This window comes from Oncorhynchus gorbuscha, linkage group LG19 (assembly GCF_021184085.1).
Source record: "Oncorhynchus gorbuscha isolate QuinsamMale2020 ecotype Even-year linkage group LG19, OgorEven_v1.0, whole genome shotgun sequence".
In the NCBI taxonomy this organism is placed as follows: Eukaryota; Metazoa; Chordata; class Actinopteri; order Salmoniformes; family Salmonidae; genus Oncorhynchus; species Oncorhynchus gorbuscha.
The window spans coordinates 28,138,247-28,210,335 of record NC_060191.1 but is presented as its reverse complement, the minus strand read 5'-3'; the positions used below and the strand labels follow the sequence as shown (position 1 = coordinate 28,210,335).

At 42.5% G+C, this 72,089-nt stretch overlaps 1 protein-coding gene across 1 annotated transcript; it reads right to left on the bottom strand.

The window, feature by feature from the left end:
- Positions 1-12,930: 12,930 nt before the first annotated feature.
- On the bottom strand, positions 12,931-30,806 carry LOC124004641 (sal-like protein 3). The gene is made up of 4 exons (XM_046313301.1): positions 29,368-30,806; positions 15,295-18,459; positions 14,760-15,103; positions 12,931-14,600 (listed from the first exon to the last, which is right to left on the bottom strand). Exons 1-4 carry the CDS (start codon positions 29,447-29,449, stop codon positions 14,160-14,162), a joined length of 4,032 nt encoding a protein of 1,343 aa, XP_046169257.1. The 5' UTR covers positions 29,450-30,806; the 3' UTR covers positions 12,931-14,159.
- Positions 30,807-72,089: the final 41,283 nt, after the last annotated feature.

The window sequence follows — 72,089 nt, the reverse complement described above, 5'->3', positions numbered from 1 at the left end:
GTTCACAGTATCGAAGGCAGCCGATAGATCTAGAAGGATGAGAGCACAGGAGAGCGAGTTAGCTTTAGCAGTGCGGAGCGCCTCCGTGATACAGAGGAGAGCAGTCTCAGTTGAATGACTAGTCTTGAAACCTGACTGATTTGGATCAAGAAGGTCATTCAGAGAGAGATTAGCGGGAGAGCTGGCCAAGGACGGCACGTTCAAGAGTTTTGGAGAGAAAAGAAAGAAGGGATACTGGTCTGTAATTGTTGACATCGGAGGGATCGAGTGTAGGTTTTTTCAGAAGGGGTGCAACTCTCGCTCTCTTGAAGACGGAAGGGATGTAGCCAGCGGTCAGGGATGAGTTGATGAGCGAGGTGAGGTAAGGGAGAAGGTCTCCGGAAATGGTCTGGAGAAGAGAGGAGGGGATAGGGTCAAGCGGGCAGGTTGTTGGGCGGCCGGCCGTCACAAGACGCGAGATTTCATCTGGAGAGAGAGGGGAGAAAGAGGTCAGAGCACAGGGTAGGGCAGTGTGAGCAGAACCAGCGGTGTCATTTGACTTAGCAGACGAGGATCGGATGTCGTCGACCTTCTTTTCAAAATGGTTGACGAAGTCATCTGCAGAGAGGGAGGAGGGGGGGGGATTCAGGAGGGAGGAGAAGGTGGCAAAGAGCTTCCTAGGGTTAGAGGCAGATGCTTGGAATTTAGCGTGGTAGAAAGTGGCTTTAGCAGCAGAGACAGAGGAGGAAAATGTAGAGAGGAGGGAGTGAAAGGATGCCAGGTCCGCAGGGAGGCGAGTTTTCCTCCATTTCCGCTCGGCTGCCCGGAGCCCTGTTCTGTGAGCTCGCAATGAGTCATCGAGCCACGGAGCGGGAGGGGAGGACCGAGCCGGCCTGGAGGATAGGGGACATAGGGAGTCAAAGGATGCAGAGAGGGAGGAGAGGAGGGTTGAGGAGGCAGAATCAGGAGATAGGTTGGAGAAGGTTTGAGCAGAGGGAAGAGATGATAGGATGGAAGAGGAGAGAGTAGCGGGGGAGAGAGAGCGAAGGTTGGGACGGCGCGATACCATCCGAGTAGGGGCAGTGTGGGAGGTGTTGGATGAGAGCGAGAGGGAAAAGGATACAAGGTAGTGGTCGGAGACTTGGAGGGGAGTTGCAATGAGGTTAGTGGAAGAACAGCATCTAGTAAAGATGAGGTCGAGCGTATTGCCTGCCTTGTGAGTAGGGGGGGAAGGTGAGAGGGTGAGGTCAAAAGAGGAGAGGAGTGGAAAGAAGGAGGCAGAGAGGAATGAGTCAAAGGTAGACGTGGGGAGGTTAAAGTCGCCCAGAACTGTGAGAGGTGAGCCGTCCTCAGGAAAGGAGCTTATCAAGGCATCAAGCTCATTGATGAACTCTCCGAGGGAACTTGGAGGGTGATCAATGATAAGGATGTTAAGCTTGAAAGGGCTGGTAACTGTGACAGCATGGAATTCAAAGGAGACGATAGACAGATGGGTAAAGGGAGAAAGAGAGAATGACCACTTGGGAGAGATGAGGATCCCGGTGCCACCACCCCGCTGACCAGAAGCTCTCGGGGTGTGCGAGAACACGTGGGCGGACGAAGAGAGAGCAGTAGGAGTAGCAGTGTTGTCTGTGGTGATCCATGTTTCCGTCAGTGCCAAGAAGTCGAGGGACTGGAGGGAGGCATAGGCTGAGATGAACTCTGCCTTGTTGACCGCAGATCGGCAGTTCCAGAGGCTACCGGAGACCTGGAACTCCACGTGGGTCGTGCGCTTGGGACCACCAGATTAGGGTGGCCGCGGCCACGCGGTGTGGAGCGTTTGTATGGTCTGTGCAGAGATGAGAGAACAGGGATAGACAGACACATAGTTGACAGACTACAGAAGAGGCTACGCTAATGCAAAGGAGATTGGAATGACAAGTGGACAACACGTCTCGAATGTTCAGAAAGTTAAGCTTACGTAGCAAGAATCTTATTGACTAAAATGATTAAAATGATACAGTACTGCTGAAGTAGGCTAGCTGGCAGTGGGTGCGTTGTTGACACTACACTAATCAAGTCGTTACGTTGAGTGTAATAGTTTCTGCAGTGCTGCTATTCGGGGGCTAGCTGGCTAGCTAGTAGTGTTGTTTACGTTACGTTGCGTTAAAAGAACGACAATAGCTGGCTAGCTAACCTAGGAAATCGCTCTAGACTACACAATTATCTTTGATACAAAGACGGCTATGTAGCTAGCTATGTAGCTAGCTACGATCAAACAAATCAAACCGTTGTACTGTAATGAAATGAAATGAAAATGTGATACTACCTGTGAATGCGACCGGGTTGTGAGTCTATTCGGTAGACGTTGGCTAGCTGCTGGCTAGCTGTTGGCTAGCTGTTGGCTAGCTAGCAGAGTCTCCTACGTTAAGGACGACAAATAGCTGGCTAGCTAACCTCGGTAAATTAAGATAATCACTCTAAGACTACACACTATAAACCTAAACTACACAATTATCTTGGATACGAAGATACGAAGACAGCAAAGACAGCTATGTAGCTAGCTAACACTACACTAATCAAGTCGTTCAGTTGAGTGTAATAGTTTCTCCAGTGCAGCTAATCAGTGGACGTTAGCTAGCTGGCTAGTGAAGACTACGTTAGGACGGCGAAATACGATAATTACGCAATTATCTTTGATACAAAGACGGCTATGTAGCTAGCTGAGAAGAAATTGCTAAGATTAGACAAATCAAACCGTTGTGCTATAATGAAATATAATGAAATGTAATGAAATGTAATGAAAAAGTTATACTACCTGCGGGAGCGAAGTGCCGATGCGACCACTCGCTCCAACCCGTATTACCAACCAACTCTACAAGGAGTTGGTTGGTAATACCCACCAAACTCACCATTAATCTCGAGACCTTGGGTCTCGACCCCGCCCTGTCAAACTGGGTCCTGGACTTCCTGACGTGCCGCCCCCAGGTGGTGAGGGTAGGAAACATCTCCACCCCGCTGATCCTCAACACTGGGGCCCCACAAGGGTATGTTCTCAGCCCTCTCCTGTACACCGTGTTCACCCATGACTGTGTGGCGATACACGCATCCAACTCATTCATCAAGTTTGCAGACGACACTACAGTGGCAGGATTGATTACCGACAACGACGAGACGGCCTACAGGGAGGAAGGAGGTGATGGCCCTTGGAGTGTGGTGTCAGGAAAATAACCTCACACTCAAAGTCAACAAAACAAAGGAGATGATCGTGGACTTCAGGAAACAGCCCTATCCACATAGACGGGAAGAGATGGAACGTTTTTAAGTCCCTCGGCATACACATCACAGACAGATTGAAATGGTCCACCCACACAGACAGTGTGGTGAAGGCGCAACAGTGCCTCTTCAACCTCAGGAGGTTGAAGAAATTTGTTTTGTCACCAAAAACACTCACAAACTTTTACAGATGCGCAATCGAGTGCATCCTGTCGGGCTGTATCACCGCTCCACCCACAACCATAAGGCTCTCCAGTGGGTAGTGAGTTCTGCACAACGTATCACCAAGGGCAAACTACCTGCTCTCCAGGACACCTACACCACCCGATGTCACAGGAAGGGCAAAAAGATCATCAAGGACAACAACCATCCGAGCCACTGCCTGTTCACCCCGTTATCATCCAGAAGGCGGTGTCAGTACAGGTGCATCAAAGCTGGGACCGAGAGACTGAATAACAGCTTCTATCTCAAGGCCATCAACATTGAGTGGCTGCTGCCAACATACTGACTCAATCTCTAGCTACTTTAATAACTAAAAATTGGATGTAATAAATGAATCACTAGCCACTTTAAACTATGCCAATTTATATAATGTTTACATACCCTACACTACTCATCTCATATGTATATACTGTACTCTATACCATCTACTGCGTCCTGCCTATGCCGTTCGGCCAACGCTCATCCATGTATATTTTTACGTACATATTCTTATTTATTCTTTTACACTTGTGTGTATAAGATAGTTGTTGCTATGAAATTGTTAGATTACTTGTTAGATATTACTGCATGGTTGGAACTAGAAGCACAAGCATTTCGTTACACTCGCATTAAATATCTGCTAACCATGTGTATGTGACAAATAAAATTTGATTTGATTTGATAATTAAAAACCTTTGAAACCTGTATATCCTTTACTATGTGGTGGCCTTCAACTCAGAACCAGTTTTTGACACACACATACACACACACACACACACACATACACGGTCCTTGTGGAGTATCCGTTTCAGATGGGGAATACCTCAGCGCAGTGATCGGCAAAAACATGAACTGTTATATTCGCATAAAACTCTCTAATTTGTTCCATTTTAATTCCAAGTATATTTTCCTTTTGAAATGAGGTCATTTACAACCCTATATGTGAAAAGTTCAATTTCTCAAGCCTTTGAGGCCTCTTGTCCTCCAGCTAGAGTTGAATACTGTTGATTTGTCCACCACAATGAAGGTAAAGTAAAGGAGAAGACTTGGTGAAAAAACACCATCACATTATGCTGCAGTAAATATGGACATGGTGGACAGAATCTAACCCTTGTGTGATGAAGTAATCCTTACCTGAACACATCGCTGACCACTGTGTAAGTAGACTATGCTATGTGCTCAAAAACTTAAACATTCAAGTGGGAGCAGGTATTAAACAAAACAGTGAATTGTGTTGTGAAACTCCAGAGCAGTTGTCCATCAACTGTTTGGACAGATAACCCAATATGAGCAGCTAATGTATTGGACCTGTTCAAGAGGCTAAAGTGTAGCCATGCCTAAGAGGTTCTTAACAATCCACACAGGAAAGCATTTGAATTGGTAAACCACACAATCCTATACCAGGGGATCTGGAGTGCGTAACTTTGTCATCTCGAGGGCCGCTGTGAAAACTAACACTTACTGAAGCAGCCAAGCGACCAGTCAAGCGGCAGCCTTTGGCCTTCGGAGGGAAATTCCAGCCTCAGGGGGAGATTCAGAGTTTCCAGAATATTATTCAATGGCTTCGTCAGAGAAGGGTAACATTCCCTGGGCAACAATGCTAACCAGAGAGAGAGGGTGGTCTCTGTTTCTGTTGGAAGAGGTGATGCAGGCTGATTCAGGCAAATCTAACCATCATTCTATCCTCCTGATTTTCTGTTTACAAGCTAAAACTAAAACAGGAAGTACCAGTGGCTCGCTCAATACGGAAGTGGTCAGATGATGCGGATGCTGCGCTACAGAACTATTTCGCTGGCACAGACTGGAATATGTTCTGGGATTCATCCAATGGCATTGAGAAGTATACCACCTCAGTCACCGGCTTCATCAATAGGTGCCTCGACAACATTGTCCCCACAGTGACCGTGTGTACATATCCCAACCAGAAGCCATGGATTACAGGCAACATCTGCACCAAGCTAAAGGCTAGAGCTGCCGCTTTCAAGGAGCGGTGATGTCTTGTGAAGACCTGCCTTACAACAGGCCTACAAGCCCTCAGTCCAGCCTCTCTCAGCCTATTGCGGACAGTCTGAGCACTGATTGAGGGACTGTGCAGTTGTTGTTGCCATCCTGTACCTGTTCCGCAGGTGTGATGTTTGGCTGTATCGATCCTGTGCAGGTGTTGTTACACGTGGTCTGCCACTGCGAGGACAATCCTCTGTTTGTCCTGTCTCCCTGTAGGGCTGGCTTAGGCGTCTCACAATATGGATATTGCAATTCATTGCCCTGGCCACATCTGCAGTCCTCATGCCTCCTTGCATCATGCCTAAGGCACATTTACGCAGATGAGCAGGGACCCTGGGCATCTTCCTTTTGGTGTTTTTCAGAGTCAGTAGAAAGGCCTCTTTAGTGTCCTAGGTTTTCATAACTGTGACCTTAATTGCCTACCGTCTGTAAGATGTTAGTGTCTTAACGACCGTTCCACAGGTGCATGTTCATTAATTGTTTATGGTTCATTGAACAAGCATGGGAAACAGTGTTTAAACCCTTTACAATGAAGATCTGTGAAGTTATTTGGATTTTCACGAATGATCTTTGAAAGACAGCGTCCTGAAAAAGGGACATTTCTTTTTTTGCTGGGTTTAGTTGTTAAAGCTGTGTTATATGTCCAGTGTTATGAAACCGATTAACTAGCCTACTAATATTGTTGCACTCACAAAGTCTATGGGATCTTAGGCCTAGTTAACTGGTCTGTAACCTGATTTAAAACATGCATCTACGTGAGAAATCAATTACCTTGTTCCAGGGCCAGCTCTGTCTTGACCTCTTGGTCAGCAATCTAAGCTGATTTATTATTTGTTCAGATGGAGACGACATCTAAATATGTACAAAAAGGAAAATACAGAAGGCAGGCCCAAACTAAAGACTCAAAAACATAAGGAAATGCCTCTTGGCCACCAAACAAAACCAGCCGCCTCATGGCTCGCATACTGGGACACTGACTGACAATCACCTTACCCATGAGGGTCTATGCCCTGTCTAAGTCGTGGGGTTTCTACTAAGCTATATGGAATTGTTTTAAGAAGGTCATACCAATGATCATTTTTCTATTTGATTTTGAATTTAAAGACCCCCTGAAGGTTTATCTGCTATTAGCCCATCCGAACACATTGAATAACATTTTCACTACAAGGAACAATAGACCCCCCCCCTAAAAAAAAAAAAAACATTGAAAGGAAGTTTGTTTTGAAGTATCTGTCCTATATCTGAGAGACATCAGGAAATTTTTTTTTTACATGCATTTATTTAACCCCTTAGTTGTGTCACTGAACAGTCTCCATAGATTTTTTTTTGATTGGTACCGGGTGACCTTATGACCTTATGAGGTCTGTGGGCGTTCTTGAGGAAAAACTATATGTACGTGTTCACGAGAGTCTCACCTTTACACAGAGGCGTCATATTAGTGTGTAGCCGAAATTGTTCAGACATGACGAACAAAAGTTGGCAGATTGGCTGTACCGACCTCGGATGAGACGTTTGTCTCATCGTGTTCATGAGAGTCTCGTCTTTCCATAAAGGGGACATAATAGTTTGTAGGCCAAACCGTTCGGACGCTACAGATGATTTTGTGAGAAGATGTTCTGTCTCGTGTTCTGACCAACATCGACCTTAGGGGGTTAATTGGCAGCACCTGATGTGCTTATCAAATAGGCTCAAACCCTCGACCAGGTTGCTGCTGCCCCCTGGGGGAATGGAGTGTGGAAGTGTATCCTAGATAATGTGTTTGTCTATGCCCTGACACAAACTTTGCCCCCATATAATAACAGCAGTAAAATCAATTTTAAAAAACAGTCATACTACCAGGGCAAATGGGTTCCCGACTAGGGTTTGGCATCAACAAAAGGAAGGGAAATTGTGCAAAACAAAACACACTTTTTTTCTCTCAATTTAAAGCACCTATCTAAGATCCAAGGGCCCTGAGAATAGGATTGGATTACTGTCGGGCAGATTTACTCGCTTAGCTCTCAACCACTGCATCATCGTAGGGCCCCCTGCCTCTGGATCAATAGGGATATTTACTGCACCTGTTTCAGGGAGACTTTCACAGTGGGCAGGGCATTAAACAAACACAAGACAGGACTCGTCCCAATGACAGGACGCTCTGTCTGTCTAATTGTCTGTCTGTCTGTTCTTCTGTCTGTCTACACTGTGTCACGCCCAAAATGTCACGCGCATTCACTTAAACGGGTATTAGACCAGCAGGCCGGAGATGGGAGGGCTCTAGGCTATTATTTCAACACAAGACAGTCTGAAAGAAACAGAGAGCATTTCACTAATAAAGCAGGCGCATTTCACTCATACCCGCGGACTGATAGAGCTGTCTGTAGCGCGGGCGGCTATGGTTTCACTCCACAGTTTGTTCAGGATTTGGTCAAATTGCAGATCGTTTGAGGAGAACCTTATTCTGAAGTGTGATGAACATAGTGACAATAGTGCCATTCTGACACACATTTGCCTAAACAGTTATACAGTAACAATGATCGTTTGTTTGTTAACATTAAGTAGTAGCTGGAAAACATTAGGCACAACCAAATGAAAATGTCCTCTACACATAATGTTATTTATTATTATTATAATGTCACGTTTAGTAAACACTTCTCACTGCGATGACATAGACTTAGATGCATTACCTTAGTAAATCATGTTATGATATTGGGTTTACGGAAGTATCAAATGTATACCGAATTGCCAATTGTGTGTTATCAACCTCTGCCCTGAATCCCTATGTAACCTCCTGCTCTGCAGGCTGGTGCACCATAATTGAAATCACTTGAGGTAAAACGGCCTTCCTTCACAAAGTGCTTTTTATGAAGGTTAAAGCGGCAATCAGCAGTTCAACCCGTAACTGAGCCACAACCCCATCACTGTTTTGGTAAAAAGCTGAGGGATGGGGCTGGAGAAATATAACCACTCTCAAATTCCTTGACCTCTCTCTGGATGCGAGGACTGGCCATCCATGATATCAAAGATATCATTTTAACCATATTTTGAGGCTATACACTTGTTTGTTTACATGTACCTTGTCTACAGACTTTGTAGTCTAGTAGTCTAAATTATATTCTTGAAGAATCAATGGGTATATATCATTCATGTACAAGTCACAAAATGCATGTATCAATCGCAGACTGCGTCTTTAAGCTACAGGCTATTGAATTATATTATAAAATGCCACACAACTGCTACTCCCCAAGAGTTGAACAAAAGTCTTTATATTTTTATGTCCTGTCTGGAAAATTTAGAATTTTCACTTGGTAATTGCCAGCGCATGAGCTCAAGGATGTGTGGAATGCTGTACTCAAAAATAAGCACAGCAAAAATGAAATTGTATTAATTTGCCAAGGAATTACTTGAGAAAGCCTCGGTAAGGACACATCTGATTGCAGTGACACAAAATGCAGCCGAGAAATACTTTGTGGCATACATTTCCACACCAGCACCGAAGTGCACCTCAGGGAAAACTCAACTGACAAAGTCACAAACCGTTGTGTAATACCCCAGTACAACAAATAAGTAAAGTTGAAAATAAATCCTATTACGTGTAGTAATTATTGTCATGTTGAATGTGGTTAAACTCCTTGTTAACGTGAGGGCTCTGGGTAAGCAGGCTCTCGGCCCCTATACTGTCACTCATCACTAGAGACAAAATATTGCATCCAGTCGCCGAAGGCTGATGTGCTGATTTGTGAACTTGTTTTTACAATAGGTAAAAAAGAACGTGGGATACCTAGTCAGTTGTACAACTGATTGCATTCAACTGAAATGTGTCTTCCGCATTTAACCCAAACCCTTTGAATCAGAGAGTTGCGGGGGGCTACAATAATCGACATCCATGTCTTCGGCGCCAGGGAACAGTGGGTTAACTGCCTTGCTCAGTGGCAGAAAGACAGATTTGACCTTGTCAGCTCAGGGATTTGATCCAGCAACCTTTTAGTTACTGGCCCAACACTCTAGCCACTAGGCTACCTGCCACTGTAGGTGTTCTACTGTGCTCTGTCCTCACATATGACTTTTTATATGATTACATACATTTTTCTGCCCCGAGGCCCTCTGATTGGATCAAGTCATTATCATGTCTGCAGCTCCGTAGTCATAGCCATCAGCTGCTTGGAGAGAGGATGCTGGTAAGGGGGAAGAGACAATTATGGCCAAGACATTAACTTCATTTTCATGGACACTGCGGTGTATACATGAGGGACAATAACAAAAAGCTGAAATCAAATAATCATATTTTGTCTTTTGGAGCTCCTTCAGCGGTTTTATTTTGGTCTCATGCATCATTTCCTTTCATGTTCAATTGAAAGACGTTCTTTAATAAACCGCAATGGAAAATGTGTTTAAAATAGTGTTAACAATTCACCTAATATTGTATTAAGGAATCAAATATCAAAGGCTACATTATCGTCCATCATATCTGCATGTCCTGTTGGCAGAGACAAGGCTATGACAGAGAAACATTTTTTCCTCTTGACATAAGAGCAAATGGAATTTGCTGTTTACAGGTTTAATTCACAATTTTTTTTTTTTTAATCTAAATGCTCTGTCTGCAAGTGCATGATAATGTTGGGTTTAATTGTATCTCAAATGAGAAAAACATGATAATAAAGTGTTCATGATTGCGCATAAAGAAGATGACATCCAGCCTTACCTACAACACAGACATAACTGGATAGGAGGGGTATTTAAAATGAGTTAACAACAAAAGTATCTCAACACGGGAGATTCAATCTCACACCAGCACAGGAAATGTTCATTCTTACCAGATGGCCTTTCTATGTGAACATCAGCAGTGTGTTTGTGCGTGCATCTCTGTGCGTTCGTGTGTCTGTGCGTGCATGCAGACCATGTGGGAGGTTTTGTGTGACACTCCAGGGGGCGATGCTGGGCGGCCGATCACCAGTGCTCGCTTTCTCTGTCAGACACACACACACACACACACACATACACACACACCACGGCAATATGAAGGATTTCATCTTGAATGTGATCAAGTAGAGAACTTGTCACTACACTGCTGGTGATAGAGGAACATCATCTTCACATGCAGAATCTTTCCCTCTGGTACAAACAGAGTTTAAAAAATATTTTTTATCACATCTGCCATCGATCATGTGACCTGTCATTGCTGTCATTCCACACTAACGAAGGTATATTCTCTGTGACGCAGTGTAATATGTCTGTGAGACGAATGCTCTTTTGGGGCCATGTCATTACTAAAGGGGCATGAATCAGTGTCCCACTCCAGCTACATATTTCTAACGGAAATGATTCAGCAACAAAAAATACGTACATAATTTGAAACAAGTGTAATATGGAAAATGTTTATATTATTATTATTACCATATATGTGTACGAGAAATACTTTTTGTAGTATTCACTGCAGTGCTTTGAAACATAAGTACCTTTTTTTATTTGAAAGACTCGGAGTTGCAAAGTACACTACCATGTCTCGTTTCAGTAGTACAGCAAGAACAAAATTGTATTACCTCGTGTCATTGGTAAACCAAACAAGGCACCATCTTTACTTATGATAGGCTACCCCATAATCTAAAACTATACTAAGTGGGTCATGAGCCAATATCATTTCAAAAATGTTTTTGTACATACTACTGGCTGCACTAAAAGCTCTGAAGGATATTTGCCAACACTAGTGTTAGAAATAAAGTGGATCGGATTTGTAAATATTATAACTTTTCTGCTACATATCATCAGCATGGAACACTGTAGATGTAAACCTGCATTGTATACACATATCCTAACTTCATTTTCCCATTTCCATGCAGTGAGCAGTAGGACAAGCAGTACTTACTATTCCTCAGGTTTGAATAACGTCTATCTTCTAATAGTCACACACACGCACACAACACACACTCTGTGATTTGTGACTAAATCATCATAGATATGTTGCCCATGTTATCAAGTGATGTAAACAAACTTTTACATCACCAATCTATTATGTTAAGATCAGATCATATCTGTGCAGTGTAAGTGTCCTTTTTTTCCTCTCCAGATACAAGACATCCTAGTCAAGGGAAGCTGGGGGACAGATGCTTGCTAATTATGTTCTTTCATTAGATTATGTATTTTTTTTACTCTTCAAGGGAAAAAGAAATGTTCCCAAATTGAACATGTTCCCTCTCAGCCTCTGTCAGGATTCATGTATGTTTTATTCGCCATCAATGTCTGGGAATCCAGCTCTTAACTGCTATTCTTCCCCAGAAGGACACTACTATTTATTTTATGTTCCCAAAATAAAGGGGCCATTTCAAAGGGGCCATCAGGAAAATGCTTCTACATAAAGCAGAAGTCTTTTTTTAAAAACATAACCTCAAAGCAGAAGTTCTGTATTTTTACTGGGCCTATTGATTTCACAACCGATGCCTTGGGGATGACAACCTACATTAGGGGGAGAATACCTTTGATACTTGTAATGATGTTGGTAAAGCTACATGAACTATTCACTACCCTTACATACCATATTTTGCCTATGCTATTACAATTCAATAACGTGTCTTTTGTTTCTCAAAAGTTAATGTCGGCAGTATAAAGGAAAAAAAATCATAGCTGCTAATGACCATTATTTCAACTCAAAGAAAATATTACAGGAATTACATTTGGAAGCATTTCCTACGACGGCTACTGTGGTTGTTTTGATATGTTGATTGGCTGTGAACAAATAGAGATTAAAGATAGGGGTCTGTTGGGTACACTCCTAGGGAGAAAAGGTGCTATCTAGAACATAAAAGGGTTCTTCGGCTGTCTTGTATGTAGAACCCTTTCCACAGAGGGTTTTACATGGAAACCAAAATGGTTCTACCTGGAATAATAATAATATATATAATAATAATATATGCCATTTAGCAGACGCTTTTATCCAAAGCGACTTACAGTCATGTGTGCATACATTCTACGTATGGGTGGTCCCGGGGATTGAACCCACTACCCTGGCGTTACAAGCGCCATGCTCTACCAACTGAGCTACAGAAGGACCACGAACCAAAAAGGGTTCTCCTATGGGGACAGCAGCTTCCCCTATGGGGACAGTAATGCGACATGTTTATTACTTTTAAACTTTTGGAAACTTTTCCTGCATCTTTGGGTTTTATAGAAACATTCAGCACCAAACTGTAGATATCAATTGTTGAACTTGAGGTATTGGGCTTCTCTCGAACCCCATGTGACATAAAATGCCCAAACAAGAATTAGGACATTCCTAACTGCTTATTTTGAATGTTATTTCAAATATGTCTTTCTAAGTAAATATACAGTAGAACGAGAGAGAGGTATAAAAAAAAAATCACATTTAAAAAAAAGACCTAGACTATACACTTAATATTTGACTTCATATAATCTCATCACAACCTTCTAACCCCCTTTGATAGAAACCAGGAATCCAGCCTGAAATTAAATAAATAATAACAACAGCAAATGTAGAGAAGGAGACCAGTCAAACACAAGTGACCTGTTCTCTCTTTTTTTTATTGGAGAAGGATTTGATTGAGTGGATGAGGTTGTACTCTGATGAGTAGCATAAAGATACCGTACCAGAGGGCCAACTCTGCAAATAGTAGGAGTGGTACGCTGAAAACAATCAAAACTACACGTGATAGACAGCTCAGTCAAAGGTTAACGATAAGTCACGGACAAAACGTCTTGTTTAAAAAGTGCATTCACAAACATGACAAATACTCTCAAAGGATGTCTGTTTTCATGTGATACAAAATATGCATACCTGTTTCAGAGTTGTCTGTATTTCTATACATATGTATTTCTTTAAAATGACATTTTCCCCCCCATCTTAAAAAAAAAAGGTTAAAATCAGGTTTGTGATAATAGCAGCTTCAGATATCTCAACTTCTTCACTGTGCACCAGACATGTTACACATAGTCTTGGCTAGATATCCAAATAAAACCTTCACAATGTGTCTCTGTCGTACAACTGAAATGACATGTTGTCTTTATTGAAAGAGATATTTATAAGTGAAGTCTGCAGTTTAGAAAAAAAAGGATCAATAAAATGCCGGGGCTATTAAATATATTTTCGTATACCCGCTTTTTTTTTGTCAATATCATAAATACTAAAGACACAGGACAATATTATAAGACAATGCTGGGAGACTTAATGTAAAGATTAAAATAGTTTAAACGTTTTTTCAAGTGTTCTACTTCATGAGAAAAAAATTGTAGGCGAGCACAGTAACACCATAATTCCAATTTACTTCAGTCCGTTGCTCTTTATCTCAGAGCAAACATAAACATCAGCCAAACAGCAGCTAGTCAGTCTATGCACATATAAGAGTTCGCTCAGCTTCATTTGAGTCCTTTCACAATAAGAGGCTTGCCCGTCACAATTGAGTCAAGATATTACTTTTCAAAAATAATCCTTAAAAGCAGTCAAACATACTGATAGAAACCAATAAGTACCATGCAAATCTTGCAAGACGGCATATTCTCAAACAAGAGACAAAGTATTCTTCGTATGAGCGAAATATCAATGAGGAGGGGTGAAAGGGCGAAAGTCAAAGACCTCTAATGAATACTAAATATTATATTTCCAAAAACAAACAAAAAAAAATGTTTTCTGTACATAATATAGTACATAAGAGTTCAAACTGGATTAGCAGTTTCTTTCCTTTTCGTAAGACTCTTGTCTTTCCTCAGTCGTTTCCTTACTAATAATAAAGTCATTAATTGATCCCAATCTCTTTATTTTCCTCCATAAATCGAGCGAAGGGGCGTCTAGCCCCAACCTCCAGACCTGTCTTATCCATCCCGATCATGGGAGGACTGCTGCTGGCAATCACCCGGTTCATATGGTCCATACCTCCAGACATGGCCCTTAGCGAGGTCATACCTCCTCCACCCAGGCTGACAGGCAACTGGGGGATGCCTCCATTCTGGATGACGGAGATCTCATTGTTCTTCATGGCCAGGCCGTTGGTGATGGCGGCAGCATACTGGTTCCAGAAGCCAGGGTCTACGTTCATGGCCCTTGCCGCCAAGTCCTTCTGAAACATCTCACTAAACTTCATGGCGTCCCCGCCCAGCAAGGCCATGGGGTTCTCCACGGAGAGACGGCGTCCACGACGGGCTGGCGCATTGTTCCACATGTGGGTGCCCATGTGCACCTGCATTCAGTCAACAGGAAACACAAGGAACAGACATTATTATTCAAGAGCCTCTGGTCTTTTTTTCATGTTCTTTATATAACTTTATTTTTGAGGCAGACAAATGTACCCCTTTTCCTATACTTTAAATGCTTTTTATTATTATATTCTCTCTCATACCTTCAGGTTGCCTTTAGTGGTGAAGGCTCTTCCACAGATCGAGCAGCCAAATGGTTTCTCTCCTGTGTGTGTGCGCTCATGGATCTGCAGGGCACTAGCTGAGGAGAAGTTCTTCCCACAGTTGTGGCAGTTGTGCTGCTTGGGTGTGCGACGGGGAGTTGGCGGTGCCAGCATGGGGGTGACACTGGGGCTCATGTTGGTCTGGGGTGCAGAAGCGGGTACTTGGATGCCCACAGGCATGTAAGGACCGTCATTCAGGGACATGGGCTTTCTGTGCCTGTGCCCATTCATCTCCATTTTGATCATGTTGGATGCTGTGTTTAGCAAGCTAGAGTTGCTCAGACCTAGAGAGAAAAAATAGGATATGTTTAGTTGGGAGAACGGAGACGTGTGATATTCAAATGACACGTGGAACACAATGATTTTAGACATTTCAGATATCATTCACGTACATTGTGATTTGTATTTATTAATTTTGCTAGGAAACAAATGAACAAGAAATGAACCATATCAAAGTCAGGATCATTGAATATACCTCTATCTCTGCCCAGGAACATCATGTTGAAGTGGTTCTCCTCCTTGATGAAGTGCCTGCTAGGCTGGGTTAGGCTAGCAGTCAGGTCCAATGCCACATTACCTTCAGACACAGGTGCCGGGGATGGGGTGTCTGACTTCTCAGACTTCACTGTAGCCATCCCGTTGTTCTCCTGCCCCTCTGCTGCAGTGCTGCTGCTATGGTTGAGTGTGGCTGGGGACTTGGATCGATGACTCTCAGGGTGACTGTGAGCAGGGGAGAGGGGCTGCATGGACCCTGAGGACTCAGATAGTGCTGGGCTTCCAACACTCTGGCCTTCCAGGTCCCCCGAGGCATACAGCGAGTCATTGTTGAAGAAGTTATTCTCCCCTCCAAACCCGCCACCATTCTGCATGGGCTTCAGCCCGAACGAGCGGCTCATATTGACAGAGGAGTCGATCATCTTCATCTGGTTCTCCAGAGCAGCAATGCTGGAGATGACAGAGGTAGGTGGGGAGTGACCAGGGGACATTCCTGAATATGGATGGAGAGGTTTGGATGGGTCCATCATCATCTCTCCTTCTTTCAGCTCTGCTTCGTCCTCCATAGCTGCCTCCATCTCATCCAGTAGCTCGTCATCGTAGTTGCTCATGGCGTCTAAGCTTTTCTCGTCAAAGGAGAGGTCGGTGTCCATCTCCTGAAGACTCTCAGGCAGGGGGGTGTTGGGGATCTGGCCCCCCATGTGCATGCGGATGTGCTGTTGCAGGACTACAGCGTTCGTGAACTTCTTCTGGCAGATGGGGCAGGAGTGTTGGACCCGGAGAGGGGGCTTGGAACGATGGACCCCAAAGTGTGTTTTCAGATTGCCCTTGGTGGTGAACGCTCGGCCGCAGACCTTACATTTGAAAGGCCTTTCCCCTGTGTGAATGCGGTAGTGCATCTTGAGGGCGCTCTGGCAGCTGAGCACACGGTGACAGATGACACACTGGTTGGGGTCGGTCATCTTCTTGTCGATGTTCTCCACAAGCTGCTGCAGCTTTGAGGTCTCAGACGTTTGCATAGAGTCCAGGAGGCCGCCGAACGGAAACTTGGCCTTGAACTGATCAGAGATCATGGGAAGGATTGGATGGGAAACAGAGGAGGGGGCAATGATGGGTTCAGTATAGCTGCTAGTGGATGTGGTAGCAGTGACTGTGGTGGCGAGGACCACTTGAGTAACCGTGGTGGTGGTGGTCGTGTTCTCACCAGGCCTGGAAGTGGGTAGGTTTGGGGGCAGGTGGATGCCCTCGGGTTTAAGAATGGGAGGCATGTCACCCCCTAAGTTGGGCTGTGGAGACTGTGAGGTGGTGATCATGCCTGCTTCAGTGAAGAGGTTAGGTGACTGAGAGGCACACTCACTGGAGGGTGGGGTGGGCCTTTGGGGTGATCTGCTAAGGGGAGTGAGGCTCGGGGAATCACCGTAGCCTCCCATCATGCTGGGGAGAGTTGTGGGGAACTGGAGCCCGACTGAGGTGGGGACTGTGGGGAGAACAGGTTTGCTGTCCAGCCAGGTGGTCACCGGCTTCTCTGGGGGGAAGGACATACCATACGGTATGCCTGAGCTGGTCGGCACGTTATCCAGGTATTCTGGCACGGGATAAGGGTTCATCTGGACGTGCGGGTACTTCTCCTTGTGCCTCTGGAAGTGGACCTTCAGATTGCCCTTGGTGGAGAACCGGTTTCCGCAGATGTTGCACTTGAAGGGCCGTTCGCCGGTGTGAGAGCGCAGGTGGATCTGCAGTGCACTGTCACTGCCAAACACTTTGGCACAGAACCTACACTTATGCTTGAAGAAGGGGTCCTCAGAGCTGGGCTTGGTGTCGAAGACAGACACGTTGGGGGGCTTTCCCTTGCGGTGCCTCATCAGAGCGGAGAGTGGGTCAAGTGCATTGGCCGTGGCAGCTATACTGGCTAGCGGGTTTGGGAAGATGACACTGCTAGATGAACTGTGAGGTATCAGCGGTAGATTGGAGGGACTGGTGCTCAGGAGGCTGCTGTGGCCTAGTGAAAGGGGGCTGCTGGAATTCCTTGGCAGAGCTGTACTGCTGCTGCTCATGCCTCCTCCACCTGTGGATTCAGCTCCACTGCTGCTGCTGTGTGTGATTGAAGCCATGCAGGGAGGCAGTAGAGACGACAGCACATTACCACTGGATGGAGGGAAAGAGGAGTTTACTGAGGTGGTGTTGGGCATCGAAACATTTGACTGCTGATTGCTACTCTGCTGGGTATGGGAGAAGAGGGGCCCATCTATAGCAGAGGTGAGGGAGGAGGAGGAGGAGCCCAGGCTGTTTAGTGGTGAGGGCAACCTGATGGGTAGCTGGTGGACAGGGGGAGTGATGAAGTTGTGTAACTGCTGGAGTTGGCTGGGCACGGCAGGGAGGCTGGAGGATGACGGCCCCTGGGAGCCAGCAACTGTGCTGTGGTGGTGGCGGTGATGGTTCTGGGTAGGCTGGGTGGCGGAGGGCTGTCTTTGCATCAACGCCACCTGACTGCGGATCTGTTCGATCAGTTGGAGTTGGTGGATCTGTTGCTGCTGCAGCGCCATCAGCTGGTCCAGGATCATGGGGATGGCCAATGGGGAGACCCCGCTACTGGCCACCGCGGCATGGACACTCTGAGAGAACTGAGCCACTGCCACGCTGGTGCTGTGTAGCGTCTCCAGGGTGACGTTGGTGCTCGGCATGCTGTAGCTCTTCACAGAGGATGGGGCAGGATCGCAAAGCTGAGGTAGAGCACCATCTGGCTGTGGGGAGGTGTCACTCTCTTCTAGGTCCACCGGTTTCTCAAGAGACAGCTCCATGGGCTCGTCCTCCTTGTCCAGGGCACTCATACCCTCCAGGGCTATCTCTGCGCCCTCATCGTCCTCACCGGGGCTGTGGCTGCTGCCCTCTCCAGCGTCCTCGCTGTCTGCCTGGTCACTACGACAGCTTGGCGAGGGCGATGGCTCTGCAGGATAATCCCGGGAGGGTTCAGTCTCGTTTTCGTTTACTATGAGCACCAGGGGGTTCTTGATGCAGCTCGTCAGGTGTTCACAGAAATCAGACCACTTGAAGAACTCGGCACAACACTTCTCACACACATGGGTCTCCTCGCTCCCACTGCGGCTCTCATTCCCACTGTCTGCGTCATCCAGCACTTCTCCTGTGGCTGAGGATAGAAGGGGATGGAAGGGGGAGGGAGAAAGACAGAATGATGGGAGGGAGACAAAAAATGTGAATTAATGAATAAATAATCAATAGAATTTCAACACATATTCTGCAGAGCAGCTCTGCAAAGATTTAACCTTTAATTATTTTTTTTCTTTCTTTTAACGTGACCAAAATCAATATTCTTTTTTTTTTTTTGTCTGAACAAATTGCCCTAGTTCACCAATTCTCAAGACCCAGTTTTGCGCATTCGAGCCCTCTCAATAGAGCCAGGCTAATAATTTTCTTTGTGCAATCCATCAAATTATGAGGGCCTATCAATTGTGGATACTGCCGCTTAATGAAATTCCATAGAAGCTATTGATTTCCAATATTTCATGCAATTCACAGCTGCCTCATCTGTTGGGTACAAATCAGGTCTTTGATGGGCCCATTATGATTCTCCTATGCTATCAAGCCCCGCCATTTCCACCTGAATTTCAAATGCTTGAGCCTCTTCATTTAGCATTACTAAGGTAATACATAAGCCCTGCATCTAAAGTGAATAAGTGAATAAATCAATTCAACCTTCAGCAACTGCTTGTGACTAGCTGCAATGCAATATGGCGGCCCAGTGTATTCTACTTTGAGAGATATTTATAGAATATGTTTCAAATTAAAATGGTTGAGACTTGTTGTTGCTATTGTCGTTTATTTCTCCCAGGATGTCCTGGGAAATTTGACCCACAATGTAAATGAGGATGTGAGCCCAAAATATATGAATTACCGAAAATTGTGCCCTTATGACAGTACATTTTTTTAAATGAGAAACATTCTCTTTTTAAATGAGTAACATGCAGCTTTTGTGACTCAGTTAGGTTTGTTCATCTTTCCTCCTCTCTCTCCCTTTTTGAAATGAGACTCAACAAATGACATGCTAGTGCCATGGCACCAGTATCTGATTAGTTACACATGTTTAATCACAGTTGTAAGAAGCCACTTCCTCTTCCGCATACTGCCATCAAGTGCCAAGAAAGCAAGTAGGTTCATGCGAACATGGTCCTAATTCACACCTGATCAAATCATGAATATATGCCCCCTTATCCGTTTATTTTATCTCATGTTCAAGTGGATGCATGGCTGAGTCTTTGTGCGCGTACGTTTGTGTGTGTGTGTGTGTGTGTGCGCGTGTGTGGACCGTGTGTTAATTATTCCCATAGTGAGAGATTGCTACTCTCCTACATGAAAAACTGCATGACTGCTTTACTTCAGAGACCCCAGCCACTATGACTTGACACCCATAGATGTGTTTTCTAGCTCCTCAGAAACATAATTTGCTTGTTTTGAAGTGCTTAACCTGTGTGTAAATAAAAAAACACAAGGAGAGAAATAGTGGGGGTCAACGTGAAACCTTTGAAAATGGTTAAATGTAAAGACATGGATCACCTTTTAGGTTACTATGGTTCAGTGGTTTCTTTCAGCCTGAAAATGCATTTGAAGACTATTTATTACCAATTAGTATATTATCTCAATCAGTGAATTATGTAATAATTATATATAAAAAGTATTTGTAGTGGATCTGTTGGATTTATTTTCTTTAGCAAATGATCATACAATTCAATATGTTTTTATTTTGAGTGAGTTAAACTTCATGTTACTATTTAAAGTTGTATTAATCTCTACACACACACACACACACACACACACACACACACACACACACACACACACACACACACACACACACACACACACACACACACACACACACACACACACACACACACACACACACACACACACATATATATATATATATATATATATATATATATATATATATATATATATATATATATATATACACACACACACACACTACTGTATTTATATATATATACTGTATCTATATATATATATATATATAGTAATATTCCCACACTAACCCTAAACCTAGTGCAAGTGTTTTAAAACCTAATTCAAAATGCCATCCCAGGTAGTCATGTTTATGTGTGTGTGTGTGTGTGTGTGTGTGTGTGTGTGTGTGTGTGTGTGTGTGTGTGTGTGTGTGTGTGTGTGTGTGTGTGTGTGTGTGTGTGTGTGTGTGTGTGTGTGTGTGTGTGTGTGTGTGTGTGTGTGTGTGTGTGTGTGTGTGTGTGTGTGAGAGAGAGAGATAATAGGGTATTGTAGGTGTTTATGTATGAGCAAGTTTGCCTGTGGGGGCAAAGGAACAAACACAGGTGAAACAAAAATCAAAGGAAAACCAAACATGGCACTTCTCCAGGGAACCACTCAGCCACAAGTCAACAAATGGGAGGAACGTACCAGGACACATGCGGTGTTGATGCTTGCAGGGTTACATTTAGACTAGTGAGGAGTCTGGTTCGGGTGGCTTTTTGTTGTTGTTGTTCAAATGTACTTTCAAAATGTCAGAACACACATACAACTGTCTTCCACCCCCATTACACCCTCCTTTTTACTATTTAGACAAAAGTGGTGGCCATGGCCAAAATATGCTGTGGATGAGGGTGTACTATACAGGTGTACTGGAACACACACACACATCAACAACAGGAATACCTTCTCATTTCCATAAATTATCCCCCCCCCCCCCAAAAAAAAAAAAAATCAATCCAAACGTTTTACATTTTACAGACTACAGTGGTTCATTCAACACACAGAAAACAGTGAGGGAACGTACGTTGCTCTATGCTTCAGTTCATTTCGAAGGGCACGACATCGCCGACCTGTATCGTGGCCTTTGTGACTCCTACGTGTCAGTTTAATGAGTCATTAGTGAAATAATTCATCACTCTTTTTGTAATTTCTGGCCAAGGGGGCGACGACACTACACCATCAGGGTCTGGTGTCTTTAACTTAATTAATAATCAACCGAAAGGCCTTCGGAAATGCTATCCGTTCATACCCAGGAACACACTGGTGACAGAGTGAGGCCAGTTGCAGGCATTGTTTGATTTCTTACTGTGTGGTGTGACACAATGGCATACATTTAAAATATACAAAATTAAATGAACGATAAGACAACAAACATGACGCACAGTGGGAGCCAGGCATGAAAGAATTGCGTACCATTCAAACAGTATTTTTCATATATTGTGTCTTTAGTGGTGTACATAAAGTAATTTTAGTGGTATAGGCCACACAGCTTCCATTTGCACAAATGTACCTACGTATGCTTTGTGTGAAATTAGTTATTGACTTCACACGACACCAATACAAAACTATGAAAAGAGCAAGTTATTGGAAATAGAAATGCCACGTGATTGAAGGCAGAAATCCCCTTAGCCGATCAACAGACACAGGGGCTCATTTCCATAATTCAGGGTGAAAGGTCAATAATCTCAATGAGTAGGCATTGTTATAAACCGATTCGTTATTAGCATTTATGATAGCAGTTATTATTGTCAATCTCTAATTTCATTCATACAATTTGCTTTGTAAGTGAGTGCATTTGTTGGCCTATAAACGTTGATCAATTGTGATTTGAGTATTTTAATATCTGTTATCTAGATCTAAGCATTTTGGGGATTTTGCATGTTCAAGATGAATACAAATGAATCTATTGAGAATTCTCACTATAGTGAGATTACTGTAAGTGATTGACTTTGAAGGGCAATTATTTGAGGATGTGTATATCACATACTGTACATTTCATTGCATTCCAACAGAGTTAAGTTGAGGCCCCATTTCTGGCCATGTCCTAACTGTTCAGAACATTTATATGAACAAGAATTTGAAATTGAGGTATCACCGCTTTTCAACAATCCCTTTCTTTGCTAAAAATGTGTTGGTCCACATACATGTGTCATAGAAACGTATCACCACAATCGTTTATTGATTGAATTGACTTTGTGAACTGATTGAGATCATATGTGAATTCTCCATACCCCTATCGCTAAAATAAAAGCAGACGACAGTAGTATAATGCAACTATTCAATATATATATATATATATGCCTACAATCTGGAATGTACAGTTTGTTACATAGGAATATCATTTCAGGACTAACATCGGGAAGGTTATCGCTGTCTTATTGAGACAACTAGAGACTTCTTTCTGGGAAGATAAGCATTTGATTACGGGGTTGATTTTCTCATTCTGGTGCAAATCTCTGCAAATAAAAACAAATACGTGGTAAATGAAACACATTCTTTTTTTTAGATGAGGAAGAGGAAGTATAATACACCAGACAGGTTGTTCTTTAGGGTCTATGCGACTGAGGCTAGATCTTGTTTCGTGTGAATGTGACTTTGTGTGTGTGTGTGTGTGTGTGTGTGTGTGTGTGTGGGGGGGGGGTTATTGATTCTCTTATAGCATGAGAAAGGAAGATTGGAAAATCCAATGTGGTTTTCATTTCTTTTTCATTTCTTTTTCTCCCTTTACTCAAATGCAAATATGAAGCTCAACACAATCAATAGGGGGGTTGTAAGACGTTGTATCGTTGTATCCACTGTCTTGCTCAGCAATCTTCGGCATGCTAACGGGAACCGCTAATCTCACATGTTACCTCAAAAGAGGTATTCATGCTCTCTACTGATTCTGTGACAACCACTGAGCAATGTATTTAGCAAATGATTAAGCAATTACAAAGTCTCCATTCTTAAAGGTCCAATACAGCCATATTTATCTTAACATTGAAGCATTTCTGGGTAACACTTAAGTACCTCACTGTGATTGTTTTCAATAAGAATGGTCAAATATAAACTAAAATAGATTCTTAGCAAAGAGCGATTTTCCAAGCATGAATTGTTCTAGGACTGTCTGAGTGGTTTGAGTGGGAGGGGAAAACTGAAAACGAGCTGTTATTGGCAGAGAGGTTAGGAACTCTCTTTCTTATTGGACGTAACTAATGTACTGCCTGGTGATGTCACCAGACAGGCCAAATCTCCATCCCACCAAAACAGCCTGAAATTTCAGGTGGTCTTTTCAAAACAGCTCTTACACTAAAAGAGCATTATCACAGTATTAGTCCAACCTCATAGTGTGGGAATATATATAAAATCATGTTTTTGACTGCATTGGGCCTTTAACAATTTCCAGATTCACAAACAACAGGGCAAACGCACACACCACCCCTACACCCCAAACACACACACAGAGATGTGTGAGGTACAGTCATACATGCAAGCACACACACACACACACACACTTGCAAGTCATATAAACTCTATAATCATACAAAATAAATAAAAAGCACCCAAAATGTTTGAAAATAATTATTTTATTACACAAGTTACAAAAGCTTTTTACTCTGGAAAATTACATGATTTAATTAAAAGGCTTCTCTTTTGCCTAAACAAACATAGTTTCTTATGATATCTCATGCTTGATGACATGATAGCATGGCCTGAACACTCTACCAAACACTTCCACTTAGGTCCGAGTTCAGCCTCAATCACACATCCCCGGACTCGCCAACTCCTCTTCCCCTTTAAAAAGCTTTTTTTTCCCTCCAGCATTTAGGAGAGCTTAGGATCCTTAAAAGAGAGATGAATCGCTATAGGGCCAGCCCAAGCTGTGAGAGAGGGGTGTGAGGAGGGATAATAAGGATGCCTGCAGGGTTCAACAATGTTAGAATTCCTGTACAAATTACTTTTTTCCACTGCATTATTTTTCTCACTATCTCCCCCAATTTCCCTGTGTTGCTTTTACATTTCGACTACCCTTTTGTACGACAACCGTCCCGTCAAGATGGCTAAGGAGCAGAGGACATTCCCAAAATGCCACCTCTCCAACACACACACAAACACAGCGGTGACTATCCCTGCTGCCTCCCTCCAAGACAGAGCCGCTGGTGATGATGTATGTAGGCCACGTCTCAAACAGCTCCTCTCTCTCGGATCTCCCCACCAGGACCATCACGCACATCCCCATCCGCACCTGCAGAGCAGTCCCCCACCAGGCAGAGCTCTCTATTTCACAGGCCTGGCCCTCACACATAGTGGTACAGTAATATCCTATCCTCTCTGACAGAGGGGTCTTTGTCACTGCATGCAGATGTGGCCCCAGCCCAAACATTAGCGATTTGTTTGCCTAAGCGTATGCAATACAGTATTCAATGACAGCCTTCTCTCCGGATGATTGTTTGTCACGACGCTGGCGAGTTCCTCTTCATCAAGGGGAATGATAGTTATTGTGTGTTTTTAAGCTCTAGGGGTTGTAATTAAAAGACAGCCATATTGGGGTGCCTTCTTCTTGGAAACATATTTGGCATGGCTGTGTGGGTGGTCCAGAGTCTTCCACTGAAATGATGAGAGAGGATTAAAACAAATGCCAAACAAAGCCTCACTGAATGGCAAGTGGGGATACAGCCCATGTTGTCACTGCTATCAGGACGTTCCCTCACTATATATCATCTCTCCTTTATCTCTTTCTTAATTCCATCCATCCACTTCAATATGTTTTCCCTCTCTTGCTTCGCTCGTTCACTTGCAAATGTTTCCTAAGTGTTAGCAGACACCCGAACACTGCGTCACTTAAAGAGGTTTGCCATTATGAACGGCTGGAGAGGATTGACTTTAAATAGTTGCATTTTCAGGTGTGTGTGTGTGTGTGTGTGTGTGTGTGTGTGTGTGTGTGTGTGTGTGTGTGTGTGTGTGTGTGTGTGTGTGTGTGTGTGTGTGTGTGTGTGTGTGTGTGTGTGTGTGTGTGTGTGTGCGTGTGCGTGTGCGTGTGTGTGTTCTCCCTCACCCCTGGGGAAAGAGCTCTGAAGGGACCTGATGCAGAGGAAGCAGCAGTGAGATGAAAGCTTGTCGCTGTTAACACTGTCTAGGACACGGGTAAGCCGCGCTGCCAAGGTCAATGGCACAGCTGTTCTAATTGTATTATGAGCTTGACATCTAGCCGCAGCCCCTGGCAGGGCGAGGTGGGCAAAGGTTAAGTCAGCCAGCTCTATCATAGCTTTTCTAACCAGCCAACTTCAGGGCAAGTGGCTGGGAGGCCTGGGGGGTGGGGTTGGGGGGGCGAGAGACGCTTGTTGGCACTGCATGCGATTCCACTTTTCCAGGGCCACCACACAATAGGGCCCTAAAGTGCTACATTGGACAACAAGTTAACTCCCCACAAAAGACCTAAGCACACGAAAAAGGTCAAATCAAGGCGGGATTTAAATAACTGATAAATCCCACTTAAACGCAGGCAGGAGGTGTAACGCAGCCGAGAGCAACAGCATGATATCAGAATTGCAGAACCCGGAACCCCGAAAAGATATGATATAAAAATAGAAGTCTGGATTCATCCAATAACATTTAGAAATATGTCTACTATGGTATAGGTATAGCAAATAGTTTCTGTAGGCCTCTGTTCCCTTGCTGTGTTGTGACTGGGAGGTTACACACAATCAGCCAAGTCGGCGACTAACATAATGGATAATAAGTCCTAACAGTGTACTGAAAGAGAATTGGACCCTCTGAATTCCTTCGTACAACATACGCCATTTTGACTTCAGGCAGAGTAATCAATAGTGTTGTCAGTAGCTGTTCTACGGCAGTACGTAAACGGATCACAGTTACATCATACGTTTTGTCTGACATAAAGTCGTATAGTTAGTTCAGGTCGTATCGGTGGAAATACGGCATTGTAAGGTATCTTATCGAATGGTCTATCACTGTCTTTTGTCCAAGGCGTGTGAAGGCTTCTCTCAGTGAAGCACAGTTTGTTCTGACAACAAGCAAGTCAGTGCATTCTTCCAACATCAGAAAGGATCCTCCGTAGCAATCGACATCAACTTATTAAAATGCTAAGCAGTATGGCGTCGGTAGTTCTCACACAGCCATCGTGTGTGTGTGTGTGTGTGTGTGTGTGTGTGTGTGTGTGTGTGTGTGTGCGTGCGTGCGTGCGTGCGTGCGTGTGTGTGTGTGTGTGTGCGCGTCTCTGCATACACATGTCTATGAGTGAGTGTAGCCGTGTGTGCAGACAGGTCACCCGTGACACAAGTCAGTATTGAAATTAGACGTTTGAAAGAACGTCTAACTCTGATGTGAGACTCTGAGAGCTGGTAGCAGCGTGATCCTCCGACTACGTTCGTCTTCATCTCTTTCCATAAGTCAAGACGTAGAAGACAGAAGGAGAGAGGCATTCCACTCAGATCTATTTGCCATAAGAGGAAAATATCCAAACCAACAGAACTGAAGAGGGCTTTCTCATTGACACAGCTGTTTGATATTTTGATATGAGAGAAGGAGATGTGACTTTTTCTTGAACAGGCCCATGACAGTAGGCTCTTAAGAATGCGCCACATAGAGCACCTCTTTTCTCATCTTATTGAATTCATTGGGAAAATACGGATCTCCTTCCTCCTCCTACTCACGTAAAACGCCATTATAGTTAACGAGGATCATCTTTAAATGAATGCTTTCCTTTATAAGGTCATTATTACCCTCTAAAACACAATAGATGGCATATGACAATCATAACCACGCTGTTATCAGCATATATGCCTGTAACTAATAGATAGATGCCATTTCACTATCCATGGTTCTTGACATATACAAGAGAATGTATTTCTAGCCTGTTATACAGATGATACTTTAACCCTGGCTTTACTCTTGCAATTCATGGTTATAATCAACCTACAAGCCAGGCAAGTGTGATGTATTGTCCAATCAGCTTAGCTAGCTACATTACATTTTTGGAGGGGACCCTGACTGCCCTATTCATGTGTTACGTCTGGTATGATAAGACAATGCGTAAATAAATGAATCACAACCCATGCTCAGCATTTCACCCTAAAATGTTCACAAGGAAATAAGACTGTTATTTGTCCCTAGGGATGACATCACACTTTTATTTATTTTTTACAGGATCAGTACAAAGGATGTGCAGTATGTGCTGGTCAGCGATGGTTCAAGATAATGACAGTTGTTTTGTCGAGAATACCACGTAAGCTGTATGGATAGTCAATAAGAAATGCTGACTAACACATGACACTCTTTCTCGATCTAATAGGAAGAAGGAAAATAACGTGTTGGTAATTTTAGAATGCTGTTAATAAAATGACTTGAAAAATCCTTAGGATTGCAATATACATTTTGGAGAGGAAAAACAAAGAGGTATTGTGAAGGTTTTAAATGAGAAAATATCGCATTAAACTTAAATATATTTATATTATTTTTAAGGTATATAGGAACTTTTGCAAGCTGCAGATACTTAAATTGTTTTTACAAATAATTATGTAGCTTGATCACGATTCCTGAAATATAAAATAAATAACAAAACAAACAATGTAATTAAAATATTGAACGAATCTGTACTCAATAATGAATCGTGCATAATTACCCATGTATGAGTTTACATGTGCATTAAACTACATTATAGACAAATCACCGGGACCTGATGTAAAACGCCATCGAAAATTTGTATTCGATAAAAAAGGTTTAGGATTTCTTAAAATCTTTATTTAAAAAAATGTCCGGATAGGCTATAAAACCAAACTGGCCTGCATTTTCGTGTCGTGTGCTTTGGGTGAAGATTTCACTTTAGTTTTCGAATTAAAAGGTTTTACACTCTTCAGGCGCATGCAGCACATATTTTTGGAAAAGAGTGACCCCTTTCACACGGCTAACCCTGTCAACTGACCGTGTAGACATGGGGGACTACACGAAAACAAACCGAGTGTGATACATTTATGTGAGGGAGTAAACAAAAACATTTCCATGACAAAACATGCTCTGCACTTAATTTATCGCAGAATATGCAATCCGCTCCTTTGAATGCCAGGATAGGCATCGACACTGGAAAATAACCTACCGTATGCCGAGATAAATAAATCAAAACGACTATGTATTGTCCTCTTTTAGGAAGAAAATGTTATGCAATGTATTGATGTAAATACTTTCTCAAAGTCCGAAGGCATAAATATGATGTAGAGCGTGGTATGTTCAACATAATTACATTGCTTGGTATTTCAAATGTTTACATCTTGCGTGCTGTGCTGTGTGTGTGTGTGTGTGTGTGTGTGTGTGTGTGTGTGTGTGTGTGTGTGTGTGTGTGTGTGTGTGTGTGTGTGTGTGTGTGTGTGTGTGTGTGTGTGTGTGTGTGTGTGTGTGTGTGTGTGTGTGTGTGTGTGTGTGTGTGTGAGAGAGAGAGAGAGAGAGAGAGAGAGAGAGAGAGAGAGAGAGAGAGAGAGAGAGAGAGAGAGAGAGAGAGAGAGAGAGAGAGAGAGACCAACTGATGAGGTTGCGTTTAAAGAAAAAACATTTTTGTTTAATATAATATTTGAACTCATATTAAAATAGTTTCAAACTGTTTAGTTTCTTGATACGAAAACTATCGGAGTTTCTTATGAACCATACTCTGAAACAGATAGCTCACTTGCACTCGTATAACGCAGTAGGAGATCTATTTGCATCTAAAAACTAAGACAGGTATGAAATTGTTGTGGGAGTTATCGAATTAAAACTGTTAAATCCCGACTTGAGGCCATTGCATTTGCTTGTGTTGTGTTGCTTTGTTACCTAAAAGCACAACCACAAACGGTAGGCTATTAAAAGTGACTTCAAAAGTGTTTTTGATAGTACCTTAACGTGCTCTGAATAAAGCTTGAAATGTCACCAAATGACTTTCTTGTAATAAAACAGGTAGGCTAGTTATTGGAGTAAGTAAATAAAGAGTTCCCATCTAATTTGGAGGTTGCGTTGGGTTTCACAACATGATCAATCCGGTGGAAGCGACAAGGAGATCTATGCGTAAAACCATAAGCAAAGTTTCACAGGGACCGCGACATATAGATACACATTCTATTTTAAGTCATATGACCGATATTATAAAGTCACTTCTACATAAATACATAGCCTTTCCAACACAAATGATGTCCCGGAAAAGCTTGCATTCGGCGAAAACAATACGTTTTGTAGACTTGGACATGCGTTTAAAAAGATTGTCCCAACCGCAGATAGAAGCATAACTTACCATTTTCGGATACCACCCCGGCTATTGTGGAATCCTCGTCCGACTTGAGGTGCTGTGGCTTCGCTTGCTTGCGACGGGACATGCTGCTGATACGCTGCGAGATGTTTCTGCTTTTTGCAGATACATCAGCAGCGACCGAATGAAAAAAAAAAATCACAAATAGTCTGGTTGCAAAAATTACGGGAATTAGCTAGTGTTGCTGTTGCGTGGATTGCGCATGTCGGTATATAATTATGATAGTGAATAATGCATTACGATTAATGGTACTGTGTGAGAGGGATTGGCTGAAGTCCAGCGGACACACACTGGATATGGTAATGAGGGACAGACTAAGCAATTAGCTGCTTCACTCTCAGACTATCTGTCTCTCTTCTCTCGCTATCCACCTCCTCCAACAACACACAAAATCTCGCTTGTTACGCCCAGCATTCATGGGGGTCTACGTCGCGGAAGGTCAGCTTTTCTCCTTTTCTGTGGAGCTTTCTTTCACTGGTGCTGGAGATTCATTGATGCAATTCTTTTCTTGCGTGTATCCAATACTTCAGCCATGCTTTTAAGTAGTATTTTCCACTTGGGTTGTGAACTTCTGATAATTTAGATGACAGAATTCGAACAGTTTGTCTCAATGCTCATACTTTCCTTCCATCTTTTTTTCCATATTATTTAGGCTAGATAACTTTTGTCCCACGACCGAGTACTTCCTGTGAATGTGGCTGTGTGCATCTGAAAGTGTTTTTAATGTCCCTGAAGTGGTTCAGTCTTTTTTTTAAATCTTCATATAATTGACAGCATCCTCATTCACATAACCTCCTTGCTGTTGGACATCAGTCGCCGACACCCGCTAGAAGCGGATGGGACGGATAAAGTTTTTGAGGATGGTTGTGAGTTGTTCCCAGTGCGCCTTGATGATGCAATTCCGTTGTAAAGGGGAATTATAAAAGTTCGGTTTGATTGCCAGCGGACAAGCAAGGAACATACTCGTTCGAATTGCCACTCAAAGTTTGTTTTGCGTCTTCTCGGAATCGGCGCGCCTTGCCGGAATTATGAAGTATGAAATAGTTCCTTGTCTCTATACGCACCTAATCGTTTGTATAATGAGCGTTCATAAAAAAAATACAAAAAATACACCCCAACTGGCGCTGGGTGGCTAGATGTGCTCTTCCCCCTCGTGGTGCTTTGCTCCCGGCTGCGCGTTTGTCTCGAGCTGCTCTCCAAAGTCCCCTCTCAGCCCGTCAGTTGCTCGCCAAAGACCCCGGTCCTTTCCAATGAGCTTTAGATTTTTCCCGGATCAATCTACGTTCTCATATGTCGAACATGAAAGTCGTCTTCGACTTCACTTGAGGGTTCGTAACAGGAGCACTGCTTGGGAGGTTTGATGTAGCCGTTGTTGCCCTCGCCTTTAGCTCGGTGTGTGGGAACTGTTGTTGTGTGTGAGAGAGTTAAACCTTGGGCTAGGTTCAGCCCATTGCGTTGAGCGACCGCTAGGATGTACCACACCGTTACTGTTTAAGTCATAAGCTTCACACTAGGCTCTGGATTCCACGACGAAGCGTATTAGATACCATATAGACATATATTTCCAAATATCAACCATCGGAATAATCAGTTTGTCTAAAGTGTAGTAAATAAATGTATCTAAAAATGGGTCTGTGACTTCATGTATATCTAATTAGATTACGTTTCCCTATAGCTTCTAACATTAATTTATTGCGAACGATGTGCTCTATATTTTATCATATAGCCCTAATTTTTTTTTGTACATAATGTGGAAGAAACTATTGGAAACAAAAGTGTTGACACAAAGAGTTCATTTGTATTTAATTGTACATTTGACTTTGGTGATGCTGTGCTGGAGGCCTACTTCACCCCCTTTCGATGCAATATTAATTTTAAAAAGAGCGTTATTATCCACAAAGAGCGTTTATTTGCAGCAGCCTACAATTACATGTTTAGTGTGCAACGTGTTTTAGTTCGGTTTCAGTTCAAGATAGGCTATAACAAACAACCAAAAATGTATTTTCATCTGTGAAATAATATGAATGTGTGTTTTTTTCTCTTCCTCGGTGTTCTCCTGTGTTAAATAAACATGCACTGGCTACATTTGCTTGCAAATGGTGATTTACATTGTAGCCTAGTAGCCTAGTTTGCAAGGGTGGGACTTGGGGCGGTTGGGAGTGGTTCATTCGGGGTTGGACTGTATGAGTGAAACTCCTGTGTTGCCATATTTTGTCAATCCCTGCATGGTTTACGTCAAGCATTTTTTAATTCTGATTTTCAGAAGTCAGATTGTGTTAACCACATAGAAAACGGTAAGTAATAATTAATTTAGTTATTTGTCATATCATAGTAGACTATCAATTTGTTTCTCTTCCCTGATGCAGAAACGAACAGGAATGAGCGTTTCCCCGTCGTGTATGGATACCATTCTAACACTTGAATATTTCCTTACTGTGAAATTCTGTATAGCCCTTTATATATATCCCACCCCACCCACAAAATAAAATGTAATCTTTCTCAACAATCACATCAAGAAAAGTGTACTTTTCCTATTGTCCCCAAATCATAACAGCAGCTTATCAACCACATGTAAATGATCTGATAATGTAGGTTAATACCTTAACATATGTCAGTTAACCTAAGAAATACGATTATAAATTACATTCTTAGTTTATGTCGTTTTATTTCCTATAGTGCACCTTGTTAGAGGATCCTCTGTGTTTGCTATCAAGATAGGCCTACAGCTGAGTGTTTTTCATTGCATTGGGCTGTGTCTTTTCCCCTGTGTCTAACATGTGGTGAGACACATTTTCATTGACAACAAGGTCATCCAATGAGCAAACTTTTTTAAAATTCCATCATCCCCTTAGAAGTTATGTCCAGAAGGATGTTATTATCTGGTATTAATAGATGCAGCCCTGGGAAGACAAAATCAGCTATTGATAATTGCAAGGAGTATACCGCAGCTACTGTATCGATCGGCGTGTCCTCCATTCCCCTGGTATAGAGAGATAAGAAGACAGACTCTTTAGAGCAATATAATTTCTTTTGACCTATCTGCTTGCTACAGACTTATGATGAATAGCTAGAGTGGCTAAAGTCCTTTATCACGAAAGTTACCCCTTGATATAATATTGATTCTTTATAACTAGCTCGCCACACAAAAATCAAACTGTCCACTTGGCCATCATCATCATCAATATCATCACAAAGGCAAAGAAATGAAGATCCCCTGTGCCTTCTAAAGGGAGCTCTCACAATCTCCTCTCTAATCTTTACTTCGCTGATGATGAAAGGAAAAGAAAAGATACAAAATGCCATTTAATCCTGTACACACACACCTTGTGTGAAAGGAAGACACAATTGGATCAGTAGTATTGTCGACTGGAGAGGCTTATGTTGAAATTGATAATTCATTTGACGTGCTTTTTTTGATTGATGTAGCCTGTGGGCGCACACGTCTCCATAAACGTCAATCTCCCGACGATTAAAAAAAAACTTTATTTAACTAGGCAAGTCGGATAAGAACAAAATAATTTTTACAATAAGGGCCTACCGAGGAACAGTGGGTTAACTGCCTTGTTCAGGGGCAGAAGGACAGATTTTTTACCCTGTCAGCTCGGGGATTCGATTCAGCAACCTTTTGGTTACTGGCCCAACACTCTAACCAGTAGGCTACATTCCACTCCTAAAGATTATAGCACTGTTCTAGTTCAAACCTACCGTAACCTTCACCTGCGCGAAACTGGCACTATGGGAGGCACTCATTCATCACGTTAAAATAGTCTAATACCCTGTTCCTCCCGCCCACTCCTTCACCCAAAACGCCATTCCTGTCACCATTCTTATGATGCAGCTGTGGACAGTTATGGCGTTTTCTTTGGAGTTTGAGTTGGATATTTATTTTAATGGAAAATTAGGATTTGTAAATGTGTAGTTTTGTTGGCATTGGATTAAAAACATATGGAGATTATCAATAACTCGAATAGCCTACCAAACACATGCATAAAATATACGTATAACTATTTTGTGAACCTGATACGGAAATACAACTCTTCTGCCTTTTAACACTGTTAGCCTAATGATGACTGTATTAGACTTACAATAAAATGTCTGTAGCACATATGCTATTAACCGTGCACTCTGTCTGTATCCGCTCCTTGAGGGAGAGTGCGCTGGTAAAGGGAGGGGGGGATGAGGCAAACAAGAAACATGGAATCACCCAAACAACCGTTTTAGTCCTTTCCCCCTGGATTTGTGTCATAAGGTAAGAACAGGGCACTTCTACTGCTAGTACTGTATTGTTAACATAAAATGTACCGGCTGACTTGTATTCCATACTCTTTCCAAACACCCTGCGATGAACAGATAGCCTACAGTCTCTACTTCAAAGGATACACAGGGGGCCGCGAGACTGTTTCAATGGGACTTGAAGGTAAAGTGTTGCTTTTACAGTCCTAGTCGTTGTAAAGGGGATGTAGCCTATTGCATGCATAGGGACGAATAAGCAAATTAAAGTAATCTTCGTCATTTATCCTATGTAGCTGTGTTATAACAGAAACGTGTTTGTGTGGGGTGGCCATTTATCTGTTGGAGGTAATACATCATCATTCATCACAGTATTTTGAGGGGAATATCCGCAGTAGTCAATGTTTCGTTATTCATGTCTCAAATTTGCTAAAACACAGAGAGAGTTCCCGTTGCTGCGACTTGTGCTATTGTGATTTCTAATCCGATAGGATGCGTTTTACAAGCCACCACCCTCACCAATGCGCATAGTTTTGTCTGGGGCTAAACATTTCATCATAGGCCACAGCCCTGAAGTAAATTGTCTTGCTGGGCTTTGTTGATTAAATATATTACGAAATCCAGTACATAGATTACCCCAGTGGTCTATTTTATGAAATAATTTTGTATTGGTTTGTCATAGCCCAAAGTCAGGACTAAACCAACAGTGGGTCACATCTCAGAGCAGCTGTATTATATAACAGACACACACCAGTTCATGTCATGGAACTCGGCATCTATTTGCTTGATATATTCAAATCTGTGGTTATTGTTTCAATTTCAGGACACAACACCACAACCCCAGCTCTCACAGGCACAGCATTAGACATCCATCCACATGTTTCTCAAAAGTCAAATTTCGATGTGTTTAAGGTTAAGTTCAGGAATTCAATTCTTAAGGTTCGGCATTAAACTCCGAATGGTGAAGGTAAGAGTCAAGGTTTGGGATAGGGCTTAAAACTAAAATATTTAAAACTACTTCCTAATCAGAGGCAGATGCTTACACTCACCCACCAACCCCATCCACAAAGCCCTAGCATTGACGGTAACAGTGCTCACTGTTGCCCCTAGGGACCACTTTCCACATCCCCTCCCGAAATGGATGGAAGTCAAATACTTACTTGTAACAAGAGTGACCTAGCTGTGCATGCAAGCGCACACAGACACCGACCCACACATATATACACTAACCGTCAAAGGTTTTAGAACACCTACTTATTCAAGGGTTTTCTTTATTTTTGAAAACTATTTTCTACATTGTAGAATAATGGTGAAGACATCAAAACTATGAAATAAGCAAAAAAGTCTTGAACAAATCAAAATATATTTTATATTCTTCAAAGTAGCCACCCTTTGCCTTGATGACAGCTTTGCACACTCTTGGCATTCTCTCAACCAGCTTCTTCCAGCGTCTTGAAGGAGTTCCCACATATGCTGAGCACTTGTTGGCTGCTTTTCCTTCACCCTGTGGTCCAACTCATCCCAAACCATCTCAATTTGATTGAGGTCGGGTGATTGTGGAGACCAGGTCATCTGATGCAGCACTTCATCACTCTCCTTGGTAAAATAGCCCTTAAACAGCCTGGAGGTGTGATAGGTCAATGTCCTGTTGAAAAACAAATGATAGTCCCACTAAGCCCAAACCAGATGGGATGGCATATCGCTGGAGAATGCTGTGGTAGCCATTTTGGTTAAGTGTGTCTTGAATTCTAAACAAATCACAGACAGTGTAGCCAGCAAAGCACCCCCACACCATAACACCTCCTCCTCCATGCTTTACGGTGGGAACTACACATGCAGAGATCATCAGTTCACCCACACCGCGTCTCACAAAGACTTGACGTTTGGAACCAAAAATCTCCAATTTGGATTCCAGACCAAAGGACAAATTTCCACCGGTCTAGTGTCCATTGCTTGTGTTTCTTGGCCCAAGCAAGTATCTTCTTCTTATTGGAGTACTTTAGTTGTGGTTTCTTTGCAGAAATTTGACCCTGAAGGCCTGATTCACGCAGTCTCCTCTAAACAGTTGATGTTGAGATGTCTGTTATTTGAACTCTGTGAAGCTTTATTTGGGCTGCAATTTCTGAGGCTGGTAAGTCAAATGAACTTATCCTCTGCAGCAGAGGTAACTCTGGGTCTTTCCAGATTGACTGACCTTCATGTCTTAAAGTAATGATGAACTGTCATTTCTCTTTGCTTATTTGAGCTGTTACCATATAGGTCTATCTTCTGTATCCCACCCCTACTTTGTCACAACACAACTGATTGGCTCAAACGCATTCAAAGGAAAGAAATTCCACACATTTTCTTTTAACAAGGCACACCTGTTAATTGAAATGCATTCCGGGTGACTACCTCAACAAGTTGGTTGAGAGAATGCCAAGAGTGTGCAAAGCAGTCAAAGGCAAAGGGTGGCTAATTTGAAGAATCTAAAATATTTAGTTTAACACTTTTTTGGTTACTATATGATTCCTTATGTGTTATTTCATAGTTTTGAAGTCTTTGGTATTATTCTATATTAGTAAAAATAAAGAAAAACCCTGGAATGAGTATGTGTGTCAACTTTTGACTGGTATTGTATATATCACACACACACACACACACACACACACACACACACACACACACACACACACACACACACACACACACACACACACACACACACACACACACACACACACACACACACACACACACACACACACACACACACACACACACACACACACACACACACACACACACACCTGTTGCCAGATCCTTGCAATAGTGTGCAACTGCAGCACGCAATTTGGAGCATTCCTGTGTCCCCGAGCATCCCATTTGTTCCTGCATGAACCCCCACGAGCAACACATCTGCATGCCTGTGTGACACTTTTGAGTGTGCCCGACAAACGGGGGTGAAGGACATTGTGTACCGGTTGCTCCCGCCTCACTCTAGCACAGCAGGCGGGAAGCTGTTGTGACACTGTGTGCTGGCTAACTAGCTAGCTTGCTAGTTAGCAACACTGTGTGCTAGCTTGCTAGTTATTTGGCTGTATATTTATACTAACAATACTGTCTGATTTACCTATCAGATGTCATAGCATAATCAATATTAAGTGATTTGACACAAAACTGCACGTTGAGTTTACGTTTACACGGTTTCAAATTAGGCAAGATTAACTAAAAAGGAAACAAAGGTCTTGTACCGGAGATGAGTCAAATTTGATCTGACTGGCCCAATCAAGCCTTATTAAAATGAATTGAGTTGACCAATTTAATCTGCTACTGTAATTAAATTTGTAGCTTGGGTGTAATTGGACTTTGAGTTGGCACGGGAGACGCAGTGAAATGTTCATCGTTTTCAAGAAAGAACAACGTGTCAAATTGGTCGTGATAGGCAGTGTACCAAATGCAACCGGACGCATTGACAGGACCCCTGTGTTACCAGCTCAGCACACAAACAAAACATATTTGGTGGATCTGTCAGTGTCAGACAATATTGTGGCACGTGTGGAGAAACAAGAGATGATCGCCCCTGAAGACAGATACAGTATGAATGAGTTGTCAAACTATCATTTTTTTGGGGGTGGGGGGGTGAAAAGGTTATACCGGACTCTTGCCGTTGTTCTTCCTGTGGCATGTAATGTCACGTAACGCAATGTGTCAGTTTCATCATAGTGTGATTCTGAGCCTTGTCCCAGGGGTCAGGGCTATGGCAGATTATAATCGGACCAGGGTTGGTATCTATTCCATTTCAGTTCCAGTCAATTCGGAAGTACACACAAATTCCAATTCTCTTCAACGCTTTTCAACGAGGAACATTTAGAATTTGAATTTGGCTTACTTTCTGAATTGACCTGAAATGGAATTGACCCCAATCCTGACTCGGACTATACTCTTGACTGAGAAATGGGAGTCGTCAAAGTTCGCTTAGTCAGTGCTAAACTTGAATTAATCCTCCTGGGAGTAGAATGATGGGCCCTACTAGAATCTCTTAGACCATCTTTACACTCAAAATCATCTTGGATGAACCAATACAGAGCCTGTACCATACTTTAACCTTTCACACTCCAGAACGTTTTGCCATCCTAGTGAACACTGCTCCCTGCTACTTTAGTCTGGATCACTTAGGCCCTATATCCTGTATATTTTCACCACATTCAGAGTGTCATAGATGTGTTCTTATCTTTTCATAATGTAGTTATTTTTATTGATAAGTTGTACGTGTCAAATTCTGGCATTGCTACAGAAAAAAAAATATTTCAGTGATGAGTGACTGAATATGAAATAATGCTGTGAGTTTCGCAGGCATGAAATCAGGAACATCTCTTTGAAGATAAAGCAGTTTGTGTATGTGAGAGCGTGTGTTGGGGCAGCTATCTGTGCTCGTGATGTGAGGAGATAACTGTATCAACACATGTGTGCACGTGTGTGTGTATGTGTGCTCATGGACACACACACACACACACACACACACACACACACACACACACACACACACACACACACACACACACACACACACACACACACACACACACACACACACACACACACACACACACACACACACACACACACACACACACACACACACACACACACACACACACACACACACACACACACACACACACACAGTTCATCCAGGTCCCCATCGGGAGATTACGTGAATAATGGCCATTAGGGGCAAAAAATATATAAAATCACTCTAGCAAGCCACGAGTATACATTGCTAGACACTCGTTTTTAGTTTTCTTGTTGTAAAACCTATTCCAAACCAAAGCACTTAACTTACAGGTCACAGGCAAAGGTTTCCCTGTTTTACCAAACCTTTCTACATACAACAGCTAAATACATCATAAAAATGATCTGCAGTAATTTAATTGTCAAGGTAGATGTTGTATCCTTGATATAACACACAAAGAGGGACGGCTACCTGTCAACATGCTCTTTTGGAATTGTCGCGGCCGTCTTCCTGGAAGGAATAAGTGGACCAAAGTGCAGCTCATAACGAGCGTACATATTCCTTTAATTTATAGAAATGTAGCCAATAAAACAAGGACACAACCGTGAAGCTTAACTTCGACTATAATGCCTGTAACAAAGTCAACTACCCACAAAACAACAGGGAAAGAAGGCTGCCTAAGTATGATTACCAATCAGAGACAATGATAGACAGCTGTCCCTGATTGAAAACCATACCTGGCCAAAAACAAAGAAATACAAAAATATAGAAAATAGAACATAGAATGCCCACCCAAATCACACCCTGACCAAACCAAAATAGAGACATAAAAAGGCTCTCTATGTTCAGGGCGTGACAGGAATGCTTGAAAATAATTGTTCAAAGTTATTGGATTTTAGTGCACAATCTGCTCACCTGCTCGATATTGTACTGTTGATAAACAAAATTGGAACTCTATTTCACATTGGACCAGCTATTCCAGTCAGGAATTAATCCGGTGCCAGGATATCAAAATAGTTTTCAATTTTCACTAGTGCTGCACTGTGACATTCTTGTCGGTCGGGTTTGTGCAAATTCATCAGGGAAGATCAAGATCATTGATGTTCTTGACTAGCTAAGCCACAGTTGGGATAGCTAATGTTTATTAGCTAGCTATCCAGCTAGATAATCTTGGGTCCACAGTACAATTGTCAGAAAGGGACTAGCTAGCAATATATGGTCAAATCTGCTGAATTATTTCCATGTAGTTAGCCATATATTGGTTAGCTAGTTAGCTTGCTGGCTGCAGCACCAATGGCTAGATGGTTTACTTAGTGGGAAACAATATTTCTGGCTAGCTAGCTAACATTCATTGTACACTGAACAAAATATGAAGACAACATGCAACAATTTCAAGGATTTTATTGAGTTACAGTTCAAATATGTAAATCAGTCAATTTAAATAAATTCAGTAGGCCCGAATCTATGGATTTCACATGACTGTTAATACAGATATACATCTGTTAGTCACAGATACCTAAAAAGAAAGGTAGGGGAGTGGATAAAAAAACTGTCAGTATGTGGTGTGAGCACCATTTGCCTCATGCAGTGCGACACATCTCCTTCACATAGAGTTGATCAGGTTGTTGATTGTGGCTTGTGTAATGTTGTCCCACTCCTCTTCAATGGCTGTGCGAAGTTGCTGGATATTTGCGGGAACTGGAACACGCTGTCGTACACGTCGATCCAGAGCATCCCAAACATGCTCTATGGGTGACATGTCTGGTGGGAATGCAGGGCAAGGAAGAACTGGGATATTTTCAGCTTCCAGGAATTGTGTACATATCAATGCGATATGGGGCCGTGCATTATCATGCAGAAACATGAGGTGATGGCGGTGGATGAATAGCACGACAATGGGCCTCAGGATCTCGTCGCGGTATCTCCATGCATTCAAATTGCTATCGATAAAATGCAATTCTGTTCATTGTCCGTAGCTTATGCCTGCCCAAACCATAACCCCACCGCCATCATGGGAACTCTCTTCACAACGTTGACAACAGCAACCGCTCGCCCACACAACATTATACACACTGTCTGCCATTTGTCCGGTCAAGTTGAAACTGGAATTCATCTGTGAAGATCACATTTCTCCAATGTGCAAGTGATCATCGAAGGTGAGCATTTGCCAACTGAAGTCGGTTACAATGCCGATCTGCAGTCAGGTCAAGACCCTGATGAGGACGATGAGTTCCCTATGACGGTTTTTGACAGTTTGTGCAATAATTATTCTGTTGTGCAAACCCACAGTTTCATCAGCTGCCTGGGTGGCTGGTCTCAGAAGATCCTGCAGGTGAAAAAAACTAGATGTGGAGGTCCTGGGCTGACGTGATTACACGTGGTCTGTGGTTGTGAGGCCATTTGGACGTACTGCCAAATTCTCTGAAACAATGATGGAGGCAGCTTATGTAAGAGAAATGAACATTCAATGACCTGGCAACAGCTCTGGTTGACATTCCTGCAGTCAGCATGACAATTGCGTGCTCCCTCAAAACTTGAGACATCTGTGGCATTGTGTTGTGTGACAAAACTGCACATTTTAGAATGGCCTTTTATTGTCCCCGCCACAAGGTGCACCTGTGTAGTGATCATGCTGTTTAATCAGCTTCTTGATATGCTTCCCTGTCAGGTGGATGGATTACCTTGGCAAAGGAGACATGCTCACAAACAGGGATGTAAAGAAATCTGTGCACAAAACTTGAGAGAAACAAACTTTTTGTGCATATGGAACATTTCTGGGACCATTTATTTCAACTCATGAAACATGCGACCAACACTTTACATGTAGCGTTTATATTTTAGTTCAGTGTACATGTGTTGTGTCATACAACAAGTCTTATCAATTAAAATACACTGTCTAGCTATAGCTATCGAACTAGCTTGATCATATCTCATTATTTGCAGATGAGTCATTATTATTGACGTACATGTTTATTTCCCAGATACACAAGTGTCTTCTCACATCATATCAGTATCATTTCTCATCCATAAAATGACTCATAAAAGCCTTGTCTCTAGCTTGTGCTCCTTGCAGTAAGCCATTATTCTTTGATTTGTTTGCCCTCAAACGATGTAATCCTTGCATTCTATGGCCAGAAAATCTTCACCAAAAAGCAGAAAGTACACCTAAAATGTAGTCAAAGACAAAAATGTTGTTGAGACCTATTTAATGAAGCCTAAATTAGCATTATTATGTAGTGTTGTGTTTTTTGTTGTTGTTGTGGAGACCTTTGCATGCCTGCCTTCCTTTAACCATTCAGAAGTCATGCTTAAACTTAACAGTCAAGTCGTTTCTGTTTCAACCCTATCCCAAACCTTAGCCCTTAACTTAACCAGTCAGATTCTCATGCAGGGAAAAGACACTAGTGCATAACTGAATTTAATAACTATTTTTCAGCGATTCTCAATGCATTATCATGAGTTTTTGTGTGTGTGCGTGCGTGTGTGTGTGTGTGTGTGCGTGCGTGCGTGCAAGTGGGTGCTTGCATGTGTGTGTACACATCTGTGCGTGTGTGCGTGCGTACGTGTGTATGGAGTATATGTGTGTGGTAGAGGTGGCCGTTAGATATATCCAGCGTTGAAGGAACGTAGCCGGTGTGGAGGAGAGATTGTTCAGCAATTACTTTGAGGCCTTGGTCTGGTCAGCTGTGGCTTTAATGCCATTTCCAAGAACAATGAGCAGAAAAGGGCTAAAGCCTCAATGATGACACTTAATCGCATTGGAATTCCTTGCCAGGCCTGACCTTGGAAAGATATTAACCACTCGACAAGTGACACCCGGTGTGCGTGTGTGCTTATGTGTGTCTCCCTGCATCTTCATCTGTGTGTGTCTTCCTGCGCGTGCTTTTGTGCGTGCACATGCATCTAAAATAGTTTTGCGCGTTTCAGTCTATAATATGTGTGTGTTTCAGAAAAAAAAATCGGCACGGACATTATAAATCATTTCACATTTGTGTGTTTAATCGATATTAAGAGATGTGAACTAGCGAAGAGGGACTTGCGGAAAATGACAGTTGATGCTTTATATACCAACATTCCGCATAATGACAATTCCCTGTTCATAATTGTAACGTAAAGTTCACATACAGTATGTGATGCTAAACGTACCTAATTTAAATCGGAGGCGTCAAGAGCGAGGGAGGCATGTTAGCATAAGACATGCACTTAAAGTGGTCGAAGATCGAGAGACTGTCTGTGTTGGACAGGAGGCAGACCAGTGGTATGTGTGCCACATTGTCTGTTCAATAGAGGCCTTTGAATTTTTAAACAGCATCAGTTACCCCGGACTGTCATTGTTTTGGCACCCTTGGCCTTGGTAAGTGCATATCTGACAGTGTCGGGGAGGACTGATAGTGCTCAGGTGACTTAACTAACCGTGTGTTTTATTAGAAATGAATATCACAACATTAAGGCATTGTTTGTAGAGGGTATGGGCTAACTACGTGTATGTGTGCACACGCTTGCGTGCGTGCACGCGTGGTGTCTGAGAAAGAGTGCGAAAGAGAGAATGAAGGAGAGCGATTGCCCACATAGATTCTTCACGCATGAGTAGTTAGTTCTTGTTGTAATGAATGCACCAATCCGCTAAGGTGGAAAATGTGTGTTTCTGCGAGCTCTCCTCCAATGACTGTTTCCTTTCAATCCACATTACCTTATCCGGCATCAGCCATGTTTAATTGAACTCCCTTGGTCTCTACCACGGAGGTGGGTTTCAATGCGAACAAGTAGGGTCTATTGAAATGCTCGAAAGCTCGGCAGCCCTTGGGTGCCCTAAAAGCAGAAGCAAAAAGTCACTTAAGCTGATACTCCTCAATGTGAACAAATGTGTTGTCTGGAAGTCGTCCGGAAGCCAGTGAATAGAGAGAAAAAAGGGTGTTGCTCACCAAAGTGAAATGCTAAAGGCCATGGGACTAATCCACATAAATCATTGAACACTGCAATGATCTTAGATGGAGAAAATTGGTTGTTCATTTTTTTACATCATTTTTTTAATGTAACCTTTATTTAACTAGGCATGTCAGTTAAGAACAAATTCTTATTTACATTGACAGCCTACCAGGGAACAGTGGGTTAACTGCCTTGTTCAGGGATAGAACAACATATTTTTTACCTTGTCAGCTCAGGAATTTGATCCAGCGACATTTTGGTTTTTGGCTCAACACTCTAACCACTAGGCTACCTGCCGCCCCAAGTTTAACAGAATGTGTTTCTTCAATTTCTCATTTTTACTGATTTGCATCTACCTCTCCCTGAGTCAGATCCAACAGAGAAAAGTGGAAAAGTTGTAGTCAGTACAAGCATGAGCCAGCATAATTATCAAGTATAATATAATATAATACAAAAAAAGAAACCAAGCTGGATTCAGAACTCTCACAGAGAGAACAAAACTGTCTCTTTTCAAAAAAGTGCTTCCCCCCCTCTAATATGGACAGTTGTGTGTCTGACATTCATATGTGCAGCATGCAATAACAAAAACACAACTAAAAAGAGCTGCAGACAGCACTGTGGGTTCTGCATGTGAAAAGGCAGAGTAGAGCATTACCATGATAAAGAGACAGCGTCAATTAGAACAACGTGGTGTATATGAATCAAAAGGCTTATTAAAATGATGCCGCTAAACCCCAGGTCACTGAGGCTACAGCTGGAAACAGCTTTGTGTAAGTAGTCCTTGACTTGTTGAATTCATGTCTGGGTTTGCCAGGTCCCCAGTCTGCTATCCCTCTGTCTCTCTCTGTCTGTCTCTCGCTGTCTGTCCCTCTCTGTCTGTCTCTCTCTCTCTCTCTCTCTCTCTCTCTCTCTCTCTCTCTCTCTCTCTCTCTCTCTCTGTCTCTCTCTCTGTCTCTCTCTCTCTCTCTCTCTCTCTCTCTCTCTCTCTCTCTCTCTCTCTCTCTCTCTCTCTCTCTCTCTCTCTCTCTCTCTCTCCTTACACTTGGCTGTGGAATCCTCGTCTTTCGAATCTATAGTAACGTTAATTCCTCACGGAAGCGTGCAGCGTTTGCCATTTTGTTTTCTAAGAACATAGAGACACCGGTCTCGTATTTCACAGGGACACTTCACAACGTCATGAGATATTCTGACAAGTTAGAACACTGACATGGAAATGTATCAATCGCATCCGAGGGTGTTTCAGAAACAGGGTTACTCATGCAGTGTATGTGTCAGTGTGTTAATGTTCCATGTTCCTATCTGTCTGCCTTGTGTTTTGGAGGCCTGCCAGATTGAAGAGGAAGAGCACCTATTTTGCTGAGAGGTAATTGCTACACAGAAGCCTCTGATTGCCAGGATCTTTCACTGGGAACAGTCCCCGGCTCCCCTTTCCACCTACACCCACCAACAACCTGATTACAAATCAACTTATTGATTTGATGAGTGCAAGATGTTTGCTAATAACTGCTCTCATACCATCTGTTAATCTTTGTTGTGATTAAAGAGGTAATCCCAATACCCATTATTCCCAATGACAGAGGCCAGGATCTTTCTCTTACGCAAGGGAGAGCAGCTCCAAGGATATCGGTGATCTCCGACTGCGATTGAGAAATCGTCTCCCGCCTCCCACACAACAAACGTGATACAAACAAGAATTACAACCCTCACTAAAAGTCCATTACCTCTTATAATCACACAAAATGATTTTTCTTAAATATGATAATAAATCACAGGGCGGATCAATAGCCCGAGGACCAACTGCTATGCACTGATAACGTATCAATCAATATTTAGTATTTCGATTTGAATTAATACTCGACCAGCGTCTAGAGGCCTGTTAACAGAGACAAAATATTATCTCTAAAACAAGAGACAATAAATAAATAGATGAAAAGAATAGAACCCTGTTAGCATGCTCAAGTTGCTCCTCATATCTGTCATGGATCAGTTAGTGGCTTAGCTGTGATTAAGGTGCTAGGAAATTATTTAAAAGAGAGAGTGTGTGTGTGTGTGTGTGTGTGTGTGTGTGTGTGTGTGTGTGTGTGTGTGTGTGTGTGCGTGCGTGCGTGCGTGCGTGCGTGCGTGTGCGTGTGCGTGTGTGTGTGTGTGCGCGTGTGTGTGTGTGTGTGTGTGGTGGGAGGGGACAGGCAATGTCAGCATCTACAGAGGGCCATCCAGAGCATGCTGGGTATTGATGAGGGAAAAGCATTACTAAGCTCCTGCAGCCAGGATACATAAACATCCCTACACACACACACACACACACACACACACACACACACACACACACACACACACACACACACACACACACACACACACACACACACACACACACACACACACACACACACACACACACACACACACACACACACACACACACACATTCTAAAACATCCTTCTTATTGATAGGATTACTATAATCAAATGTACACATGGAAAACCTGTATTTTTTATGAACACATTAACTTAAATTAAAGCATCCCGTAAGATCATGGATCACATTGTATTCCAGTTCTTGAGTCTAGTCATTCACATAATTAACATACAACATATATTGCTGAGCCATTCAATTGAGTTCATTATAGTTATACTTAATTTACAGTATACTCCACGGTCTAAATCACACAGACCTAAGGCTTAGCATTAATTGAAGTTAATTTCCTGAACTGCTTTGCACTGTACAGTAAAACCCACAATTAATTTGCCATTGCATGTCTCTACAGAAACACTTAAGGAAATAGTTTCAGAGGATTTAGTCATTACATCCTGAGCATGTTGCACGCACACTTTAAAGAAGGGGTGAACGAGGTAATCTTTCCCTAAGGTTTTAACTGGTAAATCACTGCTTAAACATAGGACTGCCAACTGTTTTGAATTGGATTGCCACCACTGGCATTTGCAATTGCAATCCTTTTTCTTGATGAAGAGATTCAAATAGATAAATATTGTACAGCGTTGAGCATGGTGTATGGTTGCCACAGGCTGAATATACAGTGGATTCAGAAAGTATTCTGACCCCTTCCCCTTTTTCACATTTTGTTATGTTACAGCCTTAATCTAAAATGGATTATATATTTTTAAAATCCTCATCTATCTACACACAACACCCAATGATGACAAATAGAAAACCATTTTTCATACAGAAAAAAACAGAAACCTTATTGACAAGTATTCAGACCATTTGTTATGAGACTTGAAAATTAGCTCAGGTGCATCCTGTTTCCAATGATCATCCTTGAGATGTTTCGACAACTTGATTGAAGTCCACATGTGGTAAATTCAATTGGACATGATTTGGAAAGCTACACACCTATCTATATAAGGTCCTACAGATGACAGTGCACGTCAGAGAAAAAAAACAAGCCATGAGGTCGAAGGAATTGCTCGTAGAGCTCCGAGACAGGATTGTGTCGAGGCACAGATCTGGGGAAGGGTACCAAAAAATGTCTGTAGCATTGAAGTTTGGAACCACCGAGATTCTTCCTAGAGCTGGTCTCCTGGACAAAAATGAAAATCGTGGTAGAAGGACCTTGATCAGGGAGGTGACCAAGAACCATATGGTCACTCTGACAGAGCTCCAGAGTTCCTCTGTGGAGATGGGACAACCTCTGCAGCACTCCACCAATCAGGCCTTTATGGTAGAGTGGCCAGATGGAAGCCACTCCTCAGTAAAAGGCACATGACAGCTTGCTTGGAGTTTGCCAAAAGGTACCTAAAGGACTCTGTGTCATGCCCTGACCTTAGAGCTTTTTATGTCTCTATTTTGGTTTTTGTATTTCTTTGTTTTGCTGTGTATGGTTCTCAATCAGGGACAGCTGTCTATCATTGTCTCTGATTGGGAACCATACTTAGGTAGCTTTTTCCCACATGGTTTTTGTGGGTAGTTAATTTCTGTTTAGTGTTTTGCACCTTACAGGACTGTTTTGGTTTCGGTTATTCTCTTTGTTATTTTTGTTATAGTGTTCAGTTAAAAATGAAAAGCATGAACACTTACCACGCTGCGCTTTGGTCCGATGATTCCTCTTCCTCTTCTTCAGACGACAAAAACCGTGACACTCAGACCATGAAAAACAAGATTCTCTATTCTGATGAAACCAAGATTGAACTCTTTGTCCTGAACGCTCTGTGTCATGTCTGGAAGAAACCTGGCATCATCCCTATGGTGAAGCCTGGCGGTGGCAGCATCATGCTGTTGGAATGTTTTTAGCGGCAAGGACTGGGAGACTAGTCAGGATTGAGGAAAGATGAACGGAGCAACGTACCCTGCTCCAGGGTGGGCAGGAACTCAGACTGGGTTGAAGGTTCACCTTCCAACAGGACAACGACCCAAAGCACACAGCCAAGGCAACGCCAAATGGGAATCGGGACAAGTCTCTGAATGTCGTTAAGTGGCCAACCCAGAGCCCGGACTTGATCCCGATCAAACATCTCTGGAGAGACCTGAAAATAGTTGTGCAGTGACGCTCCCCATCCAACCTTATAGAAGAATGGGAGAAACTCCCCAAATAGAGGTGTGCTAAGCTTGTAGCATCATATCCGAGAAGAATCAAGGCTGTAATCACTGCAAAGGTGCTTCAACAAAGTACTGAGTAAATGGTATACTTATGTAAATCCAATATTTCCATTTTAGTTTCTTAATAACATTTCTGAAAACCTGTTTTTGCTTTATAATTTCAAGGTATTGTGTTACAATTGATTTAATCCATTTTAGAATAAGGCTGTAACCTAACAAAATGTGGAAAAAGTTAAGGGATCCAAATACTTTCCAAATGCACTGTAAGAGTTACTGAAGGACAACATTTGTCTGAAGCTGGCTATATACAGTACCAGCAAAAGTTTGGACACACCTACTGGTTCCATTCCATTTTTTAAAACTATTTTCTACATTGTAGAAGAATAGTGAAGACATCAAAACTATGAAATAACACATATGGAATCATGTAGTAACCAAAAAATTGTTAAACAAATCTTCAAAGTAGCCAACATTTGCCATAAATCTTCTTCGGGATTGGTGTGTCCCCTGCTGGATGGTTGAGGTAATGTAGGTTAATGCGATTAGCATGAGGTTGTAAGTGTAACGGATGTGAAACGGCTAGCTTAGTTAGCGGTGCGCGCTAAATAGCGTTTCAATCGGTTATGTCACTTACTCTGAGACCTTGAAGTAGTAGTTCCCCTTGCTCTGCAAGGGCCGTGGCTTTTGTGGAGAGATGGGTAACGATGCTTCGAGGGTGACTGTTGTCGATGTGTGCAGAGGGTCCCTGGTTCGCACCCGGGTATGGGCGAGGGGACGGACGTAAAGTTATTCTGTTACATTGATGCTGTTGACCCGGATTACTGGTTGCTGCGGAAAAAAGGAGGAAGGTCAAAAGGGGGGTGAGTGTAACGGATGTGAAACGGCTAGCTTAGTTAGCGGTGCGCGCTAAATAGCGTTTCAATCGGTTACGTCACTTGCTCTGAGACCTTGAAGTAGTAGTTCCCCTTGCTCTGCAAGGGCCCCGGCTTTTGTGGAGCGATGGGTAACGATGCTTCAAGGGTGACTGTTGTCGATGTGTGCAGAGGGTCCCTGGTTCGCGCCCGGGTATGGGCGAGGGGACGAATGTAAAGTTATTCTGTTACATAAGTACCAAAAACGTTTCCCAGGACATAGACATATCTGATATTGTCGGAAAGCTTAAATTCTTGTTAATCTAACTGCACTGTCCAGTTTACAGTAGCTATTACAGTGAAATAATACCATGCAATTGTTTGAGGAGAGTGCACAGTTTTCAACCTGAAAATATATTAATAAACAAATTAGGCACATTTGGGCAGTCTTGATGCAAAATTTGGAACAGAAATGCAATGATTCATTGGATCACACTAACACTTTGCACGTACACTGCTGCCAACTAGTGGTCACTATCTAAATTGCACCTGGGTTGGAATAATATATTATGGCCTTTCTCTTGCATTTCAAAGATGATGGGACAAATAAAATACAAAAAAAATGTTTTTTTTTCTTTGTATTATCTTTATCCAGATCTAATGTGCTATATTCTCCTACACTCCTTTCACATTTCCACAAACTCAAAGTGTTTCCTTTCAAATGGTACCAAGAAAATGCATATCCTTGCTTCAGGGCCTGAGCAACAGGCAGTTCGATTTGGGTACGTCATTTTAGGAGAACATTTTAAAAAGGGGCCAATCCTTAAGAGGCAGCTTTTCACATTCTTGGCATTCTCTCAACCAGCTTTATGGGGTAGTGACCTGGAATTCATTTTAATGCATTTCAATTAATTAATTTCCTTCTTAATACGTTTGAGCCAGTCAGTTGTTTTGTGACAAGGTAGGGGTGGATAGCTCTATTTGGTAAAACACTAAGTCAATATTATGGCAAGAAGAGCTCAAATAAGCAAAGAGAAATGACAATCCATCATTACTTTAACCTCTCTGGGACAGTATTTTCACATCCCGAAGAAAAGCGTGCCCAAAGTAAACTGCCTGCTACTCAGGCCCAAAAGCTAGAATATGCATAGTATTTGGATAGAACACACTCTGAAGTTTATAAAACTGTTTGAATAATGTCTGTGAGTATAACAGAACTGATTTGGCAGGCGAAACCCCGAGCACAATCCATCCAGGGAAATATGTTTTCCATTAGATTTCTATGGCAAGCCCATTTTAACAGAAATATGTTTGCTGTTCCTATGGCTTCCCCTAGATGTCAACAGTCTATAGACATTGGTTGATGTTTTTCCTTTGAGTAATGAAGAAGTAGCCCTTTCCTTTCTGGTAGTCAAGCCAAGTGGACTCTTGTTTGGGGCGCGCGACCTGAAGCTCGCTCCACTTTAATTTTATCCACTATTGAACACAGTTTATCCCGTCTTAAATTTGATAGATTATTTACATTTTAAAATACCTAAAGTTGGATTAGGAAAGTTGTTTGAAATGTTTGGACCAAGATTACAGGTCATTTATTAGATAATTTGTTGTCATGTTGGGCGAGTTGGAACCGATATTTTACTGAATCAAATGCGCCAAATAAATGGAAATTTTGGAAATTTAATGACATAATTAATTGAACAAAATGACCATTTGTGATGTGTATTGGACATATTGGACTGCCAACAGAAGAATATCTTCAAAGGTAAGGCATGAATTATATCGTTATTTCTGACTTTTGTGTCGCGCCTGGTGGGTTGAAATATGATTTGTCATGTGTTTGTTTTATGGGGTGCAGTCCTCAGATAATCGCATGGTTTGCTTTTGCCGTAAAGCCTTTTTGAAATCTGACACGGTGGCTGGATTAACAAGAAGTTAAGCTTTATTTTGGTGTATTGCACCTGTGATTGTATGAAAGTTCAATATTTCTAATAATTTAATTTGAATTTGTCGCTCTGCCATTTCACCAGATGTTGTCAAATCGATCTCATTAATGGGATTTGATCCATAAGAAGTTTTTAAGACATGAAGGTCAGTCAATCTGGTCACAAAAACCATCAAGGCTATGATTAAACTGGCTCTCAAGAGGACTGACACATGAAGAATCTCAAATATAACATATCTCAAATATAACATATTTTTTCATGTCTTAACTATTATTATACAATGTAGAAAATAGTAAAAATAAAGAAAAACCCTTGGATGACTAGGTGTCCAAACCTTTGACTGGTACTGCATGTCTGGGCTTCCTTGGATTTATGTTATGTTTTTTTTATGTAGACTTTAAAAAAATGTTTTACAGTTTTATTCTGACACATTAATGACACATGGCATATCTAAGTAATTTGATAAGTGTTTCTGATGAGGGTAGTGTCAATCTACACTACCGTTCAAATGTTTGGGGTCACTTAGAAATGTCCTTGTTTTTGAAGGAAAAGCTCATTTGTTGTCCATTAAAATAACATCAATTTGATCAGAAATACAGGGTAGATATTGTTACTATTGTAGCTGGAAACGGCAGATTTTTAAAGACTTTCTTTTTTCTTCTATTCTTGTTCTGAGAAATGAAGGCTATTCCATGCGAGAAATTGCCAAGAAACTGATGATTTTGTACAGCGCTGTAATACTACTCCCTTCACAGAACAGCGCAAACTGTCTCTAACTAGAATAGAAAGAGGAATGGGAGGCCCCGGTGCACAACTGACGCCTCCCTGGTCCTCAACTGGCAGCTTCATTAAATAGTACGCACAAAACACCAGTCTCAACATCAACAGTGAAGAGGAAACTCTGGGATGCTGACCTACTAGGCAGAGTTGCAAAGAAAAAGCCATATTTCAGACTGGCCAATAAAAAGAAAACATTAAGATGGACAAAAGAACGCAGACACTGGACAGAGGAACTCTGCCTAGTAGGCCAGCATCCCGGAGTTGCCTCTTCACTGTTGACGTTGAGACTGGTGTGTTGTGGGAATTGCCAATTGAGGACCAGTGAGGCGTCTGTTTCCATATGGACAATTTCTGGGATATTTTATAATAGCTCATGAAATGCGGGGCCAACACTTTATATGTTGTGTTGACATTTTTGTTCAGTAAATATTTAATTTTATTTCTGTATAGCAGCAATTAAAATCAGTGTGCAAATTATAGGCTAAATATGATAAACAAATTATTCAATTTAAATGATACAAATTCCAACATGCCAGGGCATTAAACAATTGACATAAAGAAAAAAACTTTATTTTATTTTTTATTAAACACTTTTTTAAACAACATTATAAAGTAAAATAACATATTGTACAGTCACACATCAACACACTATCTGTTGATAAGTAACTGCTTTCTAAGATTATGGTTAGGTTTAGAATAAGGGTTGGAGTAGGGGTTAAAGATAGAGTTAGGGCTAGGATTAGTGTTAATAGATAGTTAATTCAAATGTTACTGATAGTCTGTAGACTACAGATGGCAAATCCAAAATAAGTGCTATTGTACATATTGAGGAAGATGAATTGAGAGATCACAGCAGAGTTGTGAGTTAGAGGTGTTCAGATGTGGACAGAGGAGCCGGGTTGGTGGCTGGGTGGGTGTGTGGAGACTGGAGCTGGGGGCTGTAGGAGTGACAGCTTGGCCAGGACATGACCCCTCTCCCTGGGAAGGCAGGGAGGTTGGTCTGGGCTAAGCGGAGAGACTGCAGGGTGCTTGGGGTTACCGCTGGGTTTAAGCGTCTCAAGGCTGTCTGACCTTTTGTAGGTCAGCTGGCTATTAGGCCATAACTAGTGCAGGCTGCACACACACACACACGCACCAAAGCACGCAACCACCAAGGCACACACACACATAGACACCCTCTCTCTCTCCCCCTACCCCACAGTCCTAACACCCAAGCAGGGGCAGTAAAGGGTTATCTACAAACAGGCATCCACATCACAGCTCACGATCATCACAACATAGATGAAGGCGATCAAAAGTACACAACATGTTATGTGGAATCGTATAGCCTGAACAGGGTGTCACACATGATGCGCCTACTACTAAAAACGACTTGGAATAATATGGGTTGTTGCTGTTGAGAGACAAAGAAGGAGCACAGCCACTGTGTTTTCTTGTAAAGCTCCATCACCTAGAGACTTGAGCTGATTGGTCAATCCTTATTAACCCCTACTCACTATTCTCAGGACAGAATGCCAAGGGTAGCTGCAAGGGGTTGGCCTCCTTAGCCTTATGAGTCAGCTGTCTACTGCATTACAGTAATTGATTAATTGCATTTTGTAAGACAACTCATGAAAGCCCAGCGCACTATTCAGTTATGCAAAAAAAAATATTGAATCGATTTTAGAATAAGACTGTAACGTAACAAAATGTGGAAAATGTTAAGGAATCTGAATACTTTCTGAATGCATTTTAATTTAAGAGCTACTGAAGGCCACCATTTGTCCAATGGCAATATACAGTACCAGTCAAAAGTATGGACACACCTACTGGTTCCATTCCATTTTTTAAATCTATTTTCTACATTGCAGAAGAATAGTGAAGACATCAAAACTATGAAATAACACGTGGAATCATGTAGTAACCAAAAAATTGTTAAACAAATCAAAATATAGTTCATATTTGAGATTATTCAAAGTAGCCACATTTTGCCTTAATGACAGCTTTGCACACTATTGGCATTCTCTCAACCAGCTTCATGAGGTAGTCACCCACCTGGAATGCATTTCAATTAGCAGGTGGGCATGTTAATTGGTGGAATTTCTTTCCTTTTTAACGTGTTTGAGCCAGTCAGTTGTGTTAAGATAGGGGTGGTATACAGAAGATAGCCCTATTTGATAAAAGACCAAGTCAATATTATGGCAAGAACAGCTCAAATAAGCAAAGAGAACGACAGTCCATCATTACTTTAAGACATGAAGGTCAGTCAATCTGGAAAATGTCAAGAACTTTGAAAGTTTCTTCAAGTGTAGTCACAAAAATGATCAAGCGCTATGATGATACTGGCTCTCATGAGGACCGCCACAGGAAAGGAAGACCCAGAGTTATCTCTACTGCAGAGGATAAGTGCATTAGAGTTACCAGCCTCAGAAATTGCAGCCCAAGTAATGCTTCAAAGAGGAGACTGTGTGAATCAGGCCTTCATTGTCAAATCAAGTCAAATTAAATTGTATTCGTCACATGAGCCGAATACAACAGGTTCACCTTACAGTGAAATGCTTACTTACAAGCCCGTTAAAAAAAGTTTTATTTAACGCCTCCACTGCCCCTCTTCGAAGGATAAATATCTTCGTTTTTTTGCTACATATACTGCACATACTTTTTTCCCTCACTGTAGCTAAAATGTATTTGATCCCCTGCTGATTTTGTACGTTTGCCCACTGACAAAGAAATGATCAATCTATAATTTTAATGGTAGGTTTATTTGAACAGTGAGAGACAGAATAACAACAACAAAAATCCAGAAAAACACATGTCAAAAATGTTATACATTGATTTGCATTTTAATGAGGGAAATAAGTATTTGACCCCCTCTCAATCAGAAAGATTTCTGTCTCCCATGTGTCTTTCATACAGGTAACGAGCTGAGATTAGGAGCACACTCTTAAAGGGAGTGCTCCTAATCTCAGTTTGTTACCTGTATAAAAGACACCTGTCCACAGAAGCAAACAATCAATCAGAATCCAAACTCTCCATCATGGCCAAGACCAAAGAGCTCTCTAAGAATTTCACGGACAAGATTGGAGACCTACACAAGGCTGGAATGGGCTACAAGACCATCGCAAGCAGCTTGGTGAGAAGGTGACAACATTTGGTGCGATTATTCATAAATGGAAGAAACACAAAAGAACTGTCAATCTTCCTCGGCCTTGGGTTCCATTCAAGATCTCACCTCGTGGAGTTGCAATGATCAGGAGAACGGTGAGGAATCAGCCCAGAACTACACAGGAGGATCTTGTCAATGATCTCAAGGCAGCTGGGACCATAGTAACCAAGAAAACAATTGGTAACACAATACGCCATGAAGGACTGAAATCCTGCAGCGCCCGCAAGGTCCCCCTGCTCAAGAAAGCACATATACACGCCCGTCTGAAGTTTGCCAATCAACATCTGAATGATTCAGAGGACAACTGGGTGAAAGTGTTGTGGTCAGATGAGACCAAAATGGAGGTCTTTGGCATCAACTCAACCCGCCGTGTTTGGAGGAGGAGGAATGCTGCTTATGACCCCAAGAACATCATCCCCACCGTCAACCATGGAGGTGGAAACATTATGCATGGGGGGGTGTTTTTCTGCTAAGGGGACAGGACAACTTCACCGCATTAAAGGGACGATGGACAGGGCCATGTACCGTCAAATCTCAGCCAGGGCATTGAAAATGGGTTGTGAATGGGTATTCCAGCATGACAATGACCCAAAACACACAGCCAAGGCAACAAAGGAGTGGCTCAAGAAGAAGCACATTAAGGTCCTGGAGTGGCCTAGCCAGTCTCCAGACCTTAATCCCATAGAAAATCTGTGGCTTGAAGTCTGGGCTTTGACTAGGACCTTCCAAGACATTTAATGTTTCCCCTTAAACCACTGGAGTGTTGCTTTAGCAGTATGTTTAGGGTCATTGTCCTGCTGGAAGGTGAAACTCCGTCCCAGTCTCAAATCTCTTGACGACATAAACAGGTTTCCCTCAAGAATGTCCCTGTATTTAGCGCCATCCATCATTCCTTCAATTCTGACCAGTTTCCCAGTCCCTGCCTAGGAAAAACATACCCACAACATGATGCTGCCACTATCATGCTTCACTGTGGGGATGGTGTTCTCGGGGTGATGAAAGGTGTTGAGTTTGCAATAGACATAGAGTTTTCCTTGATGGCCAAAAGCTCAATTTTAGTCTCATCTAACCAGAGTACCTTCTTCCATATGTTTGGGGAGTCTCCAACATGCCTTTTGGCAAACACCAAACGTGTTTGCTTATTTGTTTCCTTTAAGCAATGGCTTTTTTTCTGGCCACTTCTGTAAAGCCCAGCTCTGTGGAGTGTACAGCATAAAGTGGTCTGCAGTGGAGCTTTGCAGGTCCTTCAGGTTTATCTTTGGTCTCTTTGTTGCCTCTCTGATTAATGCCCTCCTTGCCTGGTCTGTGAGTTTTGGTGGGCGGCCCACTCTTGGCAGGTTTGTTGTGGTGCCACATCCTTTCTATTATTTAATAATGGATTTAATGGTGCTCCGTGGGATGTTCAAAGTGTCCAGAACTTTGTCCCTGACCTGTTTGGAGAACTCCTTGGTCTTCATGGTGCTGCTTGCTTGGTGGTGCCCGTTGCTTAGTGGTTTTGCAGACTCTGGGGCCTTTCAGAACAGGTGTATATATACTGAGATCATGTGACAGATCATGTGACACTTAGATTGCACAAAGGTGGACTTTCTGTAACTAATTATGTGACTTCTGAAGGTAATTGGTTGCACCAAATCTTATTTAGGGGCTTCATAGCAAAGTGGTGAATACAAATGCATGCACCACTTTCCCGTTATATATTTTTAAATATTTTAAAACAAGTAATTTTTTAAATTTCACTTCACCAATTTGGACTATTTCAGGTATGTCCATTACATGAAATCCAAATAAAAATGTATTTAAATTATAGGTTGTAATGCAACAAAATAGGAAAAATGCCAAGGGGGGTGAATACTTTTGCAAGTTACTGTACATGTTACATACAGTACATGGTACTTTTTTATATAACAACAATACATTACCAACTCTTTAATCCCAACCCTCAGCCTGTCACGCCTTGGTCATTGTATTTTGTGTTTTTGTTATATGTTTGGGTAGGCCAGGGTGTGACATGGGTTTATATGTTGTGTTTCGTATTGGAGTTTGTATTATTTGGGATCGCGGCTGATTAGGGGTGTTGTTAGGCTTGGCTGCCTGAGGCGATTCTCAATTAGAGTCAGGTGCTTATCGTTGTCTCTGATTGGGAACCGTATTTAGGCAGCCTGAGTTTCGCTTTGTATTTCGTGGGTGATTGTACCTGTCTCTGTGTTGTAGTCACCAGATAGGCTGTAATTAGTTTCACGTTCCGTTCTGTTGTTTTTGTATTTAGTTTCAGTTATTTCATGTACCGCGTTTTTCATTCATTAAAGTCATGAGTAACCAACACGCTGCATTTCGGTCCGACTCTCTTTCTTCAACAGACGAACGCCGTTACAGAATCACCCACCACTCACGGACCGAGCAGTGTGTAAACTGGCAGGAGCTAAAGGAGGACGTTATGGAAGGTAGAGGCATGGATTATACGACGTGGGAAGAAATCGTCAGGTGGGCGGCCGACCCAGAGAGAGTGCAGGCGCCCGCCTGGGATTCCCTTCAGCAGTGCGAAGAGGGCTACAGGCGAATGGAGTCAAAAAGGAAAACACGGCGACGCAGAGCGAAAACCGAAAGTAACCCCCAATTATTTATTGGGGGAGGGCGCAGAGAGAGAGTGGCTGAGTCAGGGTTCAGACCTGAGCCAACTCTCCCTGTTAATCGTGAAGAGCAGTTGCAGTGGGAGAGGCTGCACCACTTGGAGAATTGGACATGGGAGGAGGAATTAGACGGTAAAGGACCCTGGGCTCAGCCTGGAGAATATTGCTGTCCCAAGGAAGAAATAGAAGCGGCTAAAGCGGAGAGGCGCTGGTATGAGGAGGCAGCATGGCGACGCGGTTGGAAGCCTGAAAAGCAGCCCAAAAAAATATTGGGGGAGGCTAGAAGGGAGTATGGTTATGCCAGGTCGGAGACCTGCGCAAACTCCCTGTGCTCACCGTTGGGCTAGAGAGACCGGGCAGGCACCGTGTTATGCTATTGAGCGCACTGTGTTTCCAGTGCGGGTGCAGAGCCAGGTGCGGCACATACCAGCCCTTCCTATTGGCCGGGCTAGAGTGGGCATCGAGCCAGGTAAGCTTGGGCAGGCTCGGTGCTCAAGAGCTCCAGTGCGCCTGCATGGTCCGGTCTATCCAGAGCCACCTCCACACACCAGTCCTCCGGTAGCAGCTCCCCACACCAGGCTTCCTGTGCGTGTCCTCGATCCAGTACCAACAGTTCCAGCACCATGCACCAGGCCTCCAGTGCGCCTCGCCTGTTCAGCGCAGCCAGCGCTTTTCTCCTCTCCTGCGCTGTCGGAGTCTCCCGCCTGTTTAGCGCAGCCAGAGCTTTTCTCCTCTCCTGCGCTGCCGGAGTCTCCCGTCTGCCCAGCGCCGCCAGTGCTCCCAGTCTGCCCAGCGCCACCAGTGCTCCCAGTCTGCCCAGCGCCGCCAGTGCTCCCAGTCTGCCCAGCTCCGCCAGTCTGCCCAGCGCCGCCAGTGCTCACAGTCTGCTCAGCGCCGCCAGTGCCGCCAGTCAGCCCAGCGCTGCCAGACAACCAGTCTCTTCCAGATCTACCAGACAACCAGTCTCTTCCAGATCTGCCAGACAACGAGTCTCTTCCAGATCTGCTTGTCAACCTGAATCTTCCAGTTCCGCCAGCAAGCCAGGATTTACCGGAGACTACTACCTGCCTGAGCTTCAGTACTGGGCTTCCTCTCAGTACTGGGCTTCCTCTCAGTACTGGGCTTCCCCTCAGTCCCGGGCTGCCCCTCAGTCCCGGGCTGCCCCTCAGTCCCGGGCTGCTTCTGTCCCGAGCTGCCCCTCTGTCCTGAGATGCCCCTCTGTCCTGAGATGCCCCTCTGTCCTGAGATGCCCCTCTGTCCTGAGATGCCCCTCTGTCCCGAGCTGCCCCTCTGTCCCGAGCTGCCCCTCTGTCACGAGCTGCTCCTCAGTTATGTGGGGATCTGGGTGAGGACTATTAGGCCATGGTCGGCGGAGAGGGTGGATTATCCCAGGACGCGAAGGGGAGGAACAAGGACATTAATGGAGTGGGGTCCACGTCCCGAGCCGGAACCGCCACCATGGACAGACGCCCACCCGGACCCTCCCTATGTTTTTGAGGTGCTTCCGGGAGTCCGCACCTTGGGGGGGGGGGTTCTGTCATGCCTTGGTCATTGTATTTTGTGTTTTTGTTATATGTTTGGGTAGGCCAGGGTGTGACATGGGTTTATATGTTGTGGTTCGTATTGGGGTTTGTATTATTTGGGATCGCGGCTGATTAGGGGTGTTGTTAGGCTTGGCTGCCTGAGGCGATTCTCAATTAGAGTCAGGTGCTTATCGTTGTCTCTGATTGGGAACCGTATTTAGGCAGCCTGAGTTTAGCTTTGTATTTCGTGGGTGATTGTACCTGTCTCTGTGTTGTAGTCACCAGATAGGCTGTAATTAGTTTCACGTTCCGTTCTGTTGTTTTTGTATTTAGTTTCAGTTATTTCATGTACCGCGTTTTTCATTCATGAAAGTCATGAGTAACCAACACGCTGCATTTCGGTCCGACTCTCTTTCTTCAACAGACGAACGCCGTTACACAGCCACTCTCAGCCCATCCCACCTATAACCATAGACCACCCTGGTTTCCATGTGCCATATATTTTTCAATTGTGCTGTGACGTTTTACAACATTTAAAAATCTTTCTAATCATATATTATCCACAGATTGTGAGCTAAAGATGAAAACCGTTCCCATGAGTATTATTATATTATTTATTGACTGGCTATGGCTATCCAGATCGCCCAACACTACTAATTGTTAATTAGGTTAATTAAGGTTAATTTTAGGTGCATGTTGTAATTTTTTAACCATTCTTAACCTGTGACCAGAAACAAGCTACAGTTGGGAGTCAGAAGTTTACATACACCTTAGCCAAATACAATTAAACTCAGTTTTTCACAATTCCTGACAATAAATATATGTAACAATTCCCGGTCTTAGGTCAGTTAGGATAACCACTTTATTTGAATGAGAATGAGAAATGTCAGAATAATACTAGAGGGAATTATTTATTTCAGCTTTTATTTCTTTCATCACATTCCCAGTGGGTCAGAAGTTTACATACACTCAATTAGTATTTGGTAGTGTTGCCTTTAAATTGTTTAACTTGGGTAAAACTTTTCGGGTAGCCTTCCACAAGCTTCGCACAATAAGTTGGGTGAATTTTGTCCCATTCCTCCTGACAGAGATGGTGTAACTGAGGCCTCCTTGCTCGCACATGCTTTCTCAGTTCTGCCCACAAATGTTCTATAGGATTGAGTTCAGGGCTTTGTGATGGCCACTCCAATATCTTGACTTTGTTGTCCTTAAGCCAATTTACCACAACTTAGGAAGTTTGTTTTGGGTCATTATCCATTTGGAAGACCGTTTTGCGACCAAGATTTAACTTTCCGACTGATGTCTTGAGATTTGCTTCAATATATCCACATAATTTTCCTTCCTCATGATGCCATCTATTTTGTGAAGTGCACCAGTCCCTCCTGCAGCACAGCACCCCCACAACATGATGCCGCCACCCCTGTGCTTCACGGTTGTGATGATGTCCTTCGGCTTGCAAGCCTCCCTTTTCTTCCTCCAAACATAATGATGGTCATTATGACCAAACAGTACTATTTTTGTTTCATCAGACCAGAGGACATTTCTTCAAAATGTACAATCTTTGTCCCCATGTGCAGTTGTAAACAGTAGTCTGGCTTTTTTTATGGCGGTTTTGGAGCAGTGTCTTCTTCCTTGCTGAGCGGCCTTTCAGGTTATGTCAATATAGGACTCGTTTTACTGTTTCCTCCAGCATCTTCACAAGGTCCTTTGCTGTTGTTCTGGGATTGAGTTGCATTTTCCGCATCAAAGTACGTTCATCTCCAGGAGACAGAATGCGTCTCCTTCCTGAGTGGTATGACGGCTGAGTGGTCCCATGGTGTTTATACTTGCGTACTATTGTTTGTACATATGAACATGGTACCTTCAGGTGTTTTGAAATTGCTCCCAAGGATGAACCCGACTTGTGGAGGTCTTTCTTTTGATTATCCCATGATGTCAAGCAATGTCAAGCACTGAGTTTGAAGGTAGACCTTGAAATGCATCCACAGGTACACCTCCAAATGACTCAAATGGTGTCAATTAGCCTATCAGAAGATTCTAAAGCCATGACATCATTTTCTGGAATTTTCCAAGCTGTTTAAAGGCACAGTCAACTTGGTGTATGTAAACTTCTGACCCACTGGAATTGTGATACAGTGAAATAATCTGTCTGTAAACAATTGTTGGAAAAATGACTTGTGTCATGCACAAAGTAGATATCCTAACCAACTTGCAAAAATTATAGTTTATTAACAAGAAATTTGTGGAGTGGTTGAAAAATGAGTTTTATGACGCCAACCTAAGTGTGTGTAAACTTCCGACTTCAACTGTTGGTGTTCCTTTTGTCCGGGTGGGAAAGGGCAGTGTTGAGTGCAATAGAGATTGCATCATCTGTGGATCTGGTGTGTCGGTGTGCAAATTGGAGTGGGTCTTAGGTTTCTGGGATAAAGGTGTTGATATGAGTCATGACAAGCCTTTTAAAGCGCTTGGAGGCTACACACGTGAGTGCTACAGGTCGGTAGTCATTTAGGCAGGTTACCTTAGTGTTCTTGGGCACAGGGACTATGGTGGTCTGCTTGAAACATTTTGGTATTACAGACTCAGACAGGGAGAGGTTGAAAATGTCAGTGAAGACACTTGCCAGTTGGTCAGCGCATGCTCAGAATACACATACTGGTAAGCAGTCTGGCCCCGCGGACTTGTGAATTTCGACCTGTTTAAAGGTCTTGCTCACATCAGCTAAAGAGAGCTTGATCACACAGTCATCTGGAACAGCTGATGCTCTCATGCATGCTTCAGTGTTTATTGCCTTGAAGTGAGCATAGAAGTAATTTAGCTCGTCTGGTAGGCTCGAGTCGCTGGGCAACTCGCGGCTGTACTTCCCTTTTGTAGCCTGTAGTAGTTCTCAAGCCCTGCCACATCCGACGAGCCTCGGAGCCGGTGTAGTACAATTCAATATTAGTCCTATTCCAGTCTCTACTAGCAAAACAGTCCTGTAGCTTAGCATGAATCAGATTTAGTAGAAGTGCCACCTCTGGATGAGCATTTTCCTGTTTGCTTATAGCCATATACAGCTCATTGAGTGCAGACTTCGTGCCAGCTTAATAATGTGGTCTACATCTTATCATGAGATACTCTACCTCAGGTGAGCAAAACCTTGAGACATCCTTACTATTATATTTCGTGCACCAGCTGTGATTTACAAATATACATAGACCGCCACCTCTTGTCTTACCGGAGGCAGCTGTTCTATCTTGCCGATGCAACATAAAACCCACCAACTTTATTTTATCCATGTCGTCGTTCAGCCACGACTCGGTGAAATATAAGATATTACAGTTTTTAATGTCCTGTTGGTAGGATATTCGTGATCGTAGCTCGTCTATTTTGTTATCCTGTTATTGTATGTTGGCTAATAGTACTGATGGTAGAGGCAGATTAACCATTCGCCGTCAGATCCTTACAAGACATCCTGACCTCCTTCCCCGATATCTCTGTCTCTTTCTCCTGCGAATGACTGGGTTGTTGTCCTTGTCGGGTGTCTGAAGTATATCGTTTGTGTCCGACTCATTAAAGAAAACATCTTCTTCCAGTACGAGGTGGGTCGCTATCCTGATGAAGAATCAACAAGTGGGACACAATCATGAAGTGGAACGACATTTATTGGATATTTCTAACTTTTTTAACAAATCAAAAATGGAAAAATTGGGCGTGCAACTGCTGTTCACAAATGCTCTTCATCCAACCTCACTGAGCTCGAGCTGTTTTGCAAGGAGGAATGGGAAAATATTTCAGTCTCTCGATGTGCAAAACTGATAGAGACATACCCCAAGCGACTTACAGCTGTAATCGCAGCAAAAGGTGGCGCTACAAAGTATTAACTTAAGGGGGCTGAATAATTTTGCACGCCCAATTTTTCAGTTTTTGATTTGTTAAAAAAGTTTGAAATATCCAATAAATGTCGTTCCACTTCATGATTGTGTCCCACTTGTTGTTAATTCTTCACAAAAGAATACAGTTTTATATCTTTATGTTTGAAGCCTGAAATGTGGCAAAAGGTTGCAAAGTTCAAGGGGGCCGAATACTTTCGCAAGGCACTTTACATACATAACATTTACTTAGTCAGTCACCTGGACAAAAAATAATTTGCTAGGATTGTTATACTTTTGCTTTCACGTCCATATTGCGAGGGGAATGTAGCCATGTTTGCTGAGACAATTTGGGACTATAAATCATTGAAATCTTCAGGAAATGCCAACTTTTTTTCTACAAAATCTATTCATGTGAACCATTACGGTACATGTTCTTTGTAAGTGTTGTGCTTTCAAAAATAGTTCTTCAGATAAGTGCTTTTACAGTGGGTGTGTCATCTTTTCCCAAACACTATGGTGAATCTGTTGTTTTGTGAAGGTCAAATACTATCATATGATCCAAGCCTAGCTCCTCTCTGAGAACATGGCACTGGCTTTGGACACTGTCCATGTCAGGCTACTGTAGGTCAAAGAAATCAAATACATTCATGGAATGGGCCAGGTAACACCTCACTTCCAAACCCACAGCTCTTAAAGGGAAATCACACCCAACCAGCACTCTCATGAAACTAATACCTGTTTGTGGTGTGTGTGTGTGCACGTGTGCGTTTGTGTATCTGTGTGTGTGCCTGTGTATGTGTGTGCATACGTGTATACGTGTGTGAAGGCACCTGCCACCATGAATACTCAGGAGCCAAAAGGCTAAGACACTGCTAAAATTGAAATACAGTAAGGGGTGGAAGGAAAGAGAGAGAGAGAAAAAAAGGACAGTGAAAGTAAGAAAATACAGAAATAAAGGTGAGGTGGGAGAGAGAAAAGACAGTGGGGAGAGGTTGGGTGACAGGCAGCTGTGGAGACAGGGTTGTTAGTTTATGTAGGCTGCGGGCTGAGTCGACTGGAAAATTTTGATCACTTTAATTTACTATATCCAGCACAGCCACTCTCCCTGTCCAGTGCTTTTATCAAGCCCGGTGAGCTGCTATTGATTTTTTTATTTTCTGCTCAGGATAAGAAGACAGAGAGTTAGGGAGCTCTAGTGAATGGAGAACTTTCTTCAGATTGCTGCTATTCTCCAGCTTATTGCATCCTGTCGTTTGTAGTTTCAGATGATGTCCAGTACGGCACGGCTGCTCCAGCCAATAAACAAGGTGACTAACAATGGAAGTGGACCAGGAATGAAGAGAGGGAGACAGGGTATAACCTCACAACACTCAGCAGTGAGAAAGAAGGGGGGGGGGGTGCAACGTGTATCAAATACAAATGGTTTTATGCATCTGTAGTCTATTTTGGAATGATTCACATGTTGTGTAGTTCAGTGTACATCATTTTGATCTGACCATAAGATGATGTTAGATTGTTTTAAATAAATATTTAGGGCTCTTAAAAAATGTATTGTTTTCTTTAGATTCTTGGGAATATCAAAGTGACATTCATTTAACAGATATAACAAATTAGTTGATTTTAATATACAAAATGGAAGAGGCAGGATAATGGAAATGATTTATTTCCCAGGAGGAAGTTTCACAAGTCCCATGATAGAATTAAATGATTTTAGGACTGAAGGCAAAACGACTATTGAACTTTTATGTGTATGTATATTGGTGTGCCTCTTTGTGTGTCTGTGTGTCTCCTTGAGCAAAATTCATTATCACCTTTGCCCCACAGAAAATGCAATTAATTGTGGAAATAATGATTTTCTCCAAACTGAAATTAGACTTTAATTTCTTTCCCCAATTCATGGCTTATTGAGAACCATGATATTAAAATTGTTGTACATTTCTATCGAATGCAAATTCTTGAGTGTTTGTGTGCATGTTAGAGAAAGGAGGAGCAAGAGAGAGAGAGAGACAGCGATAGGGTGAGAGAAGCACAAGGATAGGGAGAGAGCGTAAGCAAGAGATGGAGGGAGAGAGAGGCAGAGAGAGAGAGACAGAGGAAAAGAATGAAAGAAAGAGCGAGAGCAAGCGAGGGGGAAAGAGAGTGAGAACAAATCTTAGCTGAAAGAGAGGAGGTTAGTGACAGTCTGATAAAAGATGTCTCCAAAATACTAATTAAAATTGAATACCCCTGCAAATGCAACGCAACATGCAATCTCCAGGTAATTCATTTAGAGCAGCTTTCTCAGTGTGAAGCTTTCATTTTTTTTATCACTGGTTCTTTATTGCAAAAAAAAAGTGCCTTATACTTTTTATTTTATTTTTCACACTTTATCTTCTGCCGCCGTCTCTCTCAATCCTTTTAGGACCTCTCTTTTCTTTTTGCTGCCCTTGATGTCACCCGCAAAGGGAAAATAAAATCAAACCAATTAACCCAAAGTGGGTCCTTTTTCCAAAACACTTCAGAGGCTCGGTTCATAATTATTTTATATATATATATATATATATTTTTTTTAAACACTCCCTAATGTAACTAACTCTAAAGTCACAATCAAGATCCCATTACTGCTGGATCCAGACTGGATGTCTTCAGTGGAAGAATGCTGGTCTTGCTCTATGACTTAACTAGTGTTTACATTGTCAAGGTTTTTTATTTTCCAAAGTTGAGGATCATGAAGTAAAAGAGGTGGATTGTACAGTGTGGTGTGCCTTCGTACCCGAGAGCACCTGAATGATTTAGTCACGTACTACTGTAGGAGACGGTCCACTTTAGCCTCATGTTAAGGCGATTCTTTGTAAATTCGATCATGTTTAGAATGCAAGATGTGAAATGAAATAAACGACACACACAAGACAACACAACACACTTGAAAACATCTCATCCTAACAATTGTCTGTTGAAGATTGCTTTCATAAGGTTATTTCCCCTTTGCTAACATTTATATTCATTATGAGTTTTTTTTAGCAAACATTAATGTTGACCCTGGCAGTAACATACATGATACATCTTGTGAACAATACAATTTGCAAAACAGGACAATAATCATATGAATATAATGTGAATCGGTGGAGGCTGCTGAGGGGAGGACGGCTCATAAGAATGGCTGGAACAGAGCAAACAGAACGACATTAAACACATGGAAACCATGTGGTTGATGTATTTGATACCATTCCACCCATTCCGCTCCAGTCATTACCACCAGCCCGTCCTCCCCAATGAAGGTGCCACCAACCTCCTGTGACGTGAATTCAATATGAACTGTGTAAATAAAGAATTGGTAAGTTGGTGCATAAATATTTGGGACGTTCTAATACATTTTCCCTAATTGGTGCCTTAATGATTGGCTGACTCTATCAATGTGTTTACCTCTCTCGTCATGGGAAGCTGTACAATTGGTTTAGATCAGACCAATCATGTCCTGTGAGGTTGCTAGCCTATCAGTCCAACTCCCATAGTCCAACCTAAGCATTAGGGGAACTGGAGGAAGGAGTGTTTTGGTGTGAGGATATCCTGACCGCACTCATCTAATTGTGCAATTGTACACTTTTATTTCTTAAACTTGAAGTGTAAGAGAGAAAATAAGTAAGTATGTGCTGTCTGGTTACACACACACTAAACCAAAATGAGGACTGTAAATCGATCACTCTTGCACATAATTACTGCTACTATTTGGATGTTTTTCCCAACCATCTTTAGCCATTACACCTTTTCAAAGTGGATGAACTGAGGAGAGCAGAGTGCAATGTGTCTACAACGGTATCCATTCTATTGCTCAGTATTCTGCATTTATTTTAGTATAGATCAATGAACCGAAAACAGAAAGATTTGTGGGATGAAAGTTGAGAGAAGTGTACTAAATCTTACAAATAAACAAGAAAATGATGGTTAAAAGTGATGGATAAAAAGTGATCTCCTCCACAGACAACGTCTTCACATGTAATAATAGCCAGGTTTCCTTTCACTAGCTTACTATCCCAGGTTACAACGCATCACTTCCCCTTTTAACTGGGGGTTGGAGGGCACCGGAGGCTGTGTTGTGGCAGCAGTAGCACTTTCACTTCCTGTTGTCTGGGTTAGGAGTACCAGCCATGTGTCCATGTGATCTCACTTCACAGGAATTCACACAGCCCTCCGAGACCGGAGTCATAACACCATGCAGCCACCGGCTTCCTTTAATAAAGCACATACGCTTCACAAGAAATATAATTTCCCCAATATTTTCTTCAAACTATTTCAGCTTGTGTATCTCACTTGAAATGAGGGAGAAGGCACCGCAACCTCTTCACTGTTTATGTCTGGTTTCAATTATAGTTTAGTCATGAAGACATGGCCGCTTTCTGTGGATACGCTGTCCATTTGGGTTAAGCCATGCCCCTGACTCATTTTACTGTATGCATTTCTCAGCAACCTTTCCCAGAAAGAAAGACAAATCATATGACTAACAACATAATCACTCTGTAGGGCATACCATTTTGTGCATGTACGGAGGAGCTTTTTCAGAGAATACTTTAGTGACTAATCGACTTAAATGCCTTGTTTATTCTCAGCTCCCCCTGAGGATTTTGATACATTATTAATAGCAATGCCAAATGTTTTCCTGTTATTGTCGCAGTTTCTTGTCGTCATAGTCCCCAGTTACTACTTGATTCACAGAGGCATCGTGATGCTAATGATTAGCGCTCCTAGCCCCTCAGGAGATGGAAATAACCACCTCTTCATCCATCCTCCATTGATTATTGTTATCATTAATATGTCTAACAAGGACATACGTTGACAATTTTGCCAAGTCCGTGAGGTGTGACAGTGCCATGTCCTACAAAACATGGTTTCTTCCCTCTGAAATCAATGCGTAGAAAGAGGACAATGCCAGTGTGAGTCCGTGTGGATATATAGGTCCTTGGCAGTGTTATTGATGTACTGTATCTCACATGATGAAATATAGGCTGTATGTGTGGTGCCTAAGAGATTGAGGAGTGATCAAGATCAATGAAGTAGCGTGAGCATTAATACACGACAACTTCATCCCTTGACCACCCCAGGTAATTTCTGCACTTACGCCCAACATAGACACACATGGACGTGCCTCAGTGCGCACTGGGAGAATTAGATTTTTCTGTTGGTGTTACAATCCAATATCTATCATCGAATGGGTTCTTTTCACAGCAATGGCCAAAAGGTCTTCCATTTTAGCATCAGCGAAGGGCCCCATTGGTACTGAAAATCAAATTGTTTGTGTCTATCTGCTTAAAAATGATACTTTAGTTTGTAACGTTTGTACCTGGGTGACCTTTGTGAACTGCATGTTTTCCCCGAAAGCTGCAGTCAGTAATGTGACATTTACTGTGTTTGATGGTGGTCATTTTAGCACAAGCCCTTCATATGGATGAATGTACAGTCTTTTAAAAAATATATATATTAAATCATAATTATTGCGGCATCTCATTTTTATTTATAAACTGAACACAAATATGAACTCAACATGTAAAGTTTTGGTCCTGTGTTTCATGAGCTGGAATAAAAGATCCCAGAAATGTTCCATATGCACAAGAAACGTATTTCTTTCAACTTTTGTGCACACATTTGTTTACATCCCTGTTAGTGAGCATTTATCCTTCGTCAAGATAATCCATCAACCTGACAGCAGTCGCATTTCAAGAAGCTTATTAAACGGCATGATCATTACACAGGTGCACCTTGTGCTTGGGACAATACAATGCCACTCTAAAATTTACATTTACATACATTTACATTTAAGTCATTTAGCAGACGCTCTTATCCAGAGCGACTTACAAATTGGTGCATTCACCTTATGACATCCAGTGGAACAGCCACTTTACAATAGTGCATCTAAATATTTTAAGGGGGGTGAGAAGGATTACTTTATCCTATCCTAAGTATTCCTTAAAGAGGTGGGGTTTCAGGTGTCTCCAGAAGGTGGTGATTGACTCCGCTGTCCTGGCGTCGTGAGAGAGTTTGTTCCACCATTGGGGAGCCAGAGCAGCGAACAGTTTTGACTGGGCTGAGCGGGAACTGTACTTCCTCAGTGGTAGGGAGGCGAGCAGGTCAGAGGTGGATGAACGCAGTGCCCTTATTTGGGTGTAGGGCCTGATCAGAGCCTGGAGGTACTGAGGTGCCGTTCCCCTCACAGCTCCGTAGGCAAGCACCATGGTCTTGTAGCGGATGCGAGCTTCAACTGGAAGCCAGTGGAGAGAGCGGAGGAGCGGGGTGACGTGAGAGAACTCGGGAAGGTTGAACACTAGACGGGCTGCGGCGTTCTGGATGAGTTGTAGGGGTTTAATGGCACAGGCAGGGAGCCCAGCCAACAGCGAGTTGCAGTAATCCAGACGGGAGATGACAAGTGCCTGGATTAGGACCTGCACCGCTTCCTGTGTGAGGCAGGGTCATACTCTGCGGATGTTGTAGAGCATGAACCTACAGGAACGGGCCACCGCCTTGATGTTAAAATGTGTGCAATGCAGCAGATGTCTTAAGTTTTGAGGGAGCATGCAATTGAAATGCTGACTGCAGGAATGTCCACCAGAGCTGTTGCCAGAGATTTGAATGTTAATTTCTCTACCATAACCTGTTCCAACGTCGTTTTAGAAAATTTGGCAGACCTCACAATCACAGACCACGTATATGGCGTAGTGTGGGCGAGCGGTTTGCTGATGTCAACGTTGTGAACAGAGTGCCCCATGGTGGTGTTGAGGTTATGGTATGGGCAGGCTTAAGCAATTGCATTTTATCAATGGCAATTTGAATGCACAGAGATACTGTGACGAGATCCTGAGGCCCATTGTCGTGCCCTTCATCTGTCACCATCACTTCATGCCTCAGCATGATAATGCATGGTCTCATGTCGCAAGTATCTGTACACAATTCCTGGAAGCTGAACATGTCCCAGTTCTTCCATGGCCTGCATACTCACCAGACATGTCACCAATTTAGCATGTTTGGGATGTTCTGGATCGACGTGTATGACAGCGTGTTCCAGATCCTGCCAATATACAGCAACTTCGAACAGCCATTGATGACGAGTGGGTCGCACAAAATACTCACTGGTTTCCTGATCCACGCCGCTTCGTTTTTTTCAAGGTATCTCACCAACAGATGCATATCTGTTCCCAGTCATGTGAAATCCATAGATTAGGGTCTAATTAATTTATTTCAATTGACTGACTTCCTTACGTAAACTGTAACTCAGTAAAATCTTGTAAATTGATGCATGTTGCATTGATATTTTTGTTCAGTGTAGTAAAAATCTTCCATCAAACAGCAGTTCAGGGACTCAAGACCCTCTTGAATGACTCAGTAAAGTTGTTAGAATAGTATAACTAAATTTGGGATCCTATTTTCAGACTCATATTACAACCATGCATTATCCTCCACTGGCCAGTATGAGTTGTTCATTTGAGTAGGTCTGTTAGTGAGAGACAACAGAGGGGTTTTGTCAACCGGCTGACCTTTGAAGTGCACATGAAGGACGAGAATGAAGGGGAGAGAGAGGGGGTGGAAGGAAAACTTGGGCCAAGGTCAAGAAAGCTCATTTGTTTCCTCTGTCCCCTGCAGTCCCTAAGAGACAGACCACACGCTGTCCATACAAGTGTTTTTATTGTTAGAAAAAATCATGGCATGAGGGTGGCGTCATTAGCTAGTGCATCTTTAGATCATGCAGAGTAAATCATATTTTATCTCATAGAAAAAGTAGAGGACTGATCACTAACATATTGAAGTTGCTGATACTGCATTCAGAGTTGATCAACGTTTTCCCTGACTAGTTATGTTCGTCAATGTACAGATGGATGTCTAGCCAGTCAAAAAAACAATGCAAATGCAAACCTCAGTTACAGTAGGTCAAACGGTCTTGATAAAAGATCCAGTAGATCTGAAAATGATTATGCTATTACAGGCCTTGCTTCTGCTGCTCAGCGTCTGACTGACATTCCAGACAGACAGAGAGAGAGAAAGAGAGAGAGAGAGAGAGAGAGAGAGAGAGAGAGAGAGAGAGAGAGAGAGAGAGAGAGAGAGAGAGAGAGAGAGAGAGAGAGAGGGGGGGGAGAGAGAGAGAGAGGGAGACAGAACTTCCTAAGACATTATTTCCTCCATGACTAATCACATTCCCACAAGATACTGCCTGCTTGAAGGGATGGTATTTAATACCTCATATCTAAGATCATACTGTGTGGTAGTGTGAAAAAAATCATTGGCTGCTCAATAAAACCTTTAGTTGCTGACATAGTAACCCACAGTTGGCTACTTCAAACAGTTGAAGACAAAGAGGAAGTTATTCCTTATGGTTGCCACCTCTAGGGCACATATGGCAGCCCAGCACAAGCAGCAAAGCAGTGGCTAAATCACAGCCTGTACATTGCTGTACAGCCTAAAGTGGGGAAAAAAGCATTATATAATTAGGAGAGACATTTCAATTGCCAACCCCTCAGGTTTGTCAAAGACCAGATTATATAACTCACTGTACATTGCATTAGTTGACGGCTCTTCTTTTGGAAATAAAAGGAACCATTTGTGAGCACATTTACCTTGGCAAACACAGCACCAAAACACATCACCAGTCATCAAGCAGGAGAAACGTCTGATAGGTGTGCAACTATAAAACCAATTTCTAGACTTGATCATATATTCACTGCATCAAACCCCTACTACCAGTGGGGACAAAGGGGTTTTTAACATTAATTTCATATTTGATTTTAAATAAATAACAAATTACTTCATCTATTTATCTGCCATAAAATAAAATACTAATGACAAGTCATCAGAGTCAGAAAAATATAAATATAGATAAATAAATAGAAGTTATATAAAACTTTTTATTTTATTTTTTTAAATTAGTACCTGTGAGCTGCTTCCCATTAACACTGTGCATATTGAAAATCTCCCTGCTTTTCTAATTAAGTAAAGTGGAAACAGATTAGATCGCCTCTTTGAACAAAGGTCAGCTATTGCATCTCGGATCGTTCCTCTGTTTGTTTGTTTGCCTGACACTATAGAGAGTTCCTCGACTTACTCGACCGAATGTCACTCCAGAATGGGTGTTTGTTTTGGAAAAACCTTTTTCTTCTCTCCATCTTGACTCCATCGTCTACTTTTTCCCCCTCTTTCCTCGAATGTGATCGATAGATAAAGACCTTTGCTTGCCTCTCGGAACAGTTTGTGGTGACTATTCTAGATTCAGTATAAATATCCTGTTTAACGATATACTGTATTTATACACGTTTATGTCAAATAGATTTAGTTCATATGAGTCATAAGACAAGTCAAATGGCAGATTAAAGCTGGACTGATGAAAGATGAGCATCAATCAAAAGGTCCCTGGAGACTCTCAAAGACATGACATGGTTGTCAAGGAGAGAGGGGAAGTGCAGCGACTCACTCCCCTAGCCTTCCATTGATTGGTCTTTCATAACCATTAGTCCTGCTTTCAGAGCCCGTCTAACGAATGGCCAGTCTATCGATGTGATTTAAGACCTGACTCCTTTCTCAGAAAGAACTAAGTCAAGAGAAACATTGCTATGAATTGTGTAACAGAGAGTTTAAATGCGTGAGAAATGCATCCATTTCGATCACGAGAGAATTTCATTTGAATCTCCACTTTCAATCGATCCGCTGTGGCATTAGTCTCAGAATTTGATGAGGAAATATGTGTCTGTCACCTTCTGCTGTTTCCAATAAAACATTGTTTTTACGAACTCAATACTCGACAGCCATTATTTATTGTAGAAAGTTA

Excerpts from the sequence above, each read along its gene's own strand:
- LOC124004641 (XM_046313301.1), bottom strand. The coding sequence starts at position 29,449 with ATGTCCCGTCGCAAGCAAGCGAAGCCACAGCACCTCAAGTCGGACGAG. Across the intron at positions 18,460-29,367 it reads CGGGGTGGTATCCGAAAATG|CCACAGGAGAAGTGCTGGAT; the intron begins GTAAGTTATGCT and ends TTCTATCCTCAG. Across the intron at positions 15,104-15,294 it reads GTTCCTGGGCAGAGATAGAG|GTCTGAGCAACTCTAGCTTG; the intron begins GTATATTCAATG and ends TTTTCTCTCTAG.